The 72,089-nt window shown below is 38.1% G+C and overlaps 1 protein-coding gene and 1 pseudogene across 1 annotated transcript; both read right to left on the bottom strand.

Moving 5' to 3' along the window:
- Positions 1-27,637: 27,637 nt before the first annotated feature.
- LOC140847551 (ATP-dependent RNA helicase DDX3Y-like) lies at positions 27,638-52,699 on the bottom strand. The gene is given in 18 exon segments (XM_073228246.1): positions 27,638-29,910; positions 29,912-29,937; positions 30,139-30,272; positions 30,545-30,698; positions 30,923-31,040; positions 31,112-31,293; positions 31,514-31,658; positions 31,789-31,933; positions 38,432-38,592; positions 38,673-38,771; positions 39,024-39,109; positions 40,159-40,294; positions 40,638-40,737; positions 40,816-40,971; positions 41,627-41,747; positions 44,314-44,361; positions 49,907-49,967; positions 52,569-52,699. Coding segments are annotated over 18 exon segments (1,953 nt in total). The 5' UTR covers positions 52,596-52,699; the 3' UTR covers positions 27,638-29,856.
- A 14,393-nt stretch (positions 52,700-67,092) lies between these two features.
- The window catches only part of LOC140847581 (ubiquitin carboxyl-terminal hydrolase 9X-like), a 23,491-nt pseudogene continuing 18,494 nt past the window's right edge, over positions 67,093-72,089 (bottom strand).

The following is a 72,089-nucleotide window of genomic DNA, read 5'->3' as shown; positions in this document are numbered from 1 at the left end:
AAAGAGACTGTCATTTCCCCGTTGTATGTCCATGGCTCCTTTACTGTATAATAATTGGCCATATATGTTAGGGTTAATGTCTGGAGTCTCTATTCTTTTCCACTGGTGTGTGGTTCTGTTCTTGTACGAGTCCCAAATTGTCTTGATTACCGTGGCTTTGTAGTAAAGCTTGAAGTTGGGGAGCGAGATATCCCCCACATTTTTCTTCCTTCTCAGAATTGCTCTGGCTATTTGGGGTTCCATATGAATTTTTAAACTATTTGTTCCAGTTCACTGAAGAATGCTGTCGGTAATTTGATGGGGATTACATTGAATGTGTAAATCGCTTTGGGCTGGATGGCCATTTTAACAATATTAATTCCTCGTAGGCAGGAGCATGGGAAGAGTTTCCATTTGTTAGTGACCTCTTTAATTTCTCTTAAGAGTGTCTTGTAGTTTTCAGGATATAGGTCTTTCCCTTCCTTGGTTAGGTTTATGCCTAGGTATTTTATTCTTTTTGAAGCAATTGTGAATGGAATTGTGTTCCTGATTTCTCTTTCTATTATCTCATTGTTAGTGTATACTAAAGCTACTGATTTGTGTGTGTTATTTTTGTATCCTGCAAATTGCTGAATTTTGATAATACTTCTAGTAGTTTTGGAGCAGAGTCTTTAGGGCTTTTCATATATAATATCATGTCAGCTGCAAACAGTGACAGATGACTTCTTGTTTACCAGCCTGGATTCCTTGTATTTCTTTGTCTTGTCTGATTGCTGTGGCTAGGACCTCCAGCACTGTGCTGAATAACAGTGGGGAGAGTGGGCATCCCTGTCTTGTTCCCGATCTCAGAGGAAAAGTTTTCAGCCTCTCTCTGTTCAGAATGATGTTAGCTGTGGGTTTATCATATATGGCCTTTATTATGTTGAGATACATGCCCACTATGCCATTTTGTTGAGAGTTTTTATCAGGAATGGATGTGGAATTTTGTCAAATGCTCTTTCAGCATCTGTGGAGATATGATGTGGTGGGTGATGTTGATGGATTTTTGAATGTCGTACCATCCTTGCATCTCTGGGTTGAATCCCACCGGTTCATGGTGTATGATCCTTTTGATGTATTTTCGAATTCGGTGTGCTAATATTTTGTTGAGTGTTTTTGCATCTAAGTTCATCAGGAATATTGGTGTGTAGTTTTTTTTTTTTTTTTTGGTGGGGTCTTTGCCTGGTTTTTGTATTAGGGTCATGTTGGCTTCATAGAATGAGTTTAGGAGTATTCTCTCCTGTTCTATTTTTTGGAAAACTTTAAGGAGAATGGGTATTATGTCTTCCCTGTATGTCTGATAAAACTCCGAGGTAAATCCATCTGGCCGGGGGCTTTGTTCTTCGGTCGTTGATTGATTACTGATTCAATTTCTTTGCTGGTAATAGGTCTGTTTAGATTTTATGTTTCTTTCTGGGTCGGACTTGGAAGGTTGTATTTTCCTAGGAAGTTTTCCATTTCTCCTAGTTTTTCCAGCTTGTCAGCATGTAGATTTACATAGTATGGTCTAATAATTCCTTGTATTTCTGTGGGGTCCATTGTGATTTTTCCTTTCTCATTTCTGAATCTGTTTATGTCTGTTGACCCTTTTTTTCTCTTAATAAGTCTGGCTAGATGCCTTTCTATTTTGTTTATTTTCTCATAGAACCAGCTCTTGGTCTCATTGATGTTTTTCTATTGTTTTATTCTTCTCAGTTTTATTTATTTCTTCTCTGATCTTTATTATGTCCCTCTACCTGTTGACCTTAGGCCTCATTTGTTCTTCTTTATCCAATTTCGATAATTGTGACATTAGATTATTCATTTGGGATTGTTCTTCCTTCTTTAAATATGCCTGGATTGCTCTACACTTTCCTCTTAAGACTGCTTTGGCTGCATCCCACAGAATTTGGGTCTTTGTGTTATTATTGTCATTTGTTTCCATATATTGCGGGATCTCCTTTTTAATTTGCTCTTTGATCCAGTGATTATTTGGAAGCATGTTGTTAAGCTTCCATGTGTTTGTGAGCCTTTCTGCTTTTTTTTGTACAATTTATTTCTGGTGTTATACCTTTGTGGTGTGAAAAGTTGGTTGCTAGGATTTCAATATTTTGGAACTTGCTGAGGCTCTTTTTGTGGCCTAGTATGTGGTCTCTTCTGGAGAATGTGCCATGTGCACTTGAGAAGAATGTGTATCCTGTTGCTTTTGGATGTAGAGTTCTATCGATGTCTATTAGGTCCATCCGTTCTAGTGTGTTGTTCAGTGCCTGTGTGTCCTTACTTATTTTCTGTCTTATGGATCTGTCCTTTGGAGTGAGTGGTGTGGTAAAGTCTCCCAAAATGAAGGCACTGCGTTCTATTTCCTCATTTAGTTCTGTTAGTATGTGTTTCACGTATATTGGTGCTCCTGTATTGGATGCATATATGTTTATAATGGTTATATCCTCTTGTTGGACTGAGCCCTTTATCATTATGTAATGGCCTTGTCTCTTGTTACTTTATTTTGAAGTCTATTTTGTCTGAGACTAGTATTGCACCACCTACTTTTTTCTCCCTGTTGTTTGCATGAAATGTCTTTTCCCATCCTTTGACTTTTAATCTGTGCATTTCTTTGGGTTTGAGGTGAGTGTCTTGGAAGCAACATGTACATGGGTATGGCCTTTTTATCCATTCCATTACTCTGTGTCATTTTATTGGTGTATTCAGTCCAATTACATTTGGGGTAATTATTGAAAGATATGTACTTATTGCCTTTGCAGGCTTTAGATTCATGGTTACCAAAGGTTCAAGTTTAGCTTGTTTACTATCTTACTGTCTAACTTAACTCGCTTACTGTGCTATTTTAAACACAGTCTGATGATTATTTCTCTTGCTTCTTATTCCTCCTCCTCCATTCTTCACATATTGGGTGTTTTGTGCTGTGCTCTTTGGGAGTGCTCCCATCTAGAGCAGTCCCTCTAAAATACCATGCAGAGGTGGTTTGCGGAAGGCACATTCTCTCAGCTTTTGTTTGTCTGGGAATTGTTTAATCCCTCCTTCAGATTTAAATCATAATTGTGCTGAATACAATACCTTTGGTTGAAGGCCCTTCTGTTTCATTACATTAAATATATCATGCCATTATCTTCTGGCCTGTAAGGTCTCTGTTGAGAAGTCTGATGATAGCCTTATGGGTTTTCTGTATAGGTGACATTTTCTCTCTCTCTGGTGCCTTTAATACTCTGTCCTTGTCCTTGATCTTTGCCATTTTAATTATGATGTGTCTCGGTGTTGTCCACTTTGAGTCCCATCCCTCTTGAGTTCTGTGTGCTTCTCTATTCCCAGCAACTATTTCCACCCCCAGTTTGGGAAATTCTCAGCAATTATTTATTCAAAGACATTTTCTATCCCTTTTTCTCTCTCTTCTTCTTCTGGTACCCCTGTGATGCAGATATTTTGTTCCTTTAGGATTGGTCACACTGTTCTATTGTTTCATACCTCTCTCTGCATCAGCTTCTATTTGTTCCTGTTCTCTGGTTTCTGTTGCATCAGTGGCGTCTTGCATCTTATCCATTCTGCTTATAAATCCTTCCAGAGTTTGTTTCACTTATGAAATCTCCCTCCGGACATCATCACATTGCTCTTGCATATTTCTCTGCAGCTCTGTCAGCATGTTTATGATTATTATTTTGAATTCTTTTTCAGGGAGACTGGTTAGGTCTGTCTCTGCAGATCCTCTCTCATGTGTTGTCTAAACTATCTCAGACTGGACTATATTTTTTGCCTTTTCATGGTGAGAGCAGTGGCTGTAGGCAGCCTGTGGGTGTGTTAGCTGGGAGAAGAAAGTCCTTTCCTGCTTGCTGGATGCCTTGCCCTTCTCCGCTGCCTGTGTCATTACCCGCACTCCTGGAGAAGCCAACAGGTTAATCCCCTAAGCTGTTGTGCACGGGGTCTCTGTCAGAGCAGTGTGGAGCTCTGCAGGGAATGGCAGGCACGCCAGGTGCACTCCTCTGTGATAGCGGCACCTCTGTCGAGCAGCTGTGTGGCAGCAGCGGCCTTCTGTCTGGCCCGGGTGGCCATGCATTGGGCTGGGATTCCAGTCAGCTGCTGGGAGTGCATGCACCTGCTCCCTCTGTCACTGCTGCAGGTTCATGCAGGGTTCTCCTGCATAGACCTCCCTCAGACTCCTTCTGTCTCCCTCCCACTGGTGCACACGATCCACACCTGGGCTGTTTGGTCAGTGCTGCTGTGGGCTTGCACAACCCTCTACCAGTTCCCTCTGGTGCCTTTGGTGCACTTTATCTGCTCCCAGTCCCTTCCTGTGGCACTGACCCCGGCACACACGGCCACTCTTCTGTTACTGGGCCGGTGTTTCGGGGTTCGTGCTGTTTGGAGGAACGACTGGCAGGCTGCTAATAGTGCTGTGAGGCACTTCGTAGCTGCGCTGCCTCCCCAGGGTTTACAGTGGCCAAAGTTCCCTCAGATTCCCAGCTGCTGGCTAAGTGTGCCGGGACAACATCATACAGCTATGGGCTCCCTGTCTCTTTAACAGTTGCAGAAAATAATCACTTTTCTTTTGTCTCAGAGGCAGCGGTTGCGGGGCCCTGCCCAGAGTTTTCACTTTTCCGTTCTCTAATATCCAGCACACTGTGCACCTTGTGTATGCACTCTTGGTTCGGATTTCTAGAGCTGGCTGTTTAGCAGTTCTGGGCTTTCACTCCCCATTCTGACTCCTTTCTTCCCACTGGGTTCTGGGGTGGGGGAGCATTTGGGTCACGCCTGGCCATTTTGTATATCTTACCCCCTTCACGTGATGTTGAATTCTCACAGATGTAGATGTTTCCTGGCTGATGTACTGCATCCACTGGTGTCTCTTTTAGGAATAGTTGTATTTATTGTATTTTCATAAATATATATGTTTTGGGGAGGAGATTTCCTCTGAACTACTCCCGCTACCATCTTCCCGTGATGCCTACTGTTTTATTTTTTTTAAATAAACATGCCTGTATTTAAAAGAATCAAAAAATGTGAAGTTGTGTTCAACCTCAAAAATTTATTTCTGCTCTATTTCTGCTTTGTTATTGGTGGTAGCAGGGAGGTACTCAAGATGATAACTGATTCAAAGATTTATCAGAGAAGCAATATTAGAAATGCTGCCATTTGTCAAGAAAAACCATTTCAACTGAGCCATTAATTTTAGAAGTCAAAATTTCCAGTGAACTCAAACCTGAACAATGGGCATTATTAGTTTCCCCTTTAATACTTCAGATTACTCTTGAAGTTTAAAAAAGCTGTCATAATTTTATTTGGTTACATAAAATTTTCACACCCAATTAAGCTTTAAACTCAGGTTTGATTTTTACACCCAGCCAGCCAATTTTATCCAGCAACTTAACTGGTTTGTAGGATCAATTCATAACATGTCTTTGAAGATACATATGATAAATGAAAAAATGTATTTCACAGTATTTCTTCAGTTGCTCATAGCAGATCCTATTCATTGTCATAAAGGTAAAACATCAAAATGTAACATGATCCAATAGCAGTATGTATCGGACAGATAGTAACATTATGGAACAACATGCTAATTAGTTTCTGTATCACATAATTTTTGCAGATCTCAGCAAATGAGAGACTAGGTATTTTTAGGTTTAGTAGAAATGTTTCGAATAAGTCACTGTGGAAGGTGGCTTTGTGTTCATTATCATTTAGTCATCTATTTGTAAATGTAGATAGATCATGAAGTTATAAATTCTATTGTTTAATATTTTATTTGGATTATAAAAACATCCATTTATATTCTCTGTTTCATGTAGGTTGATACAGTAAAGCGCTTGCTAATTTAAAAATTACCTCATGTTCTTGCTATCCAATTTAAATGATGTGGCTATGACTGGGAAAGAGACTGTCCAGTTAAATTCAATAATTATTTTGAATTTCCACAAGAACTGGATATGCAACCTTACACAGTACCAGATGTTGCAAAGCTGGAAAGAGATAATACCCAGAGAGTCAACTGATAAAACAGTACTAGCAGTCTGAAAGTGAGACGCAGTAAGCGCAAAATACAGACTTGTGGGTGTGCGGCCAAGCAAGTGTTGGCATTATTATTCTTACATCATTCAAAGGAATGATAAAGATGGGACAAATTGCTGGTATAAATTTGATGAAGGAAATGTAACATTGTAAAATGGACGATGATGAAGAAATGAAAAATTAGTGCTTTGGTGGAGAATACGTCGGACAAGTATTTGATCATATGACAAAATGCGTGTCATACAGGCGGCAGAAAAGGTGGTGGAATGCTTATATACTTGTTTATGAAAGAATGGACACAATAGACTAAGATGATGAAATGGTAAGATATATATCAGAGCTCACAAGATCGCATCAGATTATGAAACCAGCCATTGAGAGAAGTGTATGGAAACAAAGTGTGCAATTCATGCGCAACCAAATGCAGTACAGTGTAGAGTATTTTTAGTTTATAAAAAACTACTTACATGTAATGGTATTTACTTAATTAAGCCCTGCTCCAGGTAAGTCTGGCAATCAGCTTCTTACAAGTAAAGAATACTTTTTCTTTCACTTTTAGGATTTCTTATCAGGTATCGATATGTTTAACATTTTTGTTTCTTTTTACCTTGTTTTCCCATAAAATCATTAATCTCATTTCATCTTAAATGTGTGAACATATTCAGTTCCAGTTACTTCAGGGTCAAGTATTTAAGTGGCCATAGCTTTGAATTGTCTCTATTAGTATTTACAAATGTAAAACAGCTTTTATTTTTAATAGTTCTTTTTGTTACAAAAGCATTGCTTTGAAATATGATTTGTTGCAGTGCTAAGATAAGCAGTAAAGATTACAAAATTTTACCTTAGATGTTTTCAACAGAGCATTTATTTAAACAAAAATTTGTTTATACATGTGTGTTATACTTAAGGACAAGATCGCTTGTTGCCTGAAGCACAGGAAATAACAATGACTAGTATTCAACTTGCAGCCAAGTTCCTCGTCACCAATGGATTTCACACAAAGAAAATAGTCCGTGGCCCTGCCAGTGATTGGTATATAGCTATTCATTTTCTTCATATTAAACTTAAGAGTTGGCTTGGTTCATTACTGAAGTGCTTTGTTTTTCCCTATTGTTGGAATCCTTTTTCAAATTTCCAATACACAATAAAATCTTAGTAGGAATATTAAGAGTGAATCATAATAAAATTACTTGATGTGCTTTTAATATTCAGAAATTGGCCTCTGTTCCTATTTCATCTTTTGTTTATTTTATCATGAAAGCATTAAGCTTTAATCTTCGTAGATGGAATTCTGTGTTTAATAAAGATTCAAGATCTTAAAATTGTCATACTCTTCAGGTTAAGATTCTGATTGCAAAAATAACGGGGACATTAGGATACCTTGATTTCACAACTATTTTCAGCATATTTCAGAATACTTGCTAAGGAAATATCACTGGATCAGGAAGAGTCTGATGATAGATTTGCATCTACCTACTCAAGTTCTCATTTAATTCATTTCTGTAAATGTGGGACTAGACTAAGTCTCAGGCATAATTAATCGTAAAGAACATCTTTTTGGTTCACAGAAACCTGTTGATTCACTGGAGCCATCAAAATAGAATCACGCCAATGAAATTGATGCTCGTATATTTTTCTGTCTTAGGTATGATGCACTGTGCATTCTACTCCATCACAGCAAGAATGTACATTTTTGGTTTGCTCAGTATGTTCTTCTTAATATTCCGAATCGCTTCTCTGAATATCTTCTGGAGTGCCCTAGTACAGAAGTGACGGGTGTGTTTGCAAAACCTATAGTATTTATCGAACATTTTTCATTGAAGATGGGCCTTGCCCTTCATCTTTTACATGTCTGGGACTTTCCAGTCAGGTAACTGATAGCTTTTCACTAATACTGCAATAAGAACAAAGTCTCTTTTTATCAAGATCAAAGAAGTAAACATATTCATTTATTTAACATAATATATGCATGCATTACTGAATTGATTAGAAGTACTTCATATTAAAAAATAATGATTATTGGGCAACTTAAAACATAAGGAAACTTTCTTCTGTTTATTCAGTGACTTGCTGTTATGTAGTCAGGTTTCCGATTGTATGTTCACTTAAGGTTTACTTTTATAATGGCTAATTTTAAAACGTCAAGTAAGCTTTCTATCCGAATGGTTGTTTTTTTTTTTTTCAGTTTCAACATCATAAAGCTCCTATTTTTCTGTTGACATTTCTAAGTAATGCAGCTTTATATATATGAGCTTGCTGCCAATAAAATATTTTGTATTTTACAGGCATGTGAAAACGTAAGCCAGAGTGACCACTTACTAAGGGCAGTCTTAGTAATCTCCTGAGAAGGGAAGTTTTAGAGGATGGCCATCATTTACATCAGTATTTCGTTCTATTGTAGTGCATGCCAATTTAGGTTAGAACTTCTCACACTGTTTACTGAATTATTTCATATTTGATGACGGCATTTTAATTGAAGTGATGAGATCTAATATATTCTAGACAGAAGTGGTATTCCATACTTAGAAAATTTTAAACCATTTCAGACTTTCTGTATAACTCTTTAATGGCACTTCTCATCTTGTACAGTAAAGTATTTTGGTGTACTTGTTCCCTTGATAATTTTTTTAACCTTAGTTCAGAAACTGTCTTACTCTTATTTTTATCTCTTAATGCTGTTTTAAAAACTACTGATTTCCAGGCCACATCCCACACATATAAATAAAAATTCCTAGAGCTGGGGAAAGATATTTGTATTTTTTAAAAAGATCCTACTTGTTTGTGCTTGTCAGGCATGAAGTTGGCCTGTACATATGTTTAGCTAAAATTAAGATAAATTAAAATCAGGGATAATGTTACATACATTATTCTCTTAAATTCTTCTGTGGAAACCAGTATCAGTTAAAAATTATAGTTTTCAAAAGTACCTTTTTACTGGAACCTGCTTTTTCTCACAGCATCTGTGCGTTTCTTCTCTGTGGTTTCAGATGCTTACCTAAAAAGTTACCCTGCATTATGCTGTTATACCATTGTATTTTGGTAGTTTTAAGTACTTTTGTCTTCCTCTCCAACTAGACTGCAAAATTCTGTGATCAGGAGTTGACATAGTAGTACTCAGTCACAGTTGAATGAACAGATGGATTGCCAAAAGTGTACATAAGAAATTCTGCAGTGTTTTCATTGTTGTTTTAAGTTACTGTTAATTTATTAAAAGAAGGAAAGAACAAATGTGTTATAGTTGAGTTCTAAATTTAAATGTCAGGGATTCGGGTGTTGTTGTCCCAGCAACTCAAGAGTTCCTAATTTCTTGAGGTGTAGTCTAGATATGAGTTTTGCAATAAATATTTTTAGGTTTTTATGAGGAAGTGACTCAAAGAATTAGCATATTGTTTGAAATCTGTTGAAAATTTGAAGAATTAGCATACTGACACAAGCCAAATATAAATAAAATCCTTGTTTTAATCCTTTTTAATACAAAACTACAAATTCAAGGATTAAAGAAATCCCATTTTATTCCGTTTCCATTTTTAATACTGCCTCATAAGTTGCTCACAACTGGCCCCTGATATAATCTAATACCAATTTTCACTGCCATAAGTGAGTATAGACTGAACATCTTAATCTTAAATCCTTAAGGCCAGATACAGGTTAAGGTTCCAGAATTTTTTAGATTTTAGGAATGTAAAACAGTGCATTTGCCATACATGTGACATCCCCAAAAAAGTATGTATCAGCACGCTATAGTGAATCATATAAATATGTCTGTGATGTATAATGAATTTTCATTCCTGGGCAATCAATAGGTAATGGATAGTGAAAAGAGAGCCCATGTCTACTCAAGGTAGGTTTTGCCAGAAATGCCGTAACTACAACTTTACGGAAAAACTTCATAGAACTTTTTGAATGTCATATAAAACTTTCTGAACTCTTCTTGTTGTCCTGGGAATGCAGCAATATATGAAGAACTTTAGTGGATTAGGAGTATTACATGATGCAACAGAGAATGCAAAGTGTTATGAAATACAAGCAGGGAATATCTGAACTATGCTTAGAGAGTAAGAAAAGACTTGCTAGAGAAAGTGGTATGGGAATTGGTTGTTAAACAGAGTGAATGGTAAATGGAAAGACCTGGCTCATTGGATTTTGCAAACCATTTTGTGACTGAAAACAGCAGAAGGGATTCACAAAATGCTATAATCATGCTTTCTTGGGAAGCCTTGTTAGACAGCCTGTGCTTAACCATGAGGGTATTGAGAACCATTTTAGCATACAGTGGTTCCCCTTTATCTGTGGTTTTGAAAAGTTTCTGCAATTTCAATTACCAGAAGCCGACCTCAGCCAGGGAAGCCAGTGCTTTGATCCTCCCTCTGACATAGCATCAGAAGGTCAGTGGGAAGCATAACACTATGTCATGTGACTACATCATTCACCTTCGTTTCATATCACAGGCATTTCATTATCTCATATCAAAAAAAGAATCAAGAGTACAGTAAAATACTTTGAGAGAGACCATACTATAAGCTTTTATTACAGTACAATTGTTATGTCCTTTTACTGTTAATCTTTTACTATGTCAAGTTTACAAATTAAACTTCATCATAGATATGCATGTATACTTTATATCCACACACACACACACATTTTTGGTTTTTATTTCAGGACTATCCACAGTTTCAAGCACCCACTGAGTGTCTTAGAATGTAACCAACAAGGATGAAAAGGCTGCTTTACTAATGAGTTTTACCAAGTCCAAGGGGTGACTTGAAGAATAACAGGTTAAATTTTGTCAGTGTCGGACATCTAAGAAGACCACAAAACAGTGTGATATCCAAAATTTGAAATCTGCATGAAAACACTCATTACTGTAGATTGGGAGTAAGAAATTTTCAAAAGAGAGAGGTAGAATTAAAATGAGGGCAAGGGAATACAAAGCTAAAGCGTTTCAAGAACAATAAGGTAGTTAAGTGGGAGAGCTGTTCTTGCACTTCAAACCAACAAGGTCGGGACACAATTAAATTGGTATGAGGAAGGGGAAAATACGGAAAGTACAAACAGCAAATCTAGGTGCTTTTTCTCCTCAAAATGTTTCTTTGATATGAAGGAAGGTGGAGAAGGAGGCAGGTTTACAAAAGATTTTTCTCATTTTATTTAGTTTATTTTTATCACCTTATCTTTCTTTGTTGAGAATTGCTATCATAGCCCCCTACTCTCAGTTATAAAAAAGGTGCATTTCCCTTAGGGCTCTGTATTTGGAATGCCAGAGTCTTGATCACTACTCCAAAGTTAGACTAAGTCAATGTATTTTCTGTTTTTTTCTGCATTCCATCTGCATCTCTGCAATCTAAATAAATGGGATGAGCTTTAATCATAATTATAGTATGTGGCTATGTTAATTACTTTTTCAGTAATGCAAAACTTGCCATTTTAATTGGTTTTGTTTCTCTGTTTTTACTACACATTATTTCTCTACTTTTTTTTACAGGTATGACAGAAAAGACACAGCTCCTGAAATTGAATGTACCTACTACCTTTATGCTTGTGTCTTTAGATGAAGGACCAGGTCCTCCAATCAAGTATCAGTATGCTGAATTAGGCGAGTTACACTCAGTAGTAGCTCAGCTGATCCACTGTTGCAATGTCTCATCTAGGATTCAGTCTTCAATCAATGGTAAAGTGGAATGCTCCATTCTTCAGTAGTTCAAAAATAATGCTAGTTTCCTATATAGTACTTAGCTAAAATTGTGAACATTTATAAAAATGAAAAACAGTGAAGATCCATGCTTTGGGTATATTATATCTTAAACCATTAACTTTCTCACATGTTTAACAGAGAACCTTTTATAATTTACTATGATAAAAATTCCTTATTTGTGAAATGGTTGCATTAAGAATCTAACTAGGTTTTTCTCCTTCAAAGTCAACATTTATTTATGCATCCATATCATCTTAACTCTGCCTGATCATTTCATTGTGCTTAGAAATTTAACCTGTCAGTTTTGAAATAAAATCCAGTATTATAAGTTTGTGAAGAAGTCAGTTGTCTTTTCATTGATGACAAATTTGTTCTAGGTAATCCTGCTCTTCCCAATCCTTTTGGTGACCCTAATTTATCACAGCCTATAACGCCAACTCAGAAGAATGTGGCGGACATTTTATTTGTGAGAACAGATTACCTGAAGAAAATTATTGAAGATTGTAGTGACTCAGAGGAAACCACCAGATAGCTTCATTTTTACTGCTGGGAGATTCCTCAGTTCTCATCTACTGTCCTCAGTGAACTTCTCTGGCAGGTTCAAGGAAAATAAACATTCAAATGTCTATAATTTGATTCACTCTTCCTTTAAATAAGTAATTCAACTATACCCATGTTTAGGTTACCTCCTCATACACCTATGAACTTCGGCCATATTTGGATATGCTTTTGCAGATTTTACTGATTGACGATTCCTGGCAGTCTTTTCTATTAAGACCTTCAAAGGATTGAATAAGACCCGTCCACATTAAGGGGGGGGAGGTAATCTCTTTTATTCAAAGTCTGCTGATTTAAATATTAATCTCATCTAAAAAATACCATACCTTTACATAAACATCTAGAATAATGTTTGGCCATATACCTGGTTACTGTAACCGAGGCAAGTTGACACATAAAGTTAACCATAACGGTGATCTGGGGTTGCAAAATCTCTAATTTTCTTTCTAAATACTTTCCTATGTTTTCCAAATACCTGATAATGATAATTTACTTTTGTGATGGAAAAAGACCTGTAAATGCACTTTAAAACACAGGTTCCAAGAGGTGAGCCAGGATGGCAGTGTGAGTAGAGCAGCGGAAATCTCCTCCCAAAACCACATGTATCTATGAAAATATAACAAAGACAACTCTTCCTAAAATAGAGACCAGAGGACACAGGACAATCCAGACCACATCCACACCTGCAAGAACTCACTGCCATGCGAAGGGGGTAAGATACAATCCTCTGCCCGGCAGGACCCGAGCACACCTCCTGCTGGCCCCTGGCGTGTGGAGAAGAGTCAGCAGGGAGGGCTAGGGAGCCCAGGACTGCTGAACACCCAGCCCCAGGATTCCGGACCAGACCGCAGACACAGTGCATGCATGGGATCCTGGATACTAGGGAAACAGGGCGGGTGCCTGAGGCCGATGCCGAGAACAAAGAAATGGGAGGTTTTTTTTGGTGAGTGCTTTTTGGAAGCCTTAAAGGGACAGGGACCCCAATACAAGGGAAACAGGGCAGCAAGACCAGTGAGTGGGTGCATGAGACGGGCACCTGAGAACAAAGAAAATCACATGTATTTCCCTTTTTTCAAAAAAATTATTAAAAAAAAAATCTCTTTCATTTTTGCTGCTGTTGTTTTGGTTTGGAGAGTGGTTTTTGGAAGTCTTAAAGGGGCAGGACAGGACACTTAGTCCAGAGACAGGGAATCTGGGGATCTCTGGGCACCCTAACCCCCTGGGCAACAGGGAGCACAGAAGCCCCTTACAGAGATAAATAGCCTCCCAGCCACTCCCGCTCCAATGCGGCTCCATCATTTTGGAAGAGCAGCCCCAGCCAGGCCACAACCACAGCAACAGAGGAGATAAACCGCAAACCATCCAGGCAGGTAGCTGAAGGCCTGTCTGCACACAGCTGTGAAGCACAAGCCACTAGAGGTCGCTATACTCCCAGGAGAGGAAGGCCACAATCCAACAAGAAGGAAAGCTCTCCCAGCTGTCACTCATGCCAGCTCTGCAAACTATATCACCTTGAAAAGGCAAAACTAACAAGCAGAGAAAGATCACAGAGACAACACTTGAGGAGACAGATCTAACCAGTCTTCCTGAAAAAGAATTCAAAATAAAAACCATGAACATGCTGACAGAGATGCAGAGAAAAATGCAAGAGCAATGGGATGAGGTGCAGAGAAAAAAGGAAGAGCAATGGGATGAAAAGTCCGAAGGGATATCACAGATGTCAGGAAGGAGATCACAGAAGTGAAACAAACCCTGGAAGTATTTATAAGCAGAATGGATAAGATGCAAGAGGCCATTGAAGGAATAGAAACCAGAGAACAGGAATGTATAGAAGCTGACATAGAGAGAGATAAAAGGATCTCCAGGAACGAAACAACACTAAGAGAACTATGTGACCAATCCAAAAGGAATAATATTCGTATTATAGGGCTACCAGAAGAAGAAGAAAGAGGAAAAGGGATAGAAAGTCTTTTTGAAGAAATAATTGCTGAAAACTTCCCCAAGCTGGGGGAGGAAACAATCGAACAGACCACGTAAATACACAGAACCCCCAACAGAAAGGATCCAAGGAGGACAATACCAAGACACATAATAATTAAAATGGCAAGGATCAAGGACAAGAAGAGAGTTTTAAAGGCAGCTAGAGAGGAAAAGGTCACCTATAAAGGAAAACACATCAGGCTAACATCACACTTCTCGACAGAAACCCTACAGGCCAGAAGAGAATGGCATGATATACTTAATGCAATGAAACAGAAGGGCCTTGAACCAAGGATACTGTATCCAGCACGACTATCATTTAAATATGATGGCGGGATTAAACAATTCCCAGACAAGCAAAAGCTGTGGGAATTTGCTTCCCACAAACCACCTCTACAGGGCATCTTACAGGGGCTGCTCTAAATGGGAGCACTCCTATAAAGAGCACAGAACCAAACACACAACATATGAAGAATGGAGGAGGAGGAATAAGAAGGGAGAGAAGAAAAGAATCTCCAGACAGTGTATATAACAGCTCAATAAGCGAGCTAAGTTAGGCAGTAAGATACTAAAGAAGCTAACCTTGAACCTTTGGTAACCACGATTCTAAAGCCTGCAATGGCAATAAATACATGTCTCTCAATAGTCACCCTAAATGTAAATGGACTTAATGCACCAATCAAAAGACGCAGAGTAATAGAATGGATAAAAAGCAAAACCCATCTATATGCTGCTTACAAGAAACTCACTCAAGGCCAAAGAGAGGCACAGACTAAAAGTCAGGGGATGGAAAAACATATTTCAGGCGAACAACCGTGAACAGGAAGCAGGGGTTGCAGTACTAATATAAGACAAAATAGACTTCAAAACAAAGTAACAAGACATAAAGGAGGACACTACATAATTATAAAGGGCTCAGTCCAACAAGAGGATATAACCATTCTAAATATATATGCATCCAACACAGGAGCACCAGCATTTGTGAAACAAGTACTAACAGAACTAAAGAGGGAAATAGACTGCAATGCATTCATTTTAGGAGACTTCAACACACCACTCACCCCAAAGGATAGATCCACTGGGCAGAAAATAAGTAAGGACACACAGGCACTGAACAACACACTAGAACAGATGGACCTAATAGAAATCTATAGAACTCTAAATCCAAAAGCAACAGGATATACATTCTTCTCAAGTGCACATGGAACATTCTCCAGAACAGACCACATACTAGTTCACAAAAAGAGCCTCGGTAAATTCCAAAATATTGAAATCCTACGAACCAATTTTTCAGACCACAAAGGTATAAAACTAGAAATAAATTCTACAAAGAAAACAAAAAGGCTCACAAACACATGGAGGCTTAACAACATGCTTCCAAATAATCAACGGATCAATGACCAAATCAAAATAGCGATCAAGAAATATATAGAAACAAATGAGAACAACAACACAAAGCCACAACTTCTGTGGAATGGAGCAAAAGCCGTCTTAAGAGGAAAGTATATAGCTATCCAGGCACACTTGAAGAAGTAAGAATAATCCCCAATGAATAGTCTAACATCACAATTATTGAAACTGGAAAAAGAAGAACAAATGAGGCCTAAAGTCAGCAGAAGGAGGGACATAATAAAGATCAGAGAAGAAATAAACAAAATTGAGAAGAATAAAACAACAGCAAAAATCAACGAAACCAAAAGCTGGCTCTTTGAGAAAATAAACAAAATAGATAACCCTCTAGCCAAACTTATTAAGAGAAAAAGAAAATCAATAAAAATCAACAGCATCAGAAGTGAAAACGGAATAATCATGACAGACTCCACAGAAATACAAAGAATTATTAAAGACTACTATGAAAACCTATATGCCAACAAGCTGGAAAACCTAGAAGAAATGGACAACTTCCTAGAAAAATACAAAAAACCTCCCAAGTCTGACCAAGGAAGAAACTCAAAAGTTAAACAAACCAATTACAAGCAAAGAAATTGAAACGGTAATCAAAAAACTACCCAAGAACAAAACCCTGGGGCCGCACGGATTTACCTCGGAATTTTATCAGACACACAGAGAAGACATAATACCCATTCTCCTGAAAGTCTTACAAAAAATAGAAGAGGAGGGAATACTCCCAAACTCATTCTACGAAGCCAACATCACCCTAATACCAAAACCAGGCAAAGACCCCACCAAAAAAGAAAATTACAGACCAATATCCCTGAGGAATGTAGATGCAAAAACACTCAATAAAATATCAGCAAACAGAATTCAACAGTATATCAAAAGGATCATACACCATGACCAAGTGGGGTTCATCCCAGGGATGCAAGGATGGTACAACATTCGAAAATCCATCAACATCATCCACCACATCAGCAAAAAGACAAAAACCACATGATCGTCTCCATAGATGAAAAAGCTTTTTACAAAATTCAACATTCATGATAAAAACTCTCAGTAAAATGGGAATAGAAGGCAAGTACCTCAACATAATAAAGACTATATATGATAAACCCACAGCCAACATTATACTGAAGAGCAAGAAGCTGTAAGCATTTCCTCTGAGATCGGGAACCCGACAGGGATGCCACTCTCCCCACTGTTAATGAACATAATACTGGACGTCCTAGAAACAGCAATCAGACAAAAAAAAGGAATACAAGGAATCCAGATTAGTAAAGAAGAAGTTAAACTGTCACTATTTGCAGAAGATATGATACTGTACATAAAAAATACCTTAAAGATTCCACTCTAAAACTACTAGAACTGATATGAGAATACAGCAAATTTGCAGGATACAAAATTAACACACAGAAATCTGTTGCTTTACCATACACTAACAATGAACCAATAGAAAGAGAAATCAGGAAAACAATTTCATTCACAATTGCATCAAAAAGAATAAAATACCTAGGAATAAACCTAACCAAAGAAGTGAAAGACCTATACCCTGAAAACTACAAGTCACTCTTTATAGAAATTAAAGGGGACACTAGCAAATGGAAACTCATCCCATGCTCATGGCTAGGAAGAATTAATATCGTCAAAATGGCCATCCTGCCCAAAGGAATATACAGATTTGATGCAATCCCTCTCAAATTACCAGCTACATTCTTCAATGAATTGGAACAAATAATTAAAAAATTCATATGGAAACACTAAAGACCCCGAATAGCCAAAGCAATCCTGAAAAAGAAGAATAAAGTAGGAGGGATCTCACTCCCCAACTTCAAGCTCTACTACAAAGCCATAGTAATCAAGACAATTTGGTACTGGCACAAGAAAAGAGCCACAGACCAGTGGAACAGATTAGACACTCCAGAAATTAACCCAAACATATATGTTCAATTAATATTTGATAAAGGAGCCATGGACATACAATGGCAAAACGACAGTCTCTTCAACAGATGGTGCTGGCAAAACTGGACAGCTACATGTAGGAGAATGAAACTGGACCATATTCTAACCTCATATACAAAGATATACTCAAAATGGATGAAAGACATGAATGTAAGTCATGACACCATTAAACTCTTGGGAAAAAACATAGGCAAAAACCTCTTAGACATAAACATGAGTGACCTCTTCTTGAACATATCTCCCTGGGAAAGGAAAACAACAGCAAAAATTAGCAAGTGGAACTTCATTAAGCTGAAAGGCATCTGTACAGCAGAAGATACCATCAATAAAACAAAAAGGAACCCTACAGTATGGGAGAATATATTTGAAAATGACAGATCCGATAAATGCTTCACGTCCAGAATATATAAAGAGCTCACACGCCTCAACATACAAAAAACAAATAACCCAATTAAAAAATGGGCAGAGGAACTGGACAGTTCTCTAAAAAAGAAACACAGATGGGCAACAGACACATGAACAGATGCTCCACATCGCTAATTATCAGAGAACTGCAAATTAAAGCTACCATGAGGTATCACCTCACACCAGTAAGGATAGCTGCCATCCAAAAGACTAACAACAACAAATCTTGGTGAGGCTGTGGAGAAAGGGAAACCCTCCTACACTGCTGGTAGGAATGTAAATTAGTTCAACCATTGTGGAAAGCAGTATGGAGGTTCCTCAAAAGGCTCAAAACAGACCTACCATTTGACCCAGGAATTCCACTCCTAGGAATTTACCCTAAGAACGCAGCAATCAAGTTTGAGAAAGACAGATGCACCCCTATGTTTATCACAGCACTATTTACAATACCCAAAACTTGGAAGCAACATAAACGTCCATCAGTAGATGAGTAGATAAAGAAGATGTGGTACATATACACAAAGGAATACTACTCAGCCATAAGAGGAGGGAAAATCCTACCATTTGCAGCAACATGGATGGAGCTGGAGAGTATCATGCTCAGCGAAATAAGCCAAGCAGAGAAAGAGAAATACCAAATGATTTCACCCATCTGTGGAGTATAGGAACAAAGGAAAACCTGAACAAACAAAACAGCTGTGGAATTACAGAACCCAAAAATGGACTAACAGGTACCAAAGGGAAAGGAACTGAGGAGGATGGGTGGGCAGGGAGGGATAAGGTGGGGGGGGGAGAAAAAAGGGGGTATTAAGATTAGCACTCATAGGGGGAGGGAGAAAGGGGAGGGAGGGCTGTACAACAAAGAGAGGACAACTAGTGATTCTGCAACATTTTGCTATGCTGATGGACAGTGACTGTAATGTGGTTTTTAGGGTGGACTTGGTATAGTGGAGAGCATAGTAAACAAAGTATTCTTCATATATGAGTAGATAAAAAGATTTAAAAAACACGGAAAAAAAAGAAAGGAAGAAAGAAAAGGGGGATTACTCCTTGATAGGATAAAACTTGGTAAATCACAGATTAACGCATGCTTTAAATATCTTTAATTTTGATCACTTAAAGGGTGTCAGATGATCGACTAAGCAGGTGCTCTTTTCTGATAATACTCCTTTCTCTTAATAAAAATTAAAAAATTGTAAAAAAGTAGTTCCTGTGTACTGACCTCCAATGAGTTCTGCACAGTGGTAGAGAGTGTGTGTCAAAGCGTGGGCAAAGGGTCTGTTTCTTTTCATGCAGAAGATCAAGGCCTAGCTTGGCTACCCAGAAAATGAACTAAGATACGATGTGAGGAGGAGCTTCCGGCATCAGCACTCTCTGAAGGACTTTCCCTTTCTCCACAGCCTCACCAAGATTTGTTGTTGTTAGTCTTTTGGATGGCAGCTATCCTTACTGGTGTGAGGTGATACCTCATGGTAGCTTTAATTTGCAGTTCTCTGATAATTAGCGATGTGGAGCATCTGTTCATGTGTCTGAGGAGGGAGATGTCTAGGCTGGCATGTGCGAACTGCGAGACAGTGAATTTGAGTGGATCTGTACTGTTGGAACTCAACCAGGAGTTGGGCGGGGTACAAGTTGTAGCATTCCAAAATCTTACAACTATAGACTAACGATGGTTAAAAGAACATATGGGATGTGAACAGATCCCAGAAATGGGTTGCTTTAATTTGTCTGATTTCTCTCAGACTGTTCAAGCACAGTTGGACAATATCCATCATATCGTAGACAAATTTTCAGAAATGCCTAGGGTGCCTAACTGGTTTTCTTGGCTTCACTGGAGATGGCTGGTAATTAAAGATTTGCTTAGTTTATGTCACCGTATTCCTATTATGTTAATATGTCTGCACAAGTTAGTTAGTAGTTTAAAACCTATACATGCTTAAGGTACTTACTCTAGAAGAAGATATGTCAAAGAAATAATCAATCCTCCCATGTTTTCTTCCATATGCCACCTCCATAGCTTTTCTTCTTCCTTCCTAATTACAACACTTAAATAGAATTCGTGCCTCATATCGAATTTACCAAGCATCATAATTCCTCCAGATGGTAACGATACCTCGAGACAAGTGCTGGGCATAGAAGCCACAGGGCATAAATCTACAAAGAAGTAAAAAGCTAACCTTTTCAAACAATATGGCTTCTCTCTCACTTACCAACTTTACATTTCCCTGTATGGCCCTGAAAGATGACTGGTTAGCCAGAGACGGGTAAGACGGGTAAGATTCCTCAAGGGAGGAACAACCTAAGACAGGCACAGTCGCAGGGGGGGCCATCAGGTGAGAAATCGGGGAACAACAGTGGTTGTTGCATATGCAAAATGAAGGAAAAGCATGATGACTAACAAGTGGTGAAGCTTAGAACCTCACCCACCCCCCATTTTGAGAGAAAGCTTCTGCATCCGTGGATGTTTTATTGCCCTTGTCTAGCTCGGATTAGCACATAGTCTACAGGCACACACCTGATCATCTACAATTGCTCTTTTACAACACTAAGCTATGTTTTCTACATTTATCTTTCATCTACCTACCACTTCAGCATTTTATTAAAAATAATAATAATAATAATAAAGGTAGAAATGTGGGATCCACATATAAATCAAGTATAAAAATCAAACGAATATTCATATTTGACCTGATTGTTTATATTTCATAATGCATGATCAAAACCGAAAGTTTCTGTGATGAATGCCCTTGTACTGTTCACCATGTAAGTACTTATTCTCTATGTAAGAATTCGTTCACCATGTAAGAACTTGTTCATTATGCTTCAGAAGATTGGAGACTCACGAAAATTAGGTTTGAGATGGATTAATGATTGTGCATTGAGAACTGACTCCCCTATACAGAATTTCATTGTTGTTAACAACCATTTGATGAATAAATATGAGAGATGCCCTCTCAAAAAAAAATGTTTCTGTACATAAACATGAGAGACTTCTTCATGAACATATCTCCCTGGGCTTGAGGAAGAAAAGCAAAAATGAAGAAGCAGGTCTATATCAGGCCAAAAAGCTTCTGTACAGAAAAGGACAGCAAAAGTAGAAGTGGAATCCTAGATTATGGGAAGATATATTCATAAATGACAGGTCTGATAAAGGACTGACATGCAAAATATATAAAGAGCCCATGCAACAAAACAAATAAAACAATTAAAAAGCAAAAGCAAATAAAACAATTAAAGAATGGGCAGAGGAGCTGAACAGACAGTTCTCCAAAGAAATTCAGATGGCCAACAGAAACATGAAAAGACGCTGCACATTGCTATTCATCAGAGAAATGCAAATTAAAGCCACAATGAGATACTGGCTAACACCAGTTAAGGATCGCAGCCATCCAAAAGACAAACAGCAAAGTAGTGGAGAAAGGAGAACCCTCCTATACTGCTGGTGGTGGGACTGTAAATTAGTTCAACCATTGTGGAAAACAGTATGGAGTTTCCTCAAAAAACTCAAACTAGAAATAGCATTTGACCCAGGAATTCCACTCCTTGGAATATACACTAAGAATGTAGCAGCTCCGTTTGCAAAAGACATATGCACCCCAATGTTTGTCACAGTACTATTTACAATAGCCAAGAAATGGAAGCCACCTAGTGTCCATCAGTAGATGAATGGGTAAAGATGTGGTACATATACACAGTGGAATATTATTCAGCCACAAGAAGAAATAAAATCCTACCATTTCCAACATGGATGGAGATAGAGGGTATTATGCAAAGTGAAATAAGCCAAGCAGAGAAAGACAAGTACCCAATGATTTCACTCATATGTGGAGTATAAGAACAAAGAAAAACCTGAAGGAACAAAACAGCAGCAGACTCACAGAAACCAAGAATGGACTAACAGTTACGAAAGTGAACAGAACTGTGGAGAATGGGTGGGAAGGGATGGATGAGGGAAAAAAAGGAAAGGGGACATTACAATTAGCATGTATTATGTGGGTACGGAGGCACGGGGAGGGCTGTGCATAACAGAGAAGGCGAGTAGTGATTCTACAGCATCTTCCTACACTGATGGACACTGACTGTAGTGGGGATTGTGGGGGGGGGAACTTGGTGATGGGGGGAGTCTAGTAAAAATAATGTTGCTCATGTAATTGCAGATGAATGATACCAACAACAAAAAATTATCAACGTCATGCTCATCAAATTTTTCTTAACGTATCTTTTTCCTGGAAAGACAATTCACAAGTTATCAGGTCATTTAGGCTTTAAGTAACAGTACTTCCCTGATGAGATCAACTAATTTTTGACTACATGAACTGAGAAAAATAGTTCAAGTGCTATCATTAGTAAGAAAACACATTTAAAAATACTTCGTACACACCTTTGCATATCTGAGATAGTAAAAATTACACAACTTATGTTAATACATCACATCCCTCATGCAGCTGCGGGAGAATTCTAAAACAGCAGGTTTAGAAACTAACAGTATCTACTGAGAACAAGGAAATACATTCCAGCAATGTCACTTTAGAATGCACCCAGCAGAAATATACACATCCAGCATAAATAATAATAGCTGGCAAAACTCTATGCTCGACCAAACCGTCTTTTCCCACTAGACGTGAAGTGTTAGGCTCTTGTTTGTGCGCTGTCCAGTTTAACCAAGAATCCTAAATCAATTTAGCCAGAATCCAATCCTTGCTATCTCATCACCTAATGACAATGGAGTTCGTTTCCTACACTCCCCACTTCCAAGATGTTTGGCACATATGTCAGCCAGAATCATACCCTTCCCCTTTCTTTTCTCAGTTATTTATCATCTACTGTCCCCCTTCTATAAATTAATTCCCACTACCATGCTGCAGAGTTCTATGCCATCTCCCCTCACCCCAACTCTGAGACCCCAATGCTCAGTCCCTTCTCAAGTGTCTTCTTTATCCTGTAACAGTGTAATCACTCCAGTGAAGGAAAAAGATGGCAGTAAATTTAAGACACGGTGTAATCCCCCTCCCAAAAACACATAAACCGTGAGAAAACAACCAGACTGAAAATGACCTAGAGTGCAGAACTACCTATATCTGGGGAAGAGAAGACATTACAGAAAGGGTAAAGTGGTAAAGATGAGACACAGCAGAACCTAAGAACTCCTCCCACACCAGGATACATGTGGGGGGAACAAGAACAGAGCAGGGAGAGGAGAGGAGCACAAATCACTGAATATCTGCGTCAAGAGCACAAGCCCACATGATACGATACTCTGGTGATTAGTGCGGCTGGACAACAAAAATGCAGAGTGCTCCGAGTAGCTGACATTCCAGCCACTTGTGGAAAGCAGGCAGGATCTACCAGCACCTGAAAAAAAAGCAAGGCGGGTAGTCTGAAAAGACTTTGCAGCAGTGAAGGCAAGACAGGGCTGCAAGGGTAACGATGAGGAGAGGTGACAGACAACTCCCCAATCTACAGTAGGTCCAACAGGTCAGGACCTCTCTGGAGACCCAGATGTTACATCTGCCTTGCTTGCAACACAGCCCGGAATCTGTAGGTGGCCAGAAGACAACTCACTTGGCCCAGCACTAGTGTCAAGAGCTTTGGGCAAGGTAGGCAGTGAGGACGTTCCAGCTTTCTCAGCTGTTTCAGCCCAACAGGGGAGATGCCTGTAGGAACCAGCCCTGGGAGCTCCTTCCTTCCCAGGGCATCCAGGTTCTGCACGCCTCTGTGCAGCAGTCCCTGCCATTGCTGCAGGCCAAGTGGAGGTGAGCCCCACCCACAGTAACCCCAGCAGAGTCTTGTGTGCTGATCACAGAGGCATGGATGAAGCAAACTGCTCACACAACCAGACCACCACAAGCCATACAAAAAAGTGACCCCTGTCCACTGCACACCAAGAGTTGGGACTCCTGTACTTGAGAAGTAAAGTGCCTGGGGCTTCTGAGCACTAGACGGTGCCCCCTGCACAAAGCTTTTACTTTTACTCCACGGGAAGAAACACAAGACAGCCTGGCCAAATGAGGTGGCAGAGGATTATGTTCTGGACAAAACTTCAAGACAAAATTACAGAAAAAGGGCTCAATGGAACACAGATCACTAATCTTGATGAAGATTTCAATGTAAGTCATAAACATGTTCACACATCTACATACAGAAAAATACCCAAAATCTCAGGTTGGATTTCAACAGAAGACCACTTGCAAGAGTCACTCAGAGCTGAAGAATAGTGTAGAAATAAAAAATACAATGGAGGGACTTGCTAACAGATTAAACAGGGAACCAGGAACAATGAATCTAAAAAAGAAAAAAGAAAAAAGAATCTCTAGAAATAATGAGAATCGTGCAAGCAATCCAAATGGGACATTCCCTAAATAGGCTCACCAGAAGAAGAGGGACACAAAAGGGTAGAAAGTTTCTAGGAGGAAATAATTGGTTAGAATTTCCCCAATCCAGGGAAAGAAACAATCAGGTCATGGAAGCTCAGAGAGCTGCTAAAAATGGAACCCCAGGAAAACAGCACTAAGACACATAGTGAGTAAAATGGCAAAGATCAAGGATAAGGAGAAAATATTGAAAGTAGCCAAAGAGTAGGAATGTTACTTAAAAAGGAAATCCCATCAGGCTAGGCTATCAGGACACGTCAGTCAAACTTTTACAGTGCAGAAGGGAGCGGCAGGACGTATTTAACGCAATGAAGAGGAATGACCTCCAACCAAGAATCCTCCACCTGGCAAGATTCTGATCCAAAGCCGAAGCAGGGATTCCACAATCAATATTCAGATAAAACGAAGTTGAAGGATTTCATCACTAAGCCAGCCTGTATGATATGTTCAAGGCACTTCTGTAGATAGAACAGTTCCAGCCTCAATCAGTGAAGATAAAACCACAGTAAAGCTGTTAGGCCAGTTAATTACCAAGCAAATACAAAATTAAAACTCAGAAACAAAATCAACTAATCGCAAAATCAGCCAAGGGATATACAAAGTGCAGATTATGACATCTAATACACAAAGTGTGGAGGAGGAGGTAGAAAAAGAAAAAAATAAAGTACCTACATACTGTGTTTGAAATAAGAGTCACCAGCCATTTAAGATACCCTGTTAGATAGGAAGGCATCCTTGAACCTTTAGTAACCACAAAACTAATATCTGTAACAGATACCTGAGAGAGAAAGATCTAATCACAACACTAAGAAATCCAACAAATAAAGGAGAATAGCAGAGGCAGGAGGAATAGAGATATAAAAACAACAAGAATGTGAAATGGCAGTCAGGGCATATCTATCATCACCTTAAATGTACACAGACTGAATGCACCAGTTAAAAGATGCAGGGTGCCAGAATGGAGAAACAAGACCCGTCTATACAACACCCACAAGGGACTAATTTCAGAACCAAACACATGCATATGCAAAATGAAGGAAAAGCATGATGACTAACAAGGTGGCAACAAAAACAGCTGTTCAACACACAAGAGAATTCCACTAACAATTAGAAAAAGAAGACCTGCAACTGCAGACAATGTTTTATCTCACAGAAGTAACAACAAGTAAGAGAAACCATGGAAGAAACAGAAAAGAGGGTCCAGATATATACAGTCAATTAATACAAGATGAAGGAACCACGGACATACAATGGGGAAATGACAGCCTCTTCAACAGCTGCTGTTGGCAAAACTGGACAGCTACATGTACCACAATGAAACCGGGTCACTGTGTAACCCCATACACAAAACTAAATTCGAAATGGATCAAAGACCTGAATGTAAGGCATGATACCATAAAACTCTTGCAGAAAATCTTAAGCAAAAATCCCCTGGACATAAACACAAATGACTTCTTCATGACCATATCTCCCTGGGGAAGGGAAACAAAAGCAAAAATGAACAAGCAGGACTATATCAAGCCGAAAAGCTTCTGCACAGCAAAGGACAGCACCAACAGAAAAGGCATCTTACATTATGGGAGGATATATTCACAAATGAGATACGATAAAGGGTTTACATCCAAAACATATAAAGAGCTCATGCACCTCAACAAACAAGCAAATAATCCAATTAAAACATGGGCAAAGGAGCTGAACAGACAGTTCTCCAAAGAAATTCAGATGGCCAAGAGACACATGAAGATGCTGTACATTGCTAGTCACCAGAGAAATGCAAATTAAAGCCACAATGAGATATAGGCTCACACCTGTTAAGGATCTCAGCCATCCAAAAGACAAACGGAGACGTAGTGGAGAAAGGAGAACTCTCCTACTATGTTGGTGGTTGGAATGTATATTCAACCGTTCTCAAAAGCAGTATTGAGGTCCCTCAAAAATACTCAAGATAGTAATACCATTTGACCCAGGAATTTCACTCCTATGAATTTACCCTAAGAATGCAGAAGCCCAGTTTTAACGTCATATGCACTGCTGTTTATCACAGTACTATATGCAATAGCCAAGAAATGGAAGCAACCTAGTGTCCATCAGTAGATGAATGGATAAAGATGATGTGGTACAAATACACAATGGAATATTATCCAGCTGTAAGAAGAAATCAAATCCTAGTTTCCAACAACATGGATGGTGCTAGAGGCTATCATGCAAAGTGAAATACAACAGGCATGGAAAGACAAGTACCAAATGATTTCACTCATATATGGAGTATATGTACAAGGAAAGAACTGAAGGAACAAAATTCAGCAGACTCACATAATCCAAGAATGGACTAACACTTATGAAAAGGAAAGTGACTGGGGTGATGGGTTGGAAGGGAGGGATAAGTTGAAAAGAAAGAAAGCGGTCATTATTATTAGCACCTATTATGTTGGTAGGGGTGCACTGGGAGGCTGTGCAACTCAGAGAAGACAAGTAGTAATTCTACAGCATCTTACTACGCTGATGGACACTGTAATGGGGTTCGTTGGAGGGACTTGGTGCTGGAGGGAGCCTATTAAACATCAAGTTCCTCATATAGTTGTAGATTAGCGATACTAAATTCTAAAAAAAACAATATAAATTTCACTTACAAAAATGTACTAACAGAAAAAGACCAACCATACACTGTCATTAATCCGTAATGTGCTAACCCTACCCTCTATAGAGATGGGATGTTCGTTCCACCAGGACAGAAAGGACACTTAGATTCTCTATATTAAAAAAAAATATTTATAGCCTTTTATGATTTATGTTTAACTGATTTGCTCTTTCATCTGTTAACTGTTAGTGGCTGCCTCCATTAGTGTGTTGTATAATATATTATCATAGCACAGATAGAACTGACATTGTGTAGACTGGACATCTATGCTATTTCTACTGTCACTTAACAGGGTAAATCTGTTTCTTGATCCTTAACTACATTCATGGAATACACACTACACATATGGGCTTTTCAGATTTCTGCAACTTACAATGAAAATCCTGCTTCTCTATATTCCAACCTAAACTCCATCATCATTTACCCAAATATTAAGAAGCAGAAATGCTTCTGGCTTCATGAGCAAGCACTATTTCACAAATAGCTTTGGCATAATACCAAGAAATATGACTTTCAATTCTTCAAGTTTAGAGTACAATTTCATTTCTACCTCATTAAGTCACAATTGAAAACAAAAAGGCTGAGTTCAACTTTTTCATTTTAATAAAAACAGAATAAATCCAGCACGTGCAGTGGAAGCACCTAAAACAAATACAATTAGCTCTAATAAGCTTACAGTGCCGTGAAGTTCAATGTCTCCATTTAGAAAGTGTAAAAGTTTTACTAACAACATTTGTTTTTGGTTTGCTAAAAGTTTCACATTTGTTAAAAGTGAAAATATTCCTGGTGGACAGAACATTGGAAAATTCACTCATTATGGGACTACCAAAGATAACCATGTTTGAGGACTGCAAATATGCTAGTTACTAAAAACCAAACCAAACATATACCTTAACAAAACAGAACCTCTTGATAATGTGGATACTTCACACCAGCGTTCACAAATGTTTCATGAATATCTTAAGTATATCAAAACCTTGGCATATTTTAATTTCAAGTTGCCCATTTTTCCTTAAATATTGTCAAGAAATCATTGGCTAGCTACACTGTCAATGATTAATCTGAGTCAAGCTTAATAAAACAACATTAAAAGCTCACACTACCCTGAAACACATTTTCACATACAGTGACATTCAATTATTTAAGTGCCAGTGTTTTTTCACACTGTCCTTTGGTCAAGTTTCTCTAAACTTTCTAAGAACACACTTAGGCTTAACAAAAATAAATTATGTGTCAAAATGTTCAATGAATATTACACAAACTAGCAACAAAATGTATCTAAAATCTACTGTGCGCAAACAGATTTCAACGACCACTCTGTGGTTCCAAATAACATTTTAGAATCTATAGTTAACAAGCTGCCTTCAACCATCTCCAAGAGACAAAATAAGATTGGAATTTTAGAACACACACGACGCATATATAAAATTCTCTGACTGTGCAGCAAGAACTTTGTAGAAAGTTATGGGGAAAATGTACAACAGTCTAAACCTCTACACTAAGTGTAATAGCACCATTAACAAATGACTATACTACTTATGTTTTACAAGTCACAATATGAGACCTCTTGCACTTTATGACGTTTTTGCATTATGCCATCATAAAGATTAACTGGTAAAGATTACTGCATTCCAGACACAAAATTAGGAGAGAATTCAAAGTAGCAGAGGTATTTTTATGGATGGACAATCATCTTTGGCCAAGTTAGGAAAGAGGCTATAAATACAATGGGATCCTATGAAACTAAGAGAGAATTCAACTGCAGTATAGAGAAATGACACCTTGTGCAGTGGAGTACATATTTTCATCCTCTTTGATCTCAAGGATTTGTTTATTACTCTAATCTACAAAGTCTACAAATGTAAGCCATTTTAATATTTCAGTGCAGTTTTAACAGACTAATGTGAGTCTGTATTAAAGCCTGATGTATAATCCTGCTTATATCCTCTTGACCAAGAAACATCAACACTAGCATGCATTAAAGACTAAATTCTAACCCATAAAGAGGACTTATGAATTGCCATGGGTCAGTCATCTATTTAAATTTCATGCATGACCAGCATCAAAATCATCTTGTTAAGATTAAATCCCCTTCAAGCACTTATCAAACCTCTTAACTTTTCCTAACAGTATGCCCACATTTGCCTAACTTTACCCTAAATTTTAGGAGTTGTACTACTTGCAGAAAGTTTGAAGAATGCTTTGAAATATATATGGATACATTTGTACTTGCCACCTCAACACAGCTGGAATGGCTCAGAAGTTCTAAATGCCAAACCAGGATAGAGTGAGCAAATCACAGTACAATCTGCCACATTTTGAACTAATTCAGCTTTAAGATGTTCTTCTTCCCAGTCTTCCTTTATGAAAATGTCTCAACACAAGCTACTGCCCAAGTTTTTTCCTTTACATTTATATCAAATTGATGATTCCTGCTAAGTGGCATTAGACCTGTGTGCCAAGGTTTGATTTTAGCCCAACTTCAGTATCTTTATTTGAACGACTGACATTTTGGGCATTAGGGAGCCAAAGAATATCAAAACAGTAAGTTGTTCTAAGTTTTAAGTCACAATTAACAAACGATCTTTAGTCACAAAATTGCAAATGCAGTTTGGGCTGGGAATAAGCAGGAGGGAGGTTAATTCAAGCTACATCAATTAAATCATAAATCAACTTATTAATAGACTGTTGACTACTGTTTTCTTCTTGTGTCTTTGAGCTTTCAGGGCAATCACAGTTGGTAATTGGAATGCAGTTCTTAAAGCTACACAATATGGTCTGGTTAGTTACATGTGGTTTCCAGATGAGGTTGTTTAAAAGGATGACTTTGTTGTAAAGCAGATTCAATTGCTCCACCAGCTGACAACCTGGAAGCTGTAATTTCCACCATGTCCATCAACGAGTGTAGAAGCCTCCGTAACCCCCTGGTCAAGAGATGTTAAAAATAAATTAGGCCAGCACTTTTAAGTAACTTTTTTTCTCAAGTACTTTAAATATAAACATTGTATAAAAGATAGCTACAGAATTGGATTTTGTGTTCTTTAGAAAATAAATTTCTCCAATAATTTATTGTTTGAAAAAAAGAAGTCTTTGCCAAAAATATGAAATGGGAAAAATTATGTTACCTCCACCAAATCCTCTGCTGCTGCTGTCACCACCTCCACCACTGTGGCTGCTGCTTGCATGACTACTACTAAAGACAGAACTGGTGGAACCACTGCTTTGTCGATAGTCTCTGGCACCAAATCCTCCACTGAATCTACAATTACAAGGAAAAAGTCTTTTAATGTACAAGAAATTCAATAAAATGACAATTCCTGTCCATAGACCCACTATTTCTGAGTTTTCAAACCAATTTCCAGTGGGGTCAATTCCTTAAAGAGTGTTCCTGAAGACATGAGCAGTGAACATCAACATTTTTGACTCCACATCAGCCTTCCCAAGGCCAACCCTTATCCAAGTATGCAAATTGTACACAGTATTTTACTTCACCCCCATAGAGAAAATAAGAAGGCTGGAAACAATCCGTACCTCTCAGAATGTCCATGACTGCTACCCTTATAGTGGTGTTCATGAGCCATGTTTCCCAGCCAAGATGGCACTTCTTGTTTAGCTTCAACAAGTAGATCCAACAAATCCTTTGTGATATTTCTATTTCTTTCATTAAAGAATGAGGTGGCAAGGCCTACAAGAGTCCAAAAATGTATATAATGCCTGGATTTCTGTGAAGTTGCTCAGTGTTTTTACTTATATGCAGAATAGCTATAACTCAAAAATGTGACGTTACAATTCAAGTTAAACTGGAATACAAGTAACTGTTATCTGACACCTGATGGATGTCATGTCCACCTTCCCTTAAAAATAAAGGTTCTAGTATTTCAGATTCTGTGTCAAACTAAAACACTTTACCAAGGTTTCCTACACGTCCTGTACGACCAATCCGATGTACATATTCTTCAATATCACTTGGCAAATCAAAATTGATTACATGTTTCACATTTGAAATGTCTAATCCTCTTGCTGCCACCTGAAAAATAACTTTTGTTAAAAGAAAACAATAGTCAAACATGCGTGACCCAAAAACAAAAATGTACTCACGGCCGTAGCCACTAGAATTGGGCTTTTTCCTGAACGGAACTGGTGAAGGGCCTCCTCCCTATCCCTCTGTGATCGATCTCCATGAATACTGGTACAAGCATATCCTTCACAGGATAAGAAATCCTCGAGAGAATCGGCACCCTTTTTGGTCTGCACAAACACTAACGTCAGTGAATCCTTCCCTGAAAAATTATATGGAAAATTTTGTTTACTAAGAGCAACAGGCGTAATTACCTTTTCTAAATATTAACTGGGTTGGATTTTGCACTAGGTAAACAAGCACATGGAGCTAATAAAAAGTTAACACTTAAGAAGGTAAGTGAAAGACAAGCTTGAGGCTAAAGAGAGCCAAACTGATTTTTCTTCCTACAACTAGCTGACACTACTTATAATTCACCTTACCTGCTGCATTTAAGAGGTCAAGCAAAAGTGACCGTTTGTCTGACTCTTCCACCCAAACTACTTTCTGCGTGATGTTTTCAGAGGTAGAGCCAACTCTGCCTACCGTCAGGAAGATATAATCATCCAAGAAATCATGAGCAAGCCACTGAAAAAAGGGAAAAATAAAACCCTGAAATATTATTACTCTAACTTTTTAACTATCTGAAGATACTCAAGTACTTATTAACAAATATGTTCTAAAAAAGGAAGTTGTATTTTTTCTAAAAAAACAACACCTGTATTCCCTTAGGAAAGGTAGCACTGAACATCATGGTGTGGCGAATACCCTTCCGTGGCATACTGCCTTGTTCAACTATACGACGTATCTGAGGTTCAAATCCCATATCCAGCATCCTATCAGCTTCATCCAACACTAAGTATCTGTAACAAAAAAACACCCCATTTAGGATCTGATCAGAAACTTAGTTGAATATAGTTGTGTTTTTAATTAAGCTTGATACATTTATCCAACATTCTTACTACACAAAGTAACACATGAAACACACGTAGGTCACACAAGCCAAGGAGACAATTACTTGACTGTGTACAAATACAGGCTAACTGTTATTTTTCAAAGACTATGTATAAAGTTGAAATCATTCACGTTTTAATCTCAATACTAATAAATCACTACAAAATGACCACTAATATTAAAAAAGTTTCATCTCGGAGGAGGGGCCAAGATGCTGGCGAGAGAAGGGCAGCGGAAATATCCTCCCAAAACCATATATATTTTTGAAAATACAACAAATACAACTATTCCTAAAAGAGAGGCCAGAAGATAACAGTACAACAAACAGTAAGGCTACATCGACAGCTGCGAGAACTGATCACCTCACGAAGGAGGTAAGATACAAGCCAAGGCCTGGCAGGAGCTGAGCACTCTACCAAACCCAGCCCACCAGTGGGAGGAGAGGAGTTGGAGTGGGGAGGGAGAGGGAGCCCAGGTCTGCTAAATACCAAGCCCTAGTCATCCGCACCAGGATCACAGACACACAGTGCATGGTGTGCTGGATATAAGGGAAATGCAACAGTAAAACATGTGAGCAGGTCGCAACAGCTAGTGCCTTAGGGACAGAAGAAAAGCGAGTGCTTTTTGAAAGACTTAAAGAGACAGGGGCCTCACAGCAGCCAGGCACACTCAGCCCAGCAGCTGGGAATCCTGAGGAACTTCAGGCACCGTAACACTAACACCCTGAGCGGCAGTGCATTCCTGAAACCCCTCATGACGATTAAACAGCCTCCTGTCAATTACCCTTCCTGAGTGGTCCTGCTGCAGCAGGAGAGCAGCCTGAGAGTAGCTGCGCCTACAGCAGCTGCCCAGGGCCTCCTTCACAGCCACCTGGGCCAGACTCAGAGGCTCCACGGCACGCGGCAGCCCAGCACAGACAGAGGAAGCCGGAACAGGGTGTGAAGGGTAGCTGTTATTGCAGGAGAACACACCCTGCGTGCCTACCTCTCCCCACAGGGCCCGGGGATGCCCCGATGGCTGCACTGCCTGTGGCAGCTCAGGAAATAAAACCAGAAGCTTCTCCTGGTGTGTGGGTGACCAGCACAGGCAGCGGAGAAGGGCAAAGTGACCAACAAGCAGGAAAGTACTTTGTGACACAAGCGCTACCTGTCTACAGCTACCTCTACCAATGTGAAAAGGCGGAGGAATTTGGTGCAGTCCAGAATTACCCAGACCACCCCAACAGAGGGCCTGGGGAGAGAGATTTAACCAAACTCCCTGAAAAACAATTCAATATTAACGTCATAACCATGCTGATGGACCTGCAGAGATATATGCAAGAGCTAAAGGATCGAGTTAGGAGGGAGAGTACAGAAATAAAACAATCTCTGGAAGGACTTGAGAGCAGACTGGCTGAGGTGCCAGAGGCTGTTAATGGAACAGAGAGCAGACAACAGAAACACAGAGATTCTGAGGCAGATACAAGGATCTTCAGGAATGAAAAACCATTCAGAGAACTGTGTGACCAAGCCAGATGGGACAATATCCACATTAAAGGGGTAGCAAAAGAAGAAGAAGAGAGAAAAAGGGACAGAGGGTGTCTTTGAAGAAATAATTGCTGAAGGTATCTCAAAACTGGGGGACGAAATAGTCTCTCAGAACATAGACGACCACAAGGGACCCAGGGAGGACGACACCAAGACACAAGATTAATACGGCACTGACCAAGGACAAGGCCAGAGTTTTAAAGGCAGCCAGAGAGAAAAGTTCACCTACAAAGGAAAACCATCAGGCTATCATCAGACTTCTCAACAGGAAACTTACAGGCCAGAAGGCAATAACATGATGTATTTAATGCAATCAAACAGAAGAGCCTAGAACAATGAATACTGTGTCAAGCACAATTATCATTCAAATATGAAGGACGCATTAAACAATTCCCAGAAAAGCAAAAGTTGAGGGAATTTGCCTCCCACAAACCACCTCTACACGGTATTTTAGAGGGACTGCTCTACATGGGAGCACTCCTAAGGCTAAATAGGTGTCACTAGAGAAAATAAAATCACAGCAAAGAAAGCAGACCAACCAAACGCAAAAAATAAAATCAATTATGCACAAAATCAGTCAAAGGAAACCCAAGGAGTACAGAATAAAACACCTAACATATAAAGCATGGAGGAGGAGGAATACGAAGGGAGAGAAATCATGATCAGACTGTGAATATAACAGCTTAATAAGGCAGTTTGTTAGACAGGTAGTAAAGATGCTACCCTTGAACGTTTGGTAAACACAAATCTAAAGTCTGCAATGGCAATAAATACGTATCTTTCAATATTCACCCTAAATGTAAATGGATGGAATAAACCAATCAAAGGACACACATTAACAGAATACATAAGAAAGCAAGACCCATCTATATTCTGCTTAAGACACACATCTCAAACCCAAAGACATACACAGACTAAAATTCAAAAGATGGAAAAAGACAGTTCATGCAAACAACTGGGAGAAAAAAGCAGGTGTTGCAGTACTAGTATCAGAGAAAATAGACTTCAAAACAAAGAAAGTAACAAGCAATAAAGAAGGACATTATGTAATGATAAAGGGGTCAGTCCAGCAAGAAGATATAACCATTATAAATATACATGCACCCAACACAGGTGCACCAGCATATGGGAAACGAATACTAACAGAACTAAAGGAGGAAAGAGAATGCAATGCATTCATTTTAGGAGACTTCAGCAGACCACTTACTCCAAAGGACAAATCACCACCAGGCAGAAACTAAGGACACAGAGGCACTGAACAACACACTAGAACAGGTGGACCTAACAGACCTCTACAGAACTCTACACCCATACACATTCTTCTCAAGCGCATATGGAACATTTTCCAGGGTAGCCCACATATGAGGCCACAAAAAGAGCCTCAGTAAATTCAAAAAGATAGAGATTTTACCAGCCACCTTCTCAGACCGCAAAGGTGTAAAACAAGAAATAAATTGTACAAAGAAAGCAAAAAGGCTCACAAACACATGGAGGCTTAACAACGTCCTCCTAAATAATCAATGGATAATGACCAAATTAAAAGACATCAGGCAATATTTGGAGACAAAAGACACCACCACCACAAAGCCCCAACTTTTGTGGAACTCAGTGAAGGCAGTTCTAAGAGGAAAGTGTATAGCAATAAAGGCCTATTTAAAGTCGGAAGAAAAATCCCAAATGAATAGTCTAAAGTGACTATTATTGAAACTGGAAGAAGAACAAATGAGTCCAAAGTCAGAGAATGAAGGACATAATAAAAATCAGAGTAGAAATAAATAAAATTGAGAAGAATAAAACAATAGAAAAAAAATCAATGAAATGAAGAGGTAGATCTTTCAGAAAGTAAACAAAATAAGCCCCTAGGCAGACTTAGTAAGAGAAAGAGAAGAATCTACACACATCATCAGAATTAGAAGTAGGAAAGGAAAAATCACGATGGACCCCACCAAAATACAAAGAATTATTAGAGAATACTATGAGAATCTATATGCTAACAAGCTGGAAAACCTCAAAGAAATGGACAACATCCTAGAAAAGTACAACCTTCCAAGACTGAACAAGAAAGAAAGAGAAAATCCGAAGACACCAATTACTAGCAACGAAGTTGAATCAGTAATGAAAAAACTACTCAAGAGCAAAACCCCCAGGCCAGGTGGATTTACCACAGAATTTTATCAGACATACAGAAAAGACAGAATATCAATTTTCCTTAAAGTTTTCCAAAAAATATAAGAGGTGGGCAAACTTACAAACTCACTCTACGAAGCCAGCTTCACTCTAATACCAAAACCAGGCAATATCCCTGAAGAACACAGATGCAGAAATACCCAACAGAATATTAGCAAACGGAATTCAAAAATACGTCAAGAGGATCATAAACCATGACCAAGTGGGATTCATCCTAGGGACAGAAAGATGGTACAACATGCGAAAATCCGTCATCATCTACCACATCAACAAACAGAAAGACAATAGCCAGATAAGCATCTCCACAGACACTGAGAAAGTGTTCGACAAAATCTAACATCCATTCTCGATAAAAACTCTCAACAATATGGATAGAGAGGGCAAGTTCCTCAACATAATTAAAGGCCATATATGACAAACCCACAGCCAACATCATACTTAACAGAGAGAAGCTGAAAGCTTTTCTAAGATTGGGAACAAGACAGGGATGGCCACTCTCCCCACTGTTATTTGACATAGTAATGGAAGACCTAGCCACGACAATCAGACAAAACAAAGAAATACAAGGAATCCAGATTGGTAAAGAAGAGGTTGGATCAAATTGTCCTGTTTGCAGATGACATGATATTGTACATAAAAGAACTTAAACATTCCACCCCAAAACTACTAGAATCAATATCTGAATTCAGAAAAGTTGCAGGATACAAAATTAATACACAGAAAATCTGCTGCTTTCCTATACACTTACAATGAACTAGGAGACAGAGAAATTGGAAAAAAATGCCATTCACAATTGCATCAAAAAGATTAAAATACCTAGGAATAAAACCTAACCAAGGAAGTGAAAGACCTATATCCTGAAAACTACAAGACACTCTTAAGAGAAACTGAGGTCACTAACAAATGGAAACCCATCCCATGCTCTTGCCTAGGAAGAATGAATATTGTCAAAATGGCCGACCTCAGTAAAACAATCTACAAATTTAATGCACTCCATATCAAAATACTACAGCATTCTTCAACGAGCTGGAACAACTCTAAAATTCACATGGAACTGCCAAAGACCCCAAACAGCCAGAACAGTCCTGAAAAGGAAGAATAAAGAGGGGGCATTTTGCTTCCCAACTTCAAGCTCTACTTCAAAGCCACAGTAATCAATAAGATTTGATACTGTCACCACAACAGACCCACAGACAAGTGGAACAGGATAGAGAGTCCAGATATTAACCCAAACATATATATTCAACTAGTATATGATAAAGGAGCCATGGATATACAATGTGGAGATGACAGCCTGTTCAAGAGCTGTTATTTGCAAAACTGGACAGATACATAAAAGAGAATGAAACTGCATCATCGCCTAACACAATTTACAAAAGTAAATTTGAAATGGATCAAAGACCTGAATGAAAGTCATGATACCATAAAACTCTCAGAAAAAAACATATGCAAAAATCTCCTGGACATAAACACGAGCGACCTCTTCATGCACATACCTCCCCAGGCAAGGGAAACAAAAGCAAAGATGAACAAGCGAGACCATACCCGGCTGAAAACTTCTGTACAGCAAAGGACACCACCAACAGAACAAAAAGGCATCCTACAGTATGGGAGAATATATTCATAAATGACAGATCCAATTAAAGGGTTGACATCCAAAATATATAGAGCTCATGCACCTCAACAAACAAAAAGCAAATAATCTAATCCAAAAATGGTCAGAGGAGCTGAACTAGAGAGTTCTCCAAAGAAACTCAGATGGACAACAGAAACATGAAAAGATGCTACACATCACTAGTCATGAGAGAAATGCAAATGAAAACCACAATGAGATATCATAACATGGCGGTATGGATCACCAGCATCAAAAAAGCAAATGACAAATGTTGGCGAGGTTGTGGAGAAAGGGGAACCCTCCTACACTGCTGGTGGGCATGTAAATTAGGCTCAACCATGTGGAAAGCAGTATGGAGGTTCCTCAAGAAACTCAAAATAGAAATACCGTTTGACCCAGGAATTCCACTCCTAGGAATTTACCCTAAGAGTGCAGCAGCCCAGTTTGAAAAATACACACACACCCCTATGTTTATCGCAGCAGTATTCACAATAGCCAAGAAATGGAAGCAACCTAAGTGTCCATCACGAGATGAACGGATAAAGAAGATAGTGCTAACCTATACACAATGGAGTATCATCCAGCTTCAAAAAGAAAAAAATCCTGCCATTTTCAACAACATGGATGGAGCTAGAGTTTATTATGCTCAGAGAAATAAGCCAGGAGGAGAAAGACTAGTACCAAATCATCTCACAAGTATGTGGAGTAGAAGAGCTAAGAAGAAACTGAAGTAACAAAACAGCAGCAGACCCAAAGAACCCAAGAATGGACTAACAGTTACTAAAAGGAAAGGGACTGGGGAGGATGGGTGGGAAGGGAGGGATCAGGGGGTTAAAAAAGAAAGGGGCATTATGATTTGCATGTATAATATGCAGGGTGGTGACACGAGGAGAGCTTTGCAACAGAGAGAGTAGTAGTTATTCTACAGCATCTTCGTATGCCGATGGACACTGACTGTAATGAGGTTTGCGGGGGGAGGCTTGGTGATGGGGGGAGTATAGTCAATATAATATTCCTCATGTAACTGTAGATTAATGATACCGAAAAAAGCTACATCTCAGATACAGAAATTAACTTACTTGCAGAAGTCTAATCCAATTTTTCCTCTTTCCATCACATCCAGTAGACGCCCTGGAGTGGCAACTAACAAGTGACACCCACGTTCTAAATCTCGAATCTGCTGACCAATATCAGCACCACCATAAACCACACAAGGGCGAACTCTAGACCGGTATGAAAACTGTAAGCAAAGGATTCATTGGGTAGTCAGAAATGTATCACTAATTAAAAACAGCAACAATAAGTAAAATGCATATTTACTTTTCTGGCTTCCTCATAGATCTGTACAGCCAGTTCTCTTGTAGGAGCTAAAACTAAGGAAACTGGGTATTGTTTACGGCGTCCATACCTTCCAATTTCCTAAAAAGGAAATTGTATGAATTAAACTTAAAGACCCCAAATTCGTTTATTCTTTAAAAAATTCTTGACATCAAAATTCCCTTTGTAACGTAAAAATTACATGCAAAACTGGCTTTCTGTTGGATAATCAGACTGAAAACAAAATTTAAAAAATGAAAATAAAGTACACTTGGCATCACTTAGAAAGAAGTGCCCCAACATATATTTTGGTAAGTCTTCCAACGAAAAAACTTCTTACAATGATTTCTTTACCTTCACAGCCCTCAAAGCCTCGCCTGGACCATCTCCATAAATCTGACTTAAGATGGGTAAGAGAAATGCTGCTGTTTTTCCAGAGCCTGGAAGAAAACAATTTTATGAAGTATTCCAAACACCCTCTTGGGTAAGAAAATTTTACTCTATGCCTGATTTTCTGGAAAACACGGTATATTTACACAGCAAAGCAAAAAGTGCCAGCCGAGGAACTTCTGTGAACATTTTACACAATGCACTATTCAAGTCTCTGCATTTTAATTTACACAGAAACAACCATTTTGCTTTCTCCTGCATCCACTTCCACTTCCATACTGTTTTGGTATATACACTGTTGGAATGTGAAGCAGGAGTCAGCCATTCCAAAGAGTCCGAAAGAGGGTTCTCGGGGCCAGCATGTCTCTGCCGTTGGAAAACTGCAGTTGTTTCAGGAAGACTCATTGAGAAAGCAGGCAGTGGCGTTAATCTAAAGGCCACGATGAGGTACAAAAGATGGGCAAGCATGGTGATATGATTGGGTTAGCCAAATCTGAACACAGTGGACACAATCAGTGTGACAAATCAGATGAAGGTGGTTGGCTAAAACCTCTCCACCAAGTGGACCCCTGAAGCAGTTAGTTTGTGAAATGTGCATTAACTGTTTTAAAACTTACTATACACCTAGTGTAATACATATATAACAGTGATTGAGAGAAGTTATATCAACTTTAAATTCAAATGACTCAAAATTTGTAATACATCCAAGCAGAAGTTTTAATACTGTTCTGCCATCTATAACCCATCCTAAATTAAGAATAAATTACTATTCCCGCCCTCCTCCATTCCCCCAATTCCCAAAATACTCTCTTCCTCTCCCCAACCTAATTGTTATGGATCACAGGATCTTCCCTTGTTCTGTTGCAGCAGTATCAAACTGACAATTTGTTACAGACCTCCCCAAGATACCCTGAGGAGACACACTGATTCCATCCAACGGATCCAAAGACACAGGTAAAAAGACACGTCACCAACTAACCTTTACCTAGCTCAAAACCAAGCTAATAAACACAGTACTCAGGTGTCCCTACACAATGTGCTACTTTTAGCGCTAGTCTAGGTAAGATACTGACTTCTAAACTGCATCAAGTGGGCTTACCTGTTTGGGCACAAGCCATCAAGTCTCTCTTTTCTTTAATAATGGGAATGGCATGCTTTTGCACTGGAGTTGGACGAGTGTAACAAGTAAGCTCAATGTTCCCCATGATAATTTCTCCCAACTCAACATCACTGAACTGTAAAGAAATTTAACCAGATCAAATATACACAAAATGAGAAATACACTATCCATTGTAATTTGATTTATAATACAAGAATGGAAGAAGCCAACTAAATGCCTACCTATTCATGACTAGATTACATCTGCCTTCATTTCAGGTAAAATCATCATGGTATTTTTTAAGAAAGTGGACTAATGTACAGATAGTGTTGGTTCTTCCTTAGACACATTTTTCTTTCAGGATTACTGATAATGGTAACATTAAAAAATATCAGTTTCCCCTTTTTCATAATCCAATGAAGTTTTCAGTAGTAACTTTAATAAAGAATTGTTAAAAAAAGTAAAACAAAGCCACTTACACTTTCAATATGTGGAGGACAGTTATTTCCAGTTGCCTCTACTGGTATATCATCATACTTCTCAAAGTTAATCCCAGCGTTTCTTCCAGAAAACAGTTTCCTGAAACCAAATTATTATAATGCAGAATTATACCAGCTAGTAAGTTGTCATAACAACCAACACCTTTCATAAACTTACTGCTCCAAGCGTTCACTTGGTGGAAGTGGTTTTGACCAGTCATCTTCATCTGATCTGTCACCCCAACGACTTTGTCCACTGCATTCAAATTTGCTGAAGCCAGTGCTGACACGACTGCCACCACCATCATAGCCACTTTGTCCACAATCATCAAACCTAACCAGAACAATTTGCCAAAATATGTCATTTAGCCAAAGCCATGTTATCATCTTTCTAGAAATATATATTAGTTAAACATTTTTGTCACAAGGACATTTCAGATGCCAAAACTCAGTATTAACATCTCAATTTGTGAAATAAGGTCCTCTACGTAACCAATGGCTATACATAGTGGATACATTTCCAATTTTAGAAAACCAGCATTGTTCTTTCCTTTTTTAACAATTGTGCAGCTTAGAACAAGTCTCACATGCTAAGAATTAAGTTCTACAATACATTTAACTAGTATAAACTTTACATCTGAATTTTGAAACAGATTAATCCAAAAATGTAAGAGAAGAAAGAAAAGAAGGAATCTTAGTCTTGTTTGTAAAAAATAATACAGGAGCAAGCAGATACTAAATTCGTGAGATCAGTTTATCAAAATTGTGCAATCGTAAAAAAATGTTTAAACCAACACAAAAAACTATACGATTAAATAAATACAAATAACACTATCAAATCACATATTTCCACTGCACGTAAATTAACATATTAAATCAATAAAGATCTTTGAGCTAACAATACTACACCAACATTTGCTTAAAATTTGCAATAGAACAATGGTCCGTTAATGATGACGAAAGATCAGCAAAATAGCACAGTAATTTACCTTCCCCTTGATCTACTTCCATGAGCACTGAAGTAACTGGGCTTTTCTCTTGTATGTCGAGACCCAAAACTGCAGTAGGCATCCTTATCTTTACAACTCCACCCTGATCGGTCTTTATCATCTAATCCTCCCAAACAAACAAACAAACACAAAAAGAAAAAAAATATGACATAATTCTGACGTTTCCAAATAAGGAGGTTTTTCAGTCTTCTTTTAAACTTTCAAGCTTGTAGGACACACCAAGGGTCAATGGATTTACTTATGTAAAACACGGGAAAAGAGAACTGAAAGATTTAGGTAGTAGGTTTACACCAGCAAATAGTCATTTCACTGCCTTAAATTCTCTTTTCTGCTAGAAATTACTGCAGTAAACAAAGTAACCTCATGGTCTTAACAACAATGCACTAAATGAACACACCCTTAAAAATTAGGTTTACATGTAACTAAAGTACATTACTTTTACAGTGACCATAAAACACACAATTTATATTCCATTCAAGTATCATGGTTTGCTATACTCCAAAAACCTAGGCTTATTCCAATAAGATTATTTTGAAAAGACCATAGTTAATACTACTTAAAAGCTGAGACTGCTCTTTCAGAGAAATTTCAAGTGCCTCTCCCAAATCTTTACCTTCAGAAATAAGCAGGTAGCTAGGGCAACTCTACCGAAGCATTTTAGTTATGCCCACCCCTAAATATCTCACAAAGCATTATACAAAACGTGGTAAGTTAAAAATATGTATTATTGCCAGACAATACACCTTCTGGAATTCCCAATTTAACTAAAGGTTAATTAACCTCAGGTACTGTTAGTAGCCTAGGGAAAACAAAATGAATAGATACACTACATGATTACTGAGAAACATGTCAGATATACTAGGACAAAAAGTTTCAAATTTTATAATGGCTGAAGCACTAAATTCCAGGCACTGAATTATGCTTTATCTACTTCTTATGGGATCTATATAGTAAATAAGTGGCATTGTGAAAACAGGACTTGGTCAATTAGAAGACTTGGAGAAGGCAACTTGGTAGGAACTTTATCAGCAGTGATATAAATATGAGAAGTCAGTTGAACATCTTCAATACATAAGCAATGTTCTAGCTTACTCTTACAAGAAATAAATTAAGAGAATGGAAATAGCGTGAAAGGAGTTTTCATATTTCTATTTGACTTCAGTGCACTTTTCAAATGCCTTCAAAGGTTCCCACATATAAAATAAAGCTACCTGTATTCAAAAACTACCACTGGATTTTTTGAAATGATCCTCAACTTAAGGAATAAACCACAAAACATTTACAGCAGGTAGATTTTTCAGGAAGAACTCTAAATTATGAAACATGTAAAACATTTGTCAAAACTTTTAACAGCCTCTGAACTTCCAAAAAGGTTCCTGAATCCGTTCTCATGAAAATCTCCCTGTTATTGAATTTACCTTACATGAGATATTGGTAAGCACCTCCCCATTTCAGTATTTAAAAACCAAACAAACAATTGGTGTAAACGTTATTTGCATAGGTACACTTACATAAACTATCGTCAAATAGTAGAGTACAACAATGTTGGATCAAGCTTGGTGACAACACAGGTATATCAAGGAAAAAAGAAAACTCCACTACCTCCCTTGCCTAATTTCCTAATTAGACAAGTCTCTAAGGCACATCTACAGACATTGAAAAGTTCAGAGTAAAGTCTCTCCACAAGATGATAAAAACCAAAATCAGACACTGTATTAAATTTATAGCCCAACCATTTGCCAGATGGATGAGCCACGGCCGTTAGCAGGAAGATTGTTGAATTTTTAAGATCTGTCCCAAAAACTCCTGAAGGTACTGACAACTCCCTTTAAAAACACTTAATAGGCTCTGGATGCTATGCCAGCAAGATACACTGAGGATAACTCATTAACACTTTTTTTCATAACTCTGCAGTTACTTTGAAAAAAAACCCTAACACTAGCTGAATTACCTTCTGCCAAACCTACACACACTTTAAACTTTAATTCAGGAAAACTACAGACCTCAAGCTAAAGGTTATCTTCCCCCTTATTAAAACACCCCCCAACCCTTACTTATTTACCAGTCTTTATTCTTTCCTTTCAGCTTTATTTTTCCTGACCTTTCCCTTCTTTCTAAAATTTCAGTCACCCAAATCGTTCTAACAATATATTTAATAAGCTTTCACCACTCTACATTAAGAAATCAACAGTAAAATAAATACAGGATTTCCATAACATTTTAGGCAAAACCCTTCAGATGAAGCAGTTCACGCAAAAAGCTAAGATCAGACAATCTATCCAACTTACTGAGCGTGCACAAGCTTGTACTCCTGCAATTAACTATTCTACAATAAACCTGTAATCAGGTGGCTTACTACATGTGCAGTTTTAATCTACATATTTAATACACACAGTTCCAAAGTGAAACTAATCATGTTGTCAATGTTTATAGATACAGCCCCAGACTAGTGGGAACTGTTCACAGTAAAATTATACTAGTGAAAGTGGGTCAAAAGAAGTAACTCTGAATTACTTAAAATTAGATGAACCTTTTAAACGTTAGGAAATGCTTGTTCTTGAACAAGAGCAAATGTGTACAGACTTCCCAGTTACCTCATTTTCCCTAGGCTAACTCATCTCTAAGCATACAAAATGTTGGATACAAAGTTGCTGTTAATCACCTACCTTTAGATGCTTCTCTGTTCCTTAAGTGAGGAGGTATATAACGCCCTTCTAAGAGAAAAACAAAAATTAGAAGCCCATTATAGCATCCAACACACAGCTTTTTATAAAAGCAAGCTTTAAAGCCTCCTTTAAAAGTTGTTTCGCAGTAGGGAATAAATACCAAAAAATAAATTATTGCTTAATTAATATAATTTTTACCCTAAAATTCAAGTGTGGGAGACAAGTCTGGCAAAATTGGGAACATAGATTAAGAAATATTACTCATATCAAATTCAGTTCAGTTACTAATAGTTACTTAACAAACATTATAAAGAGCCATCTCCTACTTAACTTGCATGAATTCTAACATATAGCAAGTGTGACCATCACTGTAAAAGCCTAAGAGCATATCCTCAAAAAACATATCATCTGAAAAAGATATTTCATGCAAACCATAGGGAGAAAAAAGCAGGAGTTGCAGTAATAGTATCAGACAGAATAGACTTCAAAACAAAGAAAGTAACAAGAGATAAAGAAGGACATTACATAATGATAAAGGACTCAGTTCAACAAGAGGATGTAACCTTTATAAAAATATATGCACCCAACACAGGAGCACCATGATATGTGAAACAAATACTAACAGAACTAAAGGAGGAAACAGAATGCAATGTATTCATCTTAGGAGACTCCAACACATCATTCACTCCAAAGGACAGATCCACCACACAGAAATTAAGTAAGGACACAGAGGCACTGAACAACACACTACAACAGATGGACCTAATAGACATCTATAGAACTCTACACCCAAAAACAACAGGATTCACATTCTTCTCAAGTGCACATGGAACTTTCTCAAGAATAGTCCACATACTGGGACACAAAAAGACCCTCAGTAAATCCAAAAAGATTGAATATCTGCCAACCAACTTTTCAGACCACAAAGGTATAAAACTAGAAATCATACTAAGAAGGCAAAAAGGCTCACAAATACATGGAGGCTTAACAACACACTTCTAAATAGTCAAGGGATCAATGAGCAGATTAAAATGGAGATACAGCAATATATGGAAATAAATGACAACAACAACACAAAGCCCCTACTTCTGTGGGACGCAGCTAAAGCAGTCTTAAAAGGAAAGTGCATAGCAATCCAGGCATACTTAAAGAAGGAAGAACAAACCCAAATGAATAGTCTGATGTCAAAATTATCAAAATTGGAAAAACAAGAACAAATGAGGCCTAGAGTCAGCAGAAGGAGGGACATAATAAAGATCACAGAAGACATGAACAAAATTGAGAAGAATAAAACAATAGAAAACAAATCAATGAGACCAAGTGCTAGTTCTTTGAGAAAATAAAGAAAATAGATAAGCCTCTAGCCAGACTTAAGAGAAAAAGAGAATCAACACACATCAACAGAATCAGAAACAAGAAAGGAAACATCACGACGGACCCAACAGAAATACAAAGAATTACTAGAGACTACTATGAAAACCTATATGCTAAGAAGCTGGAAAACCTAGGAGAAATGGCCAACTTCCTAGAAAAATACAACCTTTCAAGACTGACCAAGGAAAAAACACAAAATCTAAATAAATCAATTACCAGCAAAGAAATTGAATAGGTAAACAAAAAAACTACCCAAGGAAAAAAAAAACCCGGGCCAGATGGATTTACCTCAGAATTTTATCAGACATACAGAGAAGACATAATACCCATTCTCCTTAAAGATTTCCAAAAAGTAGAAGAGGAGGGAATACTCCCAAACTCATTCTATGAAGCCAACATCACCCTAACACCAAAACCAGGCAAAGACCCCACCAAAAAAGAAAATTACAGACCAATATCCCTGAGGAATGTAGATGCAAAAATACTCAATAAAATATTAGCAAGCCGAATTCAAAAATATATCATGAGGATCATACACCATGACCAAGTGGGATTCATCCAGGGGATGCAAGGCTCGTACAACATTCGAAAATCCTTCAACATCATCCACCACATCAACAAAAAGAAAGACAAAAACCACATGACCATCTCGATAGATGCTGAAAAAGCATTCGACAAAATTCAACATCCATTTATGATAAAGACTCTCAGCAAAAAAAAAAAAGCAAGTTCCTCAACATAATAAAGGCCATATATGATAAACCCACAGCCATCGTCATACTAAACAGGAAGAAGCCGAAACTTTTCCTGTGAGATCAGGAACAAGACAGGGATGCCCACTCTCCCCACTGTTGTTCAACATAATACTGGAGGTCCCAGCAATGGCAATTAGACAAAAAAAAAGAAATACAAGCCATCTAAATTGGTAAAGAAGACATCAAACTGACATTATTTACAGAAGACATGATATTGTACTTAAAAAACTCTAAAGACTCCACTCCAAAAGTACTAGAACTGATATCGGAATACAGCAAAGTTGCAGGATACAAAATTAGTACACAGAAATCTGTGGCTTTCCTATACACTAACAATGAACCAATAGAAAGAGAAATCAGGAAAACAATTCTATTCACAATTACATCAAAAAGAATAACATACCTAGGAATAAAGCTAACCAAAGAAGTGAAAGACTTATAACTTAAAAACTATTAGACACTCAAGAGAAATTAAAGAGGACACTAACAAACTCATCACATGCTACTGGCTGGAAGAATTAATATTGTCAAAATGGCCATCCTGCCCAAAGCAATCTACAGATTCGATGCAATCCCCATCAAATTACCAACAGCATGCTTCAATGAACCAAAACAAGTAGTTCAAAAATTCATATGGAAACACCAAAGACCCCAAATAGCCAAAGCAATACTGAGAAAGAAGAATCAAGTAGCGGGGGAGGAGATCTCACTCCCCAACTTCAAGCTCTACTACAAAGCCACAGTAATCAAGACAATTTGGTACTGGCACAAGAACAGAGTCAATGATCAGTGGAACTGATTAGAGACTCTAGACATTAACCCAAGCATATATGGTCATTAATATTCAATGAAGGAGCCATGGGCATACAATGGGGAAATGACAGTCTCTTCAAGAGGTGGTGCTGGCAAAACTGGACAGCTACATGTAAGAGAATCAAAGTGGATCACTATCTAACGCCATGTACAAAAGTAAATTCAAAATGGATCAAAGACCTTAATGTAAGTCATGAAACCATAAAACTCTCAGAAAAAAACACAGGCAAAAATCTTTTAGACATAAACATGACTGACCTCTTCTTGAACATATCTCCCTGGGCAAGAAAAACAACAGCAAAAATGAACAACTGGCACTATATTATTAGGCTGAAAAGACTCTGTACAGCAAAAGACACCATCAATAGAACAAAAAGGAACCCTACAGTATGGGAGAAAATATATTTGTAAATGACAGATCCGATAAAGGCTTGACATCCAAATTATATTAAGGACTCGCCCACCTAAACAAACAAACAACAAATAATCTAATTAAAAAGTGGGCAGAGGAACTGAAGAGATAGTTCTCCAACAAAGAAATACAGATGGCCAACAGACACATGAAAAGATGCTCCACATCGCTAATTATCAGAGAAATGCAAATTTAAACCACAATGAGGTATCACCTCACACCAGTAAGAATGGCTGCATCCAAAAAACAAACAACAACAAATGTTGGTGAGGCTGTGGAGAAAGGGGAACCCTCCTACACTGCTGTTGGGAATGTAAATTAGTTCAACCATTGTGGAAAGCACTATGGAGGTTCCTCAAAATGCTCAAAATAGACTTACCATTTGACCCAGGAGTTCCACTCCTAGGAATTTATCCTAAGAATGCACCACTCCACTTTGAAAAACACATTGATGCACCCCTATGTTTATTTACAATAGCCGAGAAATGGAAGCAACGTAAGGGTCCATCAGTAGGTGAATGGATAAATAAGATGTGGTACATATACACAATGGAGTATTATTCAGCCATAAGAAGAAAACAAATCCTAAAATTTGCAACAACATGGATCGAGCTAGAGGGTATTATGCTCAGTGAAATCAGCCCGGCGGAGAAAGACAAATACCAAATGATTTCACTCATATGTGGAGTATAAGAACAAAGGAAAAACTGAAGGAGCAAAACAGTAGCAGAACCACAGAACCCAGGAATGGACTAACAGTTACCAAAGGGAAAGAGACTGGGGAGAATAGGAGGGTAGGGAGGGATGAGGGCGGGGAAGAAAGGGGGCATTATGATTAGCATGTATAATGTACTGGGTGGGGAAAGGGGAGGGCTGTGCAACACAGAGAAGACAAGTAGTGATTCTACATCTTACTATGCTGATGGACAGTAACTGTAATGGTGTTTGTGGGGCATACTTGGGGTAGGGGAGAGCCTAGTAAACATAATGATGCTCTTCATCTAAGTGTAGATTCATGATAACAAAATAAAAATTAAAAAATTAAGAAAAAATACACTATCCTACTATGCTGATGGACAGTGACTGTAATGTTGTATGTGGGGGGAACTTAAGTGATTGCGTGAGTCTAGTACACATAAGCTTCCTCATGTAATTGTAGATTAATGATACCAAACAAACAAAAAACACAGATCTGAGGGGAAACAATTTACTAAATCTACTCCAATTACCCAAAAATAAGGCTTTGTTTCTATTCTGGTAAATGAAGTCCAAGTTAATTAAAGAGCAGGGAAAGGAAAATGACGGTAAGAATAGTGTGCGTTACCTTGACTTTTTTAAGTGAACAGCCTGGTCTATCACCATGGAATGAAAACACTTAATCTACATAGTAGAAGAAGAACGTCAGTTTTATACCTTAAAACTATAATTTTAATCTCTAACTTTCAGACTGAATCAAGTATCCCAAGCCGGTAGAATTAAATTATTTACATAATGGCAAAAAACATTACATGAACTAACCATATACTTGAAGAAGTTTTTCAGAGGGTATCCACTGCTTACCTGCAAGCCTGAGCCCAAGGTTAGATCAGCTGCCAAATGATAAACCACCACCAATTCCTCTCCCTACCCAAACAGTAATGTCTATGAAGTCCTCAAAACAGGCGAACAAACCAACTCTGCTTCCCCAAAGAACAAAGTCTTTCAAGAGCTAACAAAAAGACCTATAAAGATTTTAAAGAACTTAATACAGCTGACATTCTATTTATTTTATTTTGGCATCGTATAATTACATGAGCAACATTACGGTTACTAGATTCACAGTACCACGTCCCCACCATACAGCTGACATTTTAAATTCTCACTACCACCTAACAACCCATACGGCCTAGTTCTATTTGTCTCAGATTCTTCACGGGAAATAAATGGCAGTAATTTAACACATAAACAAATACAGTTTCTGAACAATATGGTATCAGTTCAGGTAATTTCACAGATAGAACATGTTTCCCACTTCCTTCATGCTTGTCGAGGAAACAACAAAAATGTATTGTTACTACATTAATTTTCTTCTAAACCAAGTTAGCACTCAAAAAGAACCACAAGTCTCTTACTGTGCATACTTGTCAATGTAATTCATGTGGAAAACAGAAGGGAAAAAGCTTAAATTTAAAATTAGCAAATACAATGACATGTGAACATTAAGCTAATGAAGATTTTAGAGAGAAAAAAAATTACTTACTGCTTGTTGTACTTCCTCCTTCACTTTGATTATCAGAGGATTTCAGGTCTAGACCAGCAAACTGAAAGATAAGATATTAACAGCTCACATGCTGACACACGCATTACTACACTACTAAGGTAAAAATCAAGTATAGATAGCATTACAAACAAAATACAATACTCAACACTTAACATTCCCTTTAACCCTATATACAGGCTAGCTGCCCTGTCTGCAGCTGTTAAGAATGCCTTTTAAAAATCTTAAGTATAGTTGATACACAGCATACTACTGATTTCAACTGTAGAACATAGTGATTCAATACTTACACCCATTATGAACTGCTCACCATGAAAAATGTAGTTGCTGTCACCAAAGATACTAAAAATTACTTATAAACGCTACAAAGGACAAATGCAAAAGGCAGGACGCAAGCACCCCACTACAGATAGTTCAAACACCTTTATTCAAAGCAATTTTCCCTGCAAAAATTTTCCTTACTAAAAGATCTTTAATTATCAAACTAAATTGTGAATAATTTCTCAAAGCCACTCGTTTTCTGCTTGGTATTCTTTTAAGCCTAAAAACATCTACCCGACAAACGTTTAGCACAATTTGCAATCTCCTTAAATCACCTTATCTCAAGACTGATCAACTATTCAATTCCGTCATTCCCTAAGCAGACACCCACCCCTCATCACCAACTGGCAGTTAAGCATTTTACTAACACTGCATCATTCAACTGAAAAGCAGTTATTTCTCGCATTTCAGGGATTATATATAGTGTGGCACAATTGACATTTCATTCTTGTAAAAGTCTGTCTTCAATCTCAATTCCTACCTGCCAACACACTGGTGAGATTTCAACGCCATAGAAAATGGTTATTCCGCATTGTTGCAGTGTAATTAACCAAAGAAGCTTAATTAAGTTCTGTTTAGAAGCACAACAGTTATATACACCAAACAACAACAACAACAACAACCCACGAAGAGCAAAAAGCAATGTCACCAAATGTTACTAAGACAATAATGTTTATAAACACTGCAGTAAAAGTTCAAGATAACATTACCGAATTACACCAAGGGTCAACATTAACGCATTAAATCTGAATGATCACCTTTCCTGGACGAATTTGTTTACTACTTAATTCTAATGAGCCACGGGGTGTAGTTTTTCGAGAGTTAAACAGATTCCATTTGCACAGAAAATTTTACACGTCTGAATGCCTTTGCTCTAGATTTATGTTCAACTTTTGTGCTCTTTTAAACACGTCAAATCTCATAAAATTGCAGGCTTTTAACATAACGCATCGTTAGCAGGAAAACATCCTCATAAAAGCAAGCGGTGAAATCTATCAAATCCCTTAACTATACATGTAACTAAAATTTAGGCACAATTAGTGTCATTAAAATTGTTTCACAATTTAGTAGGAGTTTGACAGTTTGTGTAAAAAGTTATGCTCTATAAATTCCTTCTACTACACGTGGAAGACATAAGGTGTGCCTTGAAAGTGCAAAACGACTCACTCACTGTTTCTCTGGAGAAAACACAGAAAAATGAAATAGAGCTCTCCTGGCTACTCAGACTACGTATCCGTTCCCCCATTCCCAGTATTTCGGCGAAAAATGTATTCTACTTAATTAGGGAAATCCTTAGCTTTGACTATTCAAGGTTTCTCTCCTTAGGCACAATAAAGTCAGTAACAAAAACCTTATCTACTCAGCTGATCCACTGTCCGAGTATTTCTCGTTCGTTAACCCCAAAGTTGAATGATTAACAGGAGGACACGAACACCACATTGTACCACTGCGCAAATACACACGGCCCATGGCTCAACACTCACCCCGCGACTTTACTGAGTTAGGAGAGGGAGTAGGGCAGCACTAGATGCCTAACCTCCCAAGAGTCTTCCAGCCTGCGTCCAGCTTCCCTTATCTCCAGTCACCGGTTAAGGGAGGCACACAGAGGCCGTCTGTCCCTCGTCTAGTGACTCTTCCGGCTCTCCTGCATTACAGAACTTTCCACTACCGAAACGCGGCCTCGTCTTCGGCAGCACCCGGGTATTACAAGGAGGCTGAAGGCCCGCAAGACAAAACTAAATAACCGATGCATACTTTATTTTGTAGTCAGTCATTCGGTGGCCCCGCTCCCACCCACCCAGATCGGGTGGGCCTGAGCCTGGTTATCCGACCACAGCGAGGCACAGCCAAACAGCCTAAACAAAGGGGCCGCCGCCATTACCGCTACGAGACGGCCCCACTCCTTCCCGACGCTCTCCCATTCCGCGGCCGCCAACTACTCTCATCCGCACACCAACGACACTGCCAAGCTTTCATCAAGGCCGACCAATGACAACCAGGCCCCTCGTACCCCTTCGCGTACTTCCATCCATTTACTAATTAGTTATCGCAGCACACGCGCACACATACAGAAGCCGCCACTGTGGGCAGCCGGGTAAGATACCTGAGTGGAGCCTGTCCCAAGCAACAGTGAAGGTCGGCAATACTGCCGCCTCTGCACAAGCTTAATAGGGTTTTTTCGTCGGCCTAGACGCCCACTCACCGCAAGGCACAGAGACCCAGGGGAAGGAGACTTTCAGGCGTCTAGTTTCCATTACGCCATAGGCTACCTTAAGCAGGGAAGGGGGAGCACGCAGAGCCCAGAAGGCACATTTCAGCTTACCTGCTGGTCCAGCTCGAGCTCACTCATGCCAGAAGGGAACCGAGAAACCACCGCAGCTTTCCACCTTCCGTCCAGCGTTGTCCGTTCTGTGTACTCCTCTTACACGTTCTCCGGGAACCACCCTCTTTACATATAGATGACTAAATCTCGTTAGATCTGCTTATAACCTCGCGGGATCTTCCGCTTAATCGCGGTACCAAAAGCTCTCAGTACTCGCGAGAGCTTCATTACTTCCGTCCTTCCGCTGCGTCTTGGAATTCTTGGGAGCTGAGAATAACCCGTCATTCCTCGACTATCGCGAGAGCTTAAACGTAGTGCCAAATTCCCTGTAAATCCTCTCCTCCTCCGTGTTTTCGTAGGTTTCCTTCTTCGCTGAGCTGGCGTTCTTTTCTTTCTCAGTTCCCCTGGTCAGAACTTACACAGAATGTTTGCTAGGCCTCGCCTGCCTTTGGGAAGTTTTCCCTACGCCAGACTATTAAAACACCCGTAGTACGCATGGTGTGGGGGATCACCGGGAGAACAGAGTAGGACAGAGAAGGCGGCCCACAGTGGATCCGTGGCGTCTTGCTGCGCTGCTGCACAGTGACTGCACTGGGTATGGGTGGGGACTTGATAATATGGGGAAATATAGTGACCACACTGTTTTTCAGGTGAATGTGAAACCTAAGTGAGAGTGTCCATCAGTAATACCTTAATAAAAAAAATTACAAAAAAAACACCCAAATAACGTTTGGTTCATGTGACGTCAGGTGTCGTCTGGTGCGTGGCCAGTTTGTGCAGAAGTCAACAGTGGCTTGAGTGGAATACTCTGGGAAGGGGAAAGAAAAGACGTTGTGGGTAGAGTGTTCAGAGGATGTTCAGGTGGAGGACATCGGAGGGGATATTCCAGCTGGCTGTGGGAAGCTGCCCGTCTGAATGGTTTAGGCTGCTGGGGTCTTGGGCAGGAACCCAAGGCCTCTCCGCTTTCCCAGTGGCCGAGATGTAACGCATGCTCTGGGGGCCACCCGTTACTAGGTGAGGGAACAATGAAACTACTCTAAGGTTAATGACGATTAGGTAAAGCACCATCCCACCTCCTCTGCTCCTTCCTCTTGGCAGGAGGCATTTCGTTTTTCTCCAGTGGTGTAGGCCCTGTAGCTTGTACTGCTGCACTGCTGTCCAAAGCCACTGGGCCCTGGAGGTTGTGGATGATACTCTTGGGGCCCAAGATACTTAGTGCTGTTTGGATGGGCATAATACGCCTGCTGAAAGAACTGTGCTTGTCCACCAAGGCTTGGAATGGAAGGAAATGAGCTACTGTTGTCAGAAGAATCACTTCTCTCTTCTGTTCCTTATTCCAGATTTAGCACCATAGGCCCCTCAAATGAAAGAAAACATTCAACGGAGCAGCAGCATCTGTGTAAGAAATGCACTAACATTCCTCTTAGGGAAACTATTAAATACGCAAGGTTTTGCACCATCCTCCATGGGTGTCCTGCTGCTGGGACTGATATTACATTCTCAAAAAATTTATCACATAAAAGATGTTTCTGCTTTTTCAGTTTTAAAACACTCAAATGTGACTGGATCAAGTTTCTTTACTGCTTGGTCAACTTCTAGCTGGTAAGCTAGCTTACATAACCGTTTTTACAGCAAGTAAAAAACTATAGCACTTACCCCTGTGAACTTAAATGAACAAATATGAATTAACAGTATGACATAAACTAAATTCCCTAATGCATTTCCTCCCCAAAATGATCTAACAACAAAAAATAAAAGGAAAATACATAAAAATATTTAATATGCAAATGACCACATATACAAATACTCTGTGTTCATAATGGCTTATGTAAACAGAGCTAATGTTTTCCAAAATGGTGGAAATACCTATTTACAATTATATGGCATTTCTATTTCTAAAAATATCCTATTATGTTGAGACTAGTCAAAATACTTTGTATTTACATGAAAAGCAGCGTCTGACAGAAAGAGCTTTTGCATTTTCACCCCTGTGAAAGATTGTAAAGAACTAAAATGTTCACTGCATTTCAGGACATAGAACATGCCTGACCCTTTGCTAACCGTGGCCAGTGGCACTTGTCAGTCACCCTGAAACCAGATTACACAAATTTGCAAAATGCTTTCCAGTTAGAACTCTGAGATTTGTGAGTTCATGCTATGGAGCACTAGGGAGGTGTATTCGCATCATTTCCTTTGAACAAAATGTGAGTCTGAGACTTAGAAGATGATGCAGGGGTTCTTGTTCACGAAGCCAAAGAATGAGCTTCACAAACACTCAAGGAAGTAGAGCAAGGTACAGGCTTTTATTTAGAGATAAAGTGAAAGGACAGAGCTCTTGGCTCACACCAGGAGGGGACAAGAGAGTCCATAGTAGTGCATTGTCTAGGGGGTTTTATAGGCAGTTGAGGATTTTTGGAGAACATGAAAAAAACTTAGGGGTGTGGACTTGCATCACCTGGCCTCTCCTAAAGGTGGGCTGGTTCATAGTCTGATTGCTAGGGCTGACAGCAGAGTCATGGGTTATGCTGATACCCTTGCAGAACACTCAAACTTTCCAGGCCAAGTTGCTCCTGGCCATTTGACCTTTAACTGATCTCACTGAAGATGTCTGTATCTTCACCCTAGAGAATTAGTGTGACCTTGACTTTGCAAAGTGCTTAGCACAGACTTTCAGTAGGGACATCTTTGCCCATTGTTACATGGCTCTGACTGTAAATACTCTACCCTGCTTTTCCCAGAGGCCCTCACCCTACTCTGACCACACCCACCGTTCCTGTCTCAAAGCTACATTACTGACAGCTCTCATGTATGTGGAAATTAGCCGTAATAACAGACATAAATGTGGGTAAAATTGCAGTATTCCCAGAATCTTTTGCCTGGCCTTTGTACATCTCCGTATCAGTAGTGTTTCCAAGGGTGGAGAAAAGTAGTCCATTTCCATATCAATAGCTGATTAAAAGGTGAGGCAAGCAAGGTTATATACCTGGATTGGGAGGTTTGGTGGAGTCCCTTTTTGCACTTTAGTCCCCAGAGACATGGGTGAGCCGAAGTGGATGATTGCTTATAAGTCTTAGGAAAATAGATATGAGTGGGGTGGAAGGAGGAAAAAGGCCAGGAAAGCCCACTAAAAAAGACCCAGAGTTAATGAGTTGCTCACTTAAAGCTAAACAAGCCAGATTGGCCTGGAATGTTTAAATGTTACCCAGATAAAGGAAAGTATGTCAAGTATAGCTCATGTCTTGATTCTATTAAACATGCAGGCGCAGATCTTTTTAGCCTACCTATATGCTGTTTTTTCTCCTTTAGCCCTAATCAAGTAATTTGAAACCTTGGCAACAAATTTAGCATGCAGGCCCAGCAGTAAACACCATAGTGAAATGCAGAAAGGATTCCTTCTTAAAGATAAGATTGCATTTTAACATTCAGGAAGATAAGAAGTAAGATTCTTAATGTACTCTTCAGCAAACAGACAAAAACTTAGCCCACCTTGCTGGGCTGGGCAAGGAGGTTTAACTGATATGTTCTCAAACCAAGGAGCTGCTCTCCTGGGAGGGGACCAAAGCAGTAAATTTCTTGTTTTAATTTTATTTATTTATTATTTTTTTAATTAAGGTATCATTCATATACATTCTTATGAAGCTTTCACCTGATAAACGTGGTTATCACATTCACTCTTAATGAGTCGAACCCCATATCCAATTGCAGACACTGTTCATCATTGTAGTAAGATGCCACAGAGTCCCTGTTGGTCTTCTCTGAGTTACACTGTCTTCCCTGTGACTCCACACAGACACCATGTTCACCAATCATGATACAACACAATCTGCTTCTCTCTCCTTCCCCACCCACCCTTTCACACCCCTACCCTTTGGTAACCACTAGGCCCTTCTTGGAGTCTACAAGTATCCTGCTGTTTTGTTCCTTCAGTTTTGCTTCATTGCTATACTACACAAATGAGGGAAATCATTTGGCACTTGTCTTTCTCTGCCTGACTTATTTCACTGAGCATTATACCCTCTAGCTCCATCCATGTTTTTGGAAATGGTAGGATTTGTTTGTTTCTTACACCTGAATAACATTCCATTGTGTATATGTACCACCTCTTCTTTATCCATTCATCTACTGATGGACACTTATGTTGCTTCCATATTTTGACTATTGTAAATAGTGCTACAATAAACATAGGGGTGCATATATCTTTTTGAATCTGAGACCCTATATTCCTAGAGTAAATTTCTAGGAGTGGAATTCCTGGGTCTGATGGTATTTCTATTTTATGATTTTTGAGGAACCTCCGTATTGCTTTATACAATGGTTGAACTAGTTTACCTTCCTACCAGCACTGTAGGAGATTTCCCTTCCTAGACAAACTCATCAGCATTTGTTGTTCCTAGTCTTCACCCCGCCTTTTGAAGATTCGCATCTCCTATAAGAAAAGTGCATGATTTAATTAGCAGATGAAAGAAAAGGCCCAAATTGAGCCATAAAGGAGTGTGCAGCATTGCCACCCACCTGCAGACACACAGTGAGATAAATGCAGCACCTCATAGGGAGGGAAGGACCAGCGGGGACAGAAGAGGGACAGGCGTTGCCATGGATATATTCCAGAGTTGGAAAGCCTGTGCTCCAGGACCAGCTCAGTCATTGACTGAGTGTGACTTTGAAGCTCAGTTTCTATGGGATTCATTTTTGCATCCTTTTAATATGGAGATGAGAATATAGATCTTTCTAGCTCTTTAATGTGTAGTATGTGTAGATAGCAGAAAGAGGAAGGGAGGAAGTTCATTGTGATGTGGAGAATGCCCTACGTGCAATCTTTTATGATCACTAATAATGTATTACTTGAAATGGAACTACAAAGACAAATTAAGAGAGGAAAGATGGGAAGATGAAGATCCTTGTTCTTATGTCTTTAAAGATGACCTTTTGATAAAAAGTAGTAGTTTGACTTGCCTTATAATCATAACAATAGTTATAGATGTGATTGTTCATCTAAAGCGACATTTCCAAAAGTGCAAAATGCTCATTGAAGCAAGCGTTCCTTGGCCATATAAGTAAGGCACATTGTAATGATCTTTGAAGACTGAATGACCATATTAAAGGTTGTGCAAAGCTCTGCAACAAAGAAATCCGTCAGACTTTGTTTAGTCCAGTAAATCCTCAGTTTATTAACCATGGACCCTCCTCCTAACCCGCCTAATCTTTTCTGTGTTGGCCATGTGTGAGGAGATATCTCATTGTGGTTTTAATTTGCATTTCCCTGATGATTAGTGATGTGGAGCACCTTTTCATGTGCCTGTTGGCCATCTGAATGTCTTCTTTGGAGAACTGTCTGTTCATTTCCTATGCCTATTTTTTAATTGTTATTTGCTCTTTTGGGTGTTGAGGTGTGTGAGTTCTTCAATATTTTGGATATTAACCCCTTGTCAGATATCTTTTACAAATATATTCTCTCAAAGTGTAGGATGCATTTTTGTTCTACAGATGGTGTCCTTTGCTGTACAGAAGCTTTTTAGCTTGATGTAGTCCCAATTGTTCATTTTTGTTTTGTTTCCCTTGCCTGAGGAGATTCTTTCATGGAAAAGTTTTTTATGTTTAAGAGATTTTTGCATATGTTTTCTTCTAAGAGTTTTATGGTTTCATGTCTTACATTCAGGTCTTTGATCCATTTTAAGTTTGTTTTGTGTATGGGGTTAGGCAATAATCCAGCTTCATTCTCTTTCATGTAGCTGCCCACTTCTGTCAACACCAGCTGTTGAAGAGGCAGCCATTTCCCCATTGTATATCCATGGTTCCTTTATCTTATATTAATTGACCATATTTGCTTGGTTTTAAATCTGGACTGCCTAACTGGTTCCATTGGTCTATGTGTCTGTTCTTGTACGAGTACCAAATTCTCTTGATTACCATGGCTTTGTAATAGAGCTGGAAGTCGGGGAACATAATTCCCCCAGCTTTATTTTTCCTTCTCAGGATTGCTTTCGGTATTCAGGGTCTATTGTGTTCCATATGAATTTTAGAACTATTTGCTCTAGCTCATTGAGGAATGCTGTTGCTATTTTGGTAGGGATTGCATTTATTCTGTAGATTGTTATAGGCAGGATGGCCATTTTGACTATTTTAATTCTATCCATGAACACAGCATGTGTTTCCATTTATTGGTATCTTCTGTCATTTCTCTCAGGGTGTCTTGTAGTTTTCATTGTGTATGTCTGTAAGTCCAGGGGGTGGAAATCCCAGGGCAAAATATCTCAAAAAACCGAGATCAAAGGGACAAATAAAGTTTAAAACCTGTTTATTGTTTACAAACTACAGTCCAGCACTATTTCTTTCCCTTGCTCTGGAAGAAGCAACGAAGCAAACCCTTTCCCCTATCCTCTCAGGTTCATACACTCATGGTTGCCGACAGACAAGGAGATGAATTTCTCTCCAGCCGTGAGAGTATTCGAATGCACCAAAGCCAGGCAAGACATTCTGGAAATATTACAATTTATCCCACAAGGTCTTCTTTTCCATGGATAGGTTTATTCCTAAGTATTTTATTATTTTTGATACAGTTGTGAATGGAATTGTTTTCCTGATTTCTCTTCATGCTTGTTCATCGCTAGTGTATAGGAATGCAAGAGAATTCTGTGTATTAATTTTGTATCCTTCAGCTTTGAATTCAAGTATTAGATTTAGTAATTTTGGAGTGGGTTCTTTAGGGTTTTTATGCACAATATCACGTCATCTGCAAACAGCGACAGTTAAACTTCTTCCATACGAATCTGGATGCCTTTTAATTCTGATTAAAAGGCATGTGGTCTGTTTGCTGTTGCAATTTTTAAAAATTATGGAGATAAAAAGCTTACCTGTTAGCGTAATGTGTAAGGTAGTTTAAAAAAGTTTCAATTGTTACCTTTAATGTTGGCTGGACTTACGATTTCCTGTTAGAGTTCTCCAGAGAAACAGAAACAGTATGTATGAATGTATGTATCTGCATTTATGCCAAGAGAATTACTATAAGGAATTACTTAACCCAAAATTACAGAGTTTGAAAAGCCCTATTATCTACATACAGCAAGGTGGAGACCCAGTGGTTCAATTCCCAGTATGAAAGCCAGCAGCCATCATCTTGAGACCCTGGAAGACGTGAATTTCAATTTGATTCCAAAAGCCAAAAGGACTAGTGTCCTAGCTCAAACAGGTAGGAGGAATTCCATATTATCCTTTGTGCTCTATTCAGGGCTTCAGTTGATTGGAAAAGGTTATCTATCCTGGACAGAAAAATCTGCTTTACTCATTTTACCATTCAAATGTTGATCTTACCTAGAAATACCAGATACTTGACCAAATATCTGAGTACACTGTGGTCCAATCAAGCTTACACATGAAATCATTTTTCTAACAAATAGAATACAGCAAAAGTAGGAAGGTGTGACTTCCAAGGATTGCTCTTTCTAGGAAGTTATTATGTTTTGAGGACACTTAGGCAAATCTAAGGACAGCACCATGTGGGTTGCAAGCGAGATCTTCTGTCAACAAATGGTGAGCGTCAACTTGACATCCATGTGAGTGAACCTCCAAGAAGTGGCTCCTCCAACTCAGTGAAGGGTTTACATGACTGCATCCCTGGCCAGCAACCTAAAACTTCCAAGCCAGAAACTCCCAAGTAAACTACTCTCATATTCCTGTTTCAGAAACTCTGAGGATGATGTGGTATAATAAAACACTATTTATGAAGTATGAGCTTTAGATCATGGTTCTCAAACATGCCTTGGGAGCTAAAAAAAAATTAAGTTAACAGATAATCTGCCAATCATGCTTTCTCAGATTATAGGAGTAGGCCCTGGCATCTGAATATTTTTTACATTTAGAGCTTCGAAAGCATACTGCACCCAAACTCAGCCCTAACTAACTTGAGGTTCAGTTTGTTTCAGTATGAGGCTTTGTTATTTAGTTTTTAAACTCAGAATTCTGATCTGCAGTCAGGGTTGGAAATCACTTGAGTTACATGGTCTCTATATGAAGTGTTAGCTATTGAAGAGTTGGTGCTTAACATACCTGCTTGCACGTAACAGGATTTTCTTGTTGGTGCTTACGAGAACCAAGAGTGAATTTGCTCTTCATTTCGGGCACTTTAAAAAATGAAACTACAAAAATAATTGTTTACAGAATAAGATTTCCACATACAGATTATAATTATTTTGACTGAAAATACTATGTCCACCCTGGTTGAATAAAACCGTGATACAAAACTTACTTCTGAGATTTGTTATTATCGTAGGAATGTGAAGTTTGTACTATGCAATGAACTTCCTGGGTTCAAATCACTGCTGTCTCATATTACTGGGACCTTTATTCTCTTCAAGTCTAACTCTTACCTACAACTTGGAATAATGAAGCACCCACCCCCGAAATAGGGCTGCTTTGAGAACTGAGGTAATATACGTAAAGTGTTTACAGCAAATTGACATTTCAGAAATGCTCAAAGGCTCTTACCTATTCTTTTAATCTTTATTAGTGAGGGTAATATACAGGATTAAAAAATTCCTTACCATTTGATCAACAAATATGAGAGATGCCCTCTCAAAAAAAATGATACTGAAAATCATAAACAACGTTCACTATGATTAACGAAAAAAAAAAATTCCTTAAGTGTTCTCAATACCCGAGTCTTCCCTAACTATGCTTTCGTTTCTGATTAATGTTCGATGGTACACATTAACTAAGGGGTTTGCATCTATTTAAACTCACTGGTTAACAAATTATTTCCTTGCACAGATAACCACTGATGGATGGGAAAGTTACCAGAAAAGACAAATGGAAGACACTAGCTCTTGGCATACTTGGAGAAGCTGCTTCCAGGAGGGCTAGTGATTATTTTAAAGGCTAAATGCAATCAATTAAATACTCAGGTATGAAAAAAATTAGGGGAGACTAACAGGGTATTTCAAACTTTCTCTAAAAGCTGTAGTAGTATTAAGACCCTAAGGGCAAAGGAAATGCTGGCTTTTTGGCATTGTATTCCCCCATGTTTATGACCCTGCAGGAGTAAATAAAATGATTGTCATAATGATGGAAAGCAATACAAGGGATGAAATTTATTTTTTGCAGCTTCTGTAGAATTAAAACAGAAGTGTCTGGGTCTTCAAGCTAATTTTGTAGTAAAAATTTTGATAATGAAAAGATGTACGAATTCATCTTAAGTACGGTGTAGGCTCTTAGAATATACTACTTAACCCTCACACATTTACTCATTTTTCACATGATGAAAACGAAGTGCATAGGAGTCACATTACTTACCAGAGGTTAATAGTGAGTTAGTAGTAGAGCTCCTATGGCTGTGCTATTATCAATTCACTATAAACTGACATTAAAATAAAGCTGTAAGTTGTGGGGTTTTCTAGTTGTTTCCTGCTCATAATGACTTTAGATGAGAGCAAGAACGCAAGCTAAGGACATTCTGAACAATATCCTGCATTTACTGAGAAAGCACTGTTAAATCATTTATTTTTATGTTCTTACACAAGAATCAAAACATAGGACCAGTAAAGTTTAAGTGGATTAGCATGATGCTATAGGGTATGGGGAAATATCTTCTACCCTTTTAGATTCTTTGACTAGGTTTGGGACAGTTATATCCAGAGATAACTGAAATCACAGTGAACTGTAATAATGCCTATCCATAATAATATGGGATATAAGAGCAAGCACCGATTCTGTCACACAGCCATAGCAAGTAATGCCTTTGCAATCCTTACTGATACGTTGTATTATTAAACTGAATTGTATATTTACTTATTGTGATACCAGAATAGTTGATCAGATTTAACTACTTTATGTATATTGTACTAGAATTGATGAGATGTATTGGGAAACTGATTTGAAGTCCCTTTCGCATTTTACTATTACAGAAAATGACTGGCCGAGGAAGAAATGGAGTTAACTAGTCATCTATACTAAATAGTTTTACACAAGTTCATTTGAAGATATACTTAGCAGGTCAAAGAAAAAATTAGTAATCAAATTAGTACAGAAACTTGAAAACCTATGTAATAGGGTTTAAAGGATGCATTTATTTTTTAAAATCTACGTCCACCCATACTGGTTCCTTCAAAAGTTAAGGATATCTATATTGATAATGTATTGCTCTATCTGCTATACAAAAGCAAGACTAAATATAGGTGCTTAGCAAAATATAAATGGTTTTTATGTAGAAACAGCTGGAGGGTGGGCTGTGTAGTAAAGAGTCTACCTTCTGCACAGTGGTACGCCTCTAAGCCCCAGAATGTCCTCCCTGATAAAACCCGTCTGTTTACCTATTGTTTTTGGGTTTCAGCCGTTAGTGTCCACAGTGAGATTTATAGAGGAGCCTACCTTGCAGTATCAAGATTCATATATAAAAGATTGAGTCAATAAAAACTCAGCATTAAAGTTTATGTGCTCTTTCCTCTTAATACTCTATTCATAATCATTGCTACTGGAATTACACATTATTGCTAGTGGAACTATTTAGCATTGTCGGTAACATTGTGGAGAGAGGGTAGCTAGGAGCTTTGACCTAATTTTAACCACTCCTAATTTTAACAACTGCCTCATGTGTCTTTTCATATGGCTGATTTTAATTCTAATCTGTAGCCTTTTATGTAAGTGAGTTACAAACAAGAACCAATTTCATAGCTCTGATTGAGTTAATACAACTCTTTCAACGGAATTATCAAATCTTTGGGTCGTCTTGGGGAAAACCCGGCTGTTTATAGGTACTTAAAATACAATTTGAAATTCATAGAACTTCCAAATAAAGTAAAAGTAATTCATGGTTGAGCAGAAAGAGTAAAAATACTAATAAATACTGGGGGAAAACATATTCTAATATTCTAACTTAGTTATTTGAATATGTAGTTATTTTCCCTAATTACTGAAATTCAAATTGAAGTACCTCCTTCCCTGTGTATTTTTAACCAATATTATGTTTAGATACTGTTATGATTCACTAAAAAAATTTAACCATGAAGAGACATTATTTGTGAGGTTCCAATTTTTGTATATAAGTAACTAAGGAAGAAGAATGAGAAATTCAATTTCGATTGAGAAGTAAACCAGTAAAAGACAGAAACTTTGATTCTCTTTTATTTCGGTATGATTAACCTACAATTACATGAGGAACATTACGCTGACTAGAGTCTCCACCATCACCATGTCCACCCACCCACATACGCCATTAAGACACTGTCCATCAGCGTAGGAAGACGCTATAGAATCACTACTTGCCTTATCTGTGCACTATTTATAATATCCAAGAAATGGAAGCAACCTAAGTGTCCATTAGTAGATGAATGGATAAAGAAGTAATTGTATGTATACACAATGAAATATTATTCAGCCATTAGAAGGAAACAAATCGTACCATTTGCAACAACATGGACGGAGCTAGAGGGTATAAGCTCAGTGAACTATGCCACGTGGAGAAAGACAAATACCAAATGATTGCACTCGTATGTGGAGCATGAGAACAAATCAAAAACTGAAGGAAAAAAACAGCAGCAGAATCCCAGAATCCCAGAATGGACTAACAGTTACCAAAGGGAAAGGGACTAGGGAGGATGGGTGGGAAGGGAGGGGTAAGGAGGAGTAGAGGGAAAGAAAGGAGGCATTACTGTTAGCATGTACAATGTGTGGAGGGGGACACGGGGAGGGCTGTTGAAACAGAGAGGACAAGTAGTGATTCTACAGCATCTTACTATGCTGACGGACACTTACTGTAGTGGGATTTGTGGGGGCATCTTGGTGATGAGGGGAGTCTAGTAACCATAATGTTCCTTATGTAACAGTAGACTAATGATATGAAAAAAAAGACAGCAGGAGGATACTATGGGTGGTGATGGATATAATCTATGTCCTTGATGGTGATGTTTTGGAACAAGGTGTATACTTGTTCCAAAAGTCAGTGTCTTGTACACCATTAAGTAAATACAGCTTTTGACATTATATCCCAATAAAATACTTTTATAAGCACATGTATAAAAAAAGAATCTCTCTGGCTTTATATTTCTGTAGTACCAAGGAAACCCTAAAATAAGAGATTGTTTATGTAGAGTAGTGATTATATGTAGTTGAAATTATACCTTCCATTTATATTTGTATTTCTACTTTTTCAGTTCCACATGCTTTTTGTCAAAAAACCCCAAACCTCCTTGTCCATTAAAATGCCATCAAATTCACAGAAATATAGTTAACATTTGTAGATTCTGTATTTACTAATATGTCTGGTTAGTAAAATTCACTTGTAATCTCACACTCAATTCTGTGTTGCCATTCAATGAAGTGCAGAAAACAGCCAAAGTTTCTAGTAGCCTAGTATGAATGTCCCCAGAAAAAGCTAAGAAAGGTGAAAATGACCTTCGTACATATGTATTTTTCTTGGTGAGTTCCACGTCTACTCCTTTTTTCCCTGCTTCTTGTTGCGCTTTTGCTCTTAATGGTCCCCAAGCAAAATAGTAAGTGCTGTTTAGTATTCTGAAGCATAGGAAGGCTCTGTCATGCCTTACGGATAAATTACATTTTAGCTAAGCATTGACTAAGGATGAGTCATAAGGCTGGTAGACCTGAGTTCAATGTGGATTGACAATGCATATGAAGTAAGGTGTCTTCATGTATATATTGATATAAGACCAGTTAATATATCAACAGGCTGATGAAAATATGATCAGAGGTTTATAGGATATAACCCTGTATTTCCCCTAGGAGCACTGGTTCAATGTTTGCTAACTCAGTGTGTACAATGACTTTATAGAATATAACTAATGTAAATAACAAGAACTTCTTGTAAGAATGTGCCAAAAGTATGATTCTGTTTAATGTGGGAAATTTTTGAAGTGTCAGTGCTTAGTTTTCTTTCCTCTAAATCCTTATACACATGGGCAAAGGGTGAATCCGTTTTTAGCACAACAGCACAATGTATTTGAAATACTGAACTCATTGTTATTCCAATGCATATTCTGCCAATAATTAATTTTAATGTGTAGTACTTAAGAACAGAAAATAACCAGAACCAAAACCCACCACAGGAAAAAATTATTCTCAAACCAAATTCTACTTGTGAATTAAGCAAAATAATTTCTATAAAACAAAACAGCAAAATATTTAATAATACAGAATGGGATGTATCTTTTTTGCTTGGATATTAGTTTTATAAACTGGTTCCAAAATTTGCACACATTCACAAGTTTCCAATTCTTTTTAAATAGAATATTAACTCAAGTTTCTTGGAATTCCAAGGCAAATGTTTATTCCAAAACAGTACTTCAGAGTTACACTTATGAGAAGTTTATGTTTCAAACTCCACAACAATTGAGTTTTGGAATGGGAAAGGATCTGGGACAATTCTTGGCACAAGTAAATTGTGAATGACTAGAAAATCAGCCAGGCATCTTGGTGCAATGTTACTTCAAAACACTGTGGAATTAGGATGACATCCACTTTACTGGTCTCTTGTAGAGACAAAATTTAAGAACCTTCACCTAATAATCTCTATCAGAAAGAAAACACATCAAATACAGTCTCCCATAATGTTCCATACATTCTGGCAGAGCAAAGTTTTGCATATTTATTTTAATATCTTAAAAATTCCTATTTTGAAAACTTCCATGTTTTTAAATCCCATCAAAAGAATGTACTGTCAAACATTGAAAATAAAGAATATCTATAACTAAAAACTGCTTGTTTGTCACATATCTCCCCTTATTTTTTTTCCATAAGACATAAAAACTCTTGGCGAAGTGATCTTTAGGTGTTAAATTTCTCTCATTCAGGTAATTTTGTCCTCAGTGGCTGCACAAACTTACAGTGTGACATGCTAAATGTTACCATTAGCATAACTACCCATTTTTAAACTATTGAAGTAGTAACAGAATAATAGGGCAATGAAAAGTACCCAGAAACAATGCTATATACCAGTTTTTCCAGCATTATCCGTATTAATTCAAGGGCTACTTCTCATTCTTAACAAAGCTGCAATAACTATAAATCAACAAGATACTACTGATATGACTGATATGAATGAGCTCTTTTATCCAATTGCTAAGAAGAAGATATACTGGTTGGAGGTGCAGCAGATGTAAGAAAAATTCTTGTTTGTAGCTGACTCCTAATCCAAAATTTTTTCTTGCCTGAGTTAACAAACATTAATATACCATATACCCCTTTGCCATTTACATATTAGTACCAGCTGTTTATTACAAAAGACTGTACACTTTCTCTTAAGTTGGCTTATATATTGACAGCAAATTTCTGAAAATGAAACAGTGAATATACCCTCTGTGGTAAACAATTTTTCTAGGTTTAAATACAAGCTAGACACAGAAAGAGTTGGGACTGTAAATACAAGCCAGACACAGAAAAAGTTGGACTGTAAAGCCTGAGTGTGTGGTTAAAGGAACCAGTTAAATATGGGTGTTTCACTGATCCTTCACTTGAGATAAGGATACTTCTTCATTGCCTTCGTAATTTTCTTATGCTTGTTGACCATTTTGCTGGTAGTTGTTCAAGGTTTGTGCTGCAGGCCCTGTATATGGCTGTCCATGTACACGATTACTCCAAGGGTGAAATAGACCTGTAGGTTAAACATTTCACATATCACAATCAATTAAAATGCATGAGCTGAAGATTGTCTAAAAGCAGTTATGTCTCCTATTTCTAGGAAATTATCTTTAAAAAATATCACTCATGCAGTAGTTAAGGAATAACTTAGAAGTCAATTCCTGAATTGCTGCCAGTTCCACTATGATAAAGTGTTTTGAGAAAAAGCTACACATAAATCTGTGAGGTTATGATATAATACGATTTCCCCCTCCTCAAGAAAGTGTTTTGACAGTGTTTTTCACCAATGCCTCTGCTAAGAGCATTGGTTCCTCTAAGTGTGGTCCTTGACTAACACTATCAACATCAGTGGGAAACTTGTTAGAAATGAAAAGTGTTGCAACCACACTCACTCTGACTGAGTGAAAAATCTTGAAGGTGGGATGAAGCAACCTCTATTTCTAACAAATGCCTGTAGGTGATTCTGAGGCATTCTAAATTTAAGAACTACAGTCTTGAAAGGTCTGAATTAGTCATGTTTGTGGTTTAAACTCAGAACCATCCTCATAAAACTTATCCCCAAAATTGGTATTTTTGAAAGAACGTTTGATCATCTGTGTTTCTCAGTGAACCATCTATTGAAAAATCAAATATTTAATTAAAAAACATTTTAGTGCAAATCAACACTGCAGGCAAACCAATCAAGATATCCCTTTCTGAACATTTCTTTGATAGCTATGAATTTTATGTTAATGTAAACCATCACACATTTTTATTAATTAAGGCCTGTGTAGTTGGCAGAGAGAATACCGTATGGGCAGATTGTAACACTCTATTTCAATCTAATACCTCCTCATCAACCTGGCAGCTGTTCTTAGATAATCCATTATGTTACATCACAACTAGTAAGTTACAAAAGAGTTAAGAAAAATAAATGCTATTTAAGTAAAGCACAAAGAATTGGTCTAGACAATAAAAATTAAAAACAAAAATACTCCAACTCCTATTTACCTGCTGATAGTGAGATCCAGATGACTTAGAATGTAATGGGGCATCTTCTGGTGCAGGGGAGTGATGCTCATCTGGGGCATCTTGGTCTTCTGGATCCTAATTTTAAATATTTAAAGAGATTAAGATTTTGATTATAAAAGCAACTAAAATTTATTTTCAAACTACCAGTGAGATATTTTTAAAAATCCTAATGCAGCCATGTGCATATAATGTTTTTCATTTACTGTGATAAAATAAATTGCAATCAGAGGAGAAGCTTTAGATTATCCTAAATATGTTTTTAGACGGTTTTGCAGAAACTTCATCAAAATAATGAGAAAAGCAGAGGTTAGGCTCTGTTGATTTCTTAAAAAACTCAATCAGCACTAAACACTAAAACCAACAAACTGCCACATATATTCTTTGCACAGTAACATACCCTATGAAAATTACTTTATGTTCTTCCATTTCTATTTACTGTCCATTGGTGGCTTTTTTTTTTTTTTTTACATCGTCTGGGCAGAATTCACAAGCTTTTTCAAGTGTCATCCTAGCACTATGTGACCTCCCTAATAAATAACCACTTGATGTTTTATTGCTTTGTACTGAATAAGACCAGTTTTTATAAGTGTAGTGAGGGTTGCAAGTGTACGGTCTTCTTTCAAGTTCATCTGCAAGCCATTCCATGGCCCAGATCCACTTTCTTGTAAGATCTCTGTTACACTTCAAAATAAATAAAACTATTTATGTAAAAGAATTCGAATAATTTCAATGTTAATTTAAAATGCAAATTCCAACTTTTCATGATTCCAGTTACTACAAAACTTAAGAAAAGACTCCCAACTTTAATATTTGGTGAGCTATAGGACAGCGGCTGAACGGAGCTACCACACATTTTATACACTGATATGCTCATTTTTGATACTGATTTTTAGAGCAGTGGATTATTATATCAATTAATCCATCTTGATCATCTGGGATTCCTTTAAGAGCATTAAAATTCTAAAAAAGGGGAAGATATAAAAATTTGTGACAGGTAGTAAACATTTGAAACCTACTGTGCACTGTTTAGCATATGTTTTTTGATGTGATGATCTAATCTATTTAGCTCTCTTAAGCTTTAGTAAACTCATTTACTTGTTGAGAAAACAAGTACAGAAATAAAAAAGCATCCAAATACCCCAGAGTTATAATCAGTTTGGGGTTTTGGCTACCAGTCCGATCTGAGAATTTGAAGTCTTAACAAACTGTTATCAATCCAAAATGCTTTTGTTATAAGAATACCAATGCTACATTATTTTTATTGAAGGTATCTGCAAGTATGTCCTATATTTATGGCTTGAGAACTGTTTGCTTTGAATCAGAGCATTTTTAAAGATTGCTTATTGGAGTGCAAAGTGAGTTTCTAGTGATTATTAAAGTGATAGAACTTGACAATACAAAATTAATTTGAATTATCTTCCTTAGAATACACATATGGTGGGCAAAGCAATTTTCACTGGCAAGTGTAAAATCTGGTTCATTTGCCATTGACAATGATTGCACCTCAGTTCTAGCCAAATCTCAACGTAACATTTGACATTGCCAATTTAAAAATCATTTGTGGGAAAAAGACCAACTTTTTGCTTTGCAACTACCTGGATAAAGTTATCTAAATAAAAAAAATCCTTCAATTTTACTTAATAGAGTATAATTACATTCCCAATCAAAACCAAATATATGTGTGTATATGTATGGGTAGGCTTGTTTTGCCACAAGCACGTTGATAATTTCAGTTATTTCTCAGCCTAATCATTTCAGACAAAAAAATGTAACATGCATAGGCACTGTTTATTTTGAAACACTTGTAGTATATAGTTTTCTTCATTCTTCAGTTTTAATTGATAACGAATTTGGCAACTCATTATTTCTGATATAGTATCATCAGTGCAACTGCTTTCGTATAACTTGCAATCAAATACTGCCTTGCCCTTCTTGTTCTGTTGCCTGTAACAGTGTCTGGCACATAGTAGATACTTTGTAAATGTCTCTTAAATAGTGTTTACTGAATAAGTAAACATTTGTTATACAAAATATTTCAAGCTTCTGTTCATAATTCCCTGTCAATTTGTACCCCAAAGCCCACCATTTCCCACATTAACCCAGTATTTATACTTTTACTATCACTTTCTTGGTAGAAAAAAGAAAGCCGTGTGTGACTGATGAGTTTTAAAAAATATATGTTACAGAAAACAATATAAGTTTAGAAGTTCTTTTAAAAAAATAAAAGAGCATTATGAACTATAAATAATCAGGTCAAATATGAATATTCGTTTGAATTTTATACTTGTTTTATATGTGGGTACCACATTTCTCCCTTTATTATTATTATTTTCATTTTTAATAAAATGCTGAAGTGGTAGGTAGATGCAAGATAAAGGTAGAAAACTTAGTGTTGTAAGAGAGCAATTGTAGATGATCATCTGTAGACTATGTGCTAATCCAAGCTAGACAAGGGCAATAGAACATCCACGGATGCAGAAGCTTTCTCTCAAAACAGGGGGGGTGGGTGAGGTTCTAAGCTTCACCACTATTGTTCCCCGATTTCTCACCTGATGGCCACCCTGCGACTGTGCCTGTCTTAGGTTGTTCCTCCCTTGAGGAATCCTACACGTCTCTGGCTAACCAGTCACCTTACGGGGCCATAAAGGGAAATGTAAAGCTTATAAGTGAGAGAGAAGCCATATTGTTTGAAAAGGTTAGCTTTTTACTTCTTTGCAGATTTGTGCCCTGTGGCTTCTATGCCCATTACTTGTCTCGACGTATCTTTACCACCTGGAGGAATTATGATGCTCAGTAAATTCGATATGAGGCACGACTTCTATTTAAGGGTTGTAATTAGGAAGGAAGAAGAAAAGCTATAGAGGTAGCATATGGAAGAAAACATGGGAGGATTGATTATTTCTTTGACATATCTTCTTGTAGAGTACCTTAAGCATGTATAGGTTTTAAACTACTAACTAACTTGCACACACATATTAACATAATAAGAATACGGTGACATAAACTAAGCAAATCTATAATTGCCAGCCATCTCCAGTGAAGCCAAGAAAACCATTTAGGCACCCTAGGCATTTGTGAAAATTTGTCTATGATAAGATGGATATTGTCCAACTGTACTTGAACAGTCTGAGAGAAATCAGACAAATTAAAGCAACCCATTTCTGGGATCTGTTCACATCCCATATGTTCTTTTAACTGTAGATAGTCTATAGTCGTAAGATTTTGGAGCGCTACAACTTGCACCCCTCCCAACTCCTGGTTGAGTTCCAACAGTACAGATCTACTCAAATTCGTTGTTTCACTGTATGCACATGCCAGCCTAGACATCTCCCTCCTCATTCCAGTGGCAGGTCCAGGAAATGGTGGGATGGACGCAACCACAACCGCAGCATCTCCTGGATCCCTGTGGAGGCTTTTTGATGATCATACCCCGGCACGAGTCTTCCAGAGAGTGCTAATGCCAGAAGCTCCTCCTCATATCGTATCTTAGTTCATTTTCTGGGTAGCCAAGCTAGGCCTTGATCTTCTGCATAAAAACAAACAGACCCTTTGCACACACTTTGCCATGCCCTCTATACCACTGTGTAGAACTCATTGGAGGTCAGCACACAGGAACTCCTTTTTTCTTTTATTAAGAGAAAGGAATATTATCAGAAAAGAGTACCTCCAGAGCCGATCATCTGACACCCTTTAAGTGATCAAAATTAAGGATATTTAAAGCATGCATTAATCTTTGATTTACCAATAGTTTTATCCTATCAAGGAGAAATCCCCCTTTTCTTTCTTTCTTTCTTTTTCTTTAATCTTTAATCTACACTTACATGAAGAATACTATGTTTACTATGCTCTCCCCTATACCAAGTCCCCCCTAAAAACCACGTTACAGTCACTGTCCATCAGCATAGCAAAATGTGGTAGAATCACTACTTG

This window comes from Manis javanica, chromosome Y (assembly GCF_040802235.1).
Source record: "Manis javanica isolate MJ-LG chromosome Y, MJ_LKY, whole genome shotgun sequence".
NCBI classification, from domain to species: domain Eukaryota; kingdom Metazoa; phylum Chordata; class Mammalia; order Pholidota; family Manidae; genus Manis; species Manis javanica.
Note: the sequence above shows the minus strand (reverse complement) of the source record. Positions and strands in the feature narration are given on the sequence as shown.